General features: G+C 39.6%; 1 protein-coding gene across 3 annotated transcripts; it reads left to right on the top strand.

The window, feature by feature from the left end:
• The first annotated feature begins 20,547 nt into the window (after positions 1-20,547).
• LOC132816440 (four and a half LIM domains protein 2) lies at positions 20,548-65,913 on the top strand. Of its 3 annotated transcripts, none has more exons than XM_060826024.1 (6): positions 20,548-20,624; positions 38,857-39,039; positions 51,421-51,595; positions 55,817-55,986; positions 61,926-62,112; positions 63,552-65,913. In XM_060826024.1, exons 2-6 carry the CDS (start codon positions 38,884-38,886, stop codon positions 63,701-63,703), a joined length of 840 nt encoding a protein of 279 aa, XP_060682007.1. In that variant the 5' UTR covers positions 20,548-20,624; positions 38,857-38,883; the 3' UTR covers positions 63,704-65,913. The 3 variants fall into 3 exon arrangements, with proteins under 3 accessions (XP_060682007.1, XP_060682006.1, XP_060682005.1); XM_060826023.1 differs by lacking the exon at positions 20,548-20,624 and adding an exon at positions 22,437-22,518; XM_060826022.1 differs by lacking the exon at positions 20,548-20,624 and adding an exon at positions 38,576-38,679.
• The last annotated feature ends 6,176 nt before the right edge of the window (positions 65,914-72,089 follow it).

Genomic DNA, 72,089 nt, shown 5'->3' with positions numbered 1-72,089 from the left:
TTAATTTTTAGATTCATTGTAGGCAGTAATTTGAATAACTGTGGTGACATGTAAACTCAAAAATCCTACATTTCTGTTTAGGTTGAGTTTCAAAATCTAGGTGTGAACTGCTGTGAACTAGATCACTGAGTATGGATAATGAAGAGTTTGAATTAAACAATGTCAATGGTCAATCTTCCAAGAAGTTCAAGATTTCACATATATTTATTATCTATGAATTTCATTATATACCATTTCATGATATAAACATATGAATTAGGAACAGGAGTAGGCCAGACAGCCCTCAACACATTCTGTAAGATTTGATAAGATTATGGCTGCACTGATTATGAGCTCAACTTTAATCCAATAGCCAATGATTGACTGGTTAGTCAAGATACTCCCACCCTGTGCCTTAAAGGATATTATATGACTCCACTGTTTTGAGTGAAGAGTTCCACCACAACTTGATATTATAAGAGAAAAATAATCGCCTCCATTTCGAATGCGAGAACCCTTGTTTTTAAACTGTGCATCCATTTCCAGTCTCTCCCATACTTTCAATATCCACCTTGTCAAATTCTATCAGCATGTGATACATTTTAATGGATCAGATCTGTAATGATAAGAATGAGGTTGACCTTGTTGACTACGTGATGGTTGATTGATGTTGTTAACCTGGGCCAATCAGGAAAGCCTTGATTTTCTGATAGTATATTTGATAACTGTGTATCAATCATATTTGATTTCTGTACACGTATACTACCCTTTTTCTTTCTTCATGTTTCAGGATATACACCTTTCTCCATATCTGACCTTTCCAATCTGTCTTTATTTAAAGAACATGCTGCTTTTCTATCCTTGCTGCCAAAATGGACAAGGTTCACATTTTCCCACATTATACTCCATCTACCCAATCTTTGCCCATTTGCTTTAACCTATCTATATCATCAGAAAAATGACATTTCATTATCAACCTCCAGACATTTAAAAAACTGTGTTGCATTTGCATATTAACTACCAATGAAGAACAAAGTTATGGCTAGTGCTAAATATTATAGCTATTCCTTTAAAGATGCGAATCATGTTCTTACAATACCACTCAGCCTCTCTGACCAAGAAAGAGAACAGTTGGAATTATTGATTTTCATTCCCACAAATAGTAACTTATTCTCGGAATTTTGTAAAATGTAATTATGTTCTCTTTTTACCTTTTGATCTCTTTTCCTCACCTCCGCCCCCCCCCCCCCCCATCTCTTATCCTAAACTTTATTTCACTCTTTGTATTTCTCTTTCTGTACATTATTCGACTCAAATGCCCCAAATTCCTTGATCCTCATTTTTTGTCGTCAATCATTGCATCTAACTGTTTAAAGAGGTACATCTGAAACTAAAGTTCTAGATGCATCACTGCTAGGTAAAGACATAAACACTGAGATACCTTATGATCCAACCTATAATAATTTGTTTCATGCAACAAAGTTCTTTTTCATAAAATAACATCACTACTGCTAGATTCAAGGAAAAAACAACATACATATTTGCTACATTATTTGATACAAGCTGAACAAGTAAGTGAAAAATCCATGCATCATGATTTACAGTGTTTGTCATGTATCCTATCGGGTGAAACTTAACACCAATTGGAGGATATGCAGTTACATCCAAAGGGAATTGGTGTTTCAATATTTAGCTATTAGATAGTAAACTACCACAAGTTGAATTACTACTTGTGATAAATAATACTGGCTATGAAACAAATTGATGCTTATTGGTGGAATACGCCTATAAATATCTTATACATTCCTATTGAAATATGTTGTGTGAAAATTAATTCACAGGAATCCCAACTGCATTCCCAAATTTTTGTGGCCAAGAACATTATATGAAAGATGTTGACGCACACAAAGAGTAAATATACTGAGTCAGAACCAAATAATGTGAAGTTCCTATTTTAATAGGTGTGACAATGTTTAAATTTGTGACTCATACAACATGTCAATGGGTACATGGATTAGTGGAGTTATTTAGGTTATGTAGTGTCCTCAATATACTTTTCCTTTGTGAATGTCAGAAATAAAATTCAGATTAACACCATAATAAACAGCAACTCTCTATACAATCGCTTCTGACACACTTTGTCACACAGCTTATACAATCTATACTATATAAGTGCAAGTGTTTCTTGTTTTTAGCAATCACTGGTTGTTGGGTATTCTCAGACATCTTGCTAGGAAGCACTGTTCAAAGTGTTTTAATCACAAAGGGTACTAGCCTGGAGGTATTATTGTCAATTTTCAACTAAAGGGTTGCTAGGAGCATTACAATTTCCTCAGAAATCCTAGACCAAATAAGAAGTAAAATAAACCAAAAGTTAAATTCCTGATCATTATCCAATGACCCATGCTGCAAAGTTTCTGAGGCCATTAACTGAGTCCAGGAATCAGGATAATGTCTAATGCTTGTGATGGTTGACTAACCAGCAAATGATATCTCGTTGGCAAGACTCACACTTTGCTACGTACTGTTGTTTTAGTACGCATATAAATGACAGCGGAATCCAGAAATTATCGTGATATTAAAGAGTTTCAGTGAGACCACATCTGGAGTACTATTTACACTTATAATCTCTGTACTAAAAGAAAAATATATTGTTGATGTTGGAGACTGCATTAACCACTATCCATTCTAATAATGATACACAAACTTGGACAGTAATAAGTCATATCATCTTAGGATCACACAGGGCAAAGGCCTATATCCACAATTCTCCTCAAAACCTCAGTAACAAAATTTATAGAAGAACTTAATTGTTATGTTTGCAAAAAGCTGCACCTTGTTAACACTTTCTTATTAAGATTGACTAATGGCTGCTACTGTACCATAAAAAATATATTTATCGATCTGTTCAGTGTTGCTGTCAGACACTTTTGGAGCAGGTAGAACTTGAACCCAAGCCCCCCAGCCGAGGGGTAGATACACTACCTCTGCACACAGGGTTCTTCCACCGCTGTCTACCAAAAAAGTCGTTAGAGTCAGTCAAGGAAGGAGGAATGGTGACATTATCCTGCTACCCATAAGTACTACCTGGTGATCAGCTGTGGGCATCATTACTTAATGCCACCTGACAATGATGAAAAAAACTCCAGAAGAACAAATTTCCAGATGATTGAGTGAGTTTACAGCTTTAAAGACTTTACGTTGTATTTTGCTTCTCCAATTTAGAACATAGAACATTACAGCACAATAGAGGCCATTCAGCCCTCGATGTTGCACCATCGTGAGGAACCAATACGAAACCTATCTATCCTACACTACTCCATTTACATCCATATGTTTATTCAATGACCATTTAAATGCCCTGAAAGATAGTGAGTCTACTATTGTTGCAGGCAGTGCGTTCCATACCCCTACTACTCTCTGAGTAAAGAAACCACCTCTAACATCTGTCCAATAAATATCACCCTTCAATTTAAAGCTATGTCCCCCTGTTCTAGTCATCACCATCTCAGGAAAAAGGCACTCACTGTCCATACTATTTAACCATCTGTTTATCTTAAAAGTCTTAAATAAGTCACCTCTCAACCTTCTTCTCTCTAATGAAAACAGCCTCACGTCCCTCTGCCTTTCCTCATAAAGACCTTCTGTCTATACCAGGCAATATCCTAGTAAATCTCCTCTACACCCTGTCCAAAGCTTACACATCCTTCCTATAATGTGGTTGCCAGAACTGTACACAATACTGAATTTGCTGCCGGTTTTGCACAGCTGCAGCAGGACCTCGTGGCTCCGAAACTCAATCTCTCTACCAACAAAAGCTAACAAACCGTATGCCTTATTAAAAATTCTATCAACCTGGGTGGCAACTTTCAGGGATCTATGGGTATGGACACTAAGATCTCTCTGTTCATCTGCATTACCAAGAATTTTACCATTAGCCAGTACTCTTTATTCCTGTTACTCCTTCCAAAGTGATTCACCTTGCACTTTTCCATATTATACTCCATTTGCCACCTCTCAGCCCAGCTCTGCAGCTTATCTATGTCTTTTTGTAACCTGCAACATTCTTTAGCACTATGCACAACTCCATCGACCGTAGTGTCATCTGCAAATTTACTAACCCATCCTTTTACGCCCTCATCCAGGTCGTTTATAAAAATGACAAACAGCAGTGGCCCCAAAACAGATCATTGCGGTACACCACTAATAACTGAACTCCAGGATGAACACTTCCCATTAACCACCACCCTCTGTCTTCTTACAGTTAGCCAATTTCTGATCCAAACTGTTAAATCACCCTCAATCCCATGCCTCTGTATTTTGTGCAATAGCCTACCATGGGGCACCTTATCAAATGCCTTACTGAAACACCACAGCAACTGTTTTACCCTCACCCACCTGTTTGGTCACCTTCTCAAAGAATTCAGTAAGTTGTGGGAAACTAGAATATCCTTTCACAAAACCATGTTAACTATCCCTAATCAAATTTTTCCTTGCAAGATGATTATAAATCCATCTCTTACAACATTTTCCAACACTTCACCCACAACCGAAGTAAGGCTCACAGGTCTATAATTACTAGCGTTGTCTCGACTTCCCTTCTTGAACAAGGGAAAAAATTTGCTATCTTCCAGTCTTCTGGCACTATTCCTGTAGTCAATGATGACATAAAGATCAAAGCTAACGGCTATGCAATCTCCTCCCTGGCTTCCCAGGGAGTTAACTATTTCCACACTTTCCAGAATTGCTAACACTTCCTCCTTGTGAACTTCAATCACGTCTCGTCTACTAGGCTGTATCTCAGTATTGTTCTTAACAACATTGTCTTTTTCCAGTGTGTATACTGATGAAAAATATTCATTTAGTGCCACCCCATCTCCTCTGACTCTACACACAACTCCCACTATTATCCTTCATTGGCCCTAATCTTTCTCTAGTCATTTTTGTATTCCTGATATATCAATAGAAAGCTTTATGGTTTTCTTTGATCCTATCTACCAATGACTCCTCATGTCCCCTTCTGGTCTTTCTTAGCTCTCTCTTTAGCTCTCTCTTTCCTGGCTACCTTGTAAATTTCAAGTGCCTAAATGGAGCCTCCATGACTCATCCTAACATAAGCCTTCTTCTTCCTCTTGACAAGAGATCTTTAGTAAACCATGGCTCCCTTGCTTGACCACTTCCTCCCTGTCTGACAGGTACATACGTATCAAGGACACACAGTAGCTGTTCCTTAAATAAGCTCCACATTTCAATTGTGCCTATCCTATGCTTCCTAAATCTTGCCTAATCCAAAGCAATAACTCTTGCCTTGTGTTCTATGCCTATCCCTTTCCATCGCTAAAGTAAATATGGCTGAATTGTGGTCACTATCACCAAAGTGCTCACGTATCTCTAAATTTAACACCTTGCCTGGTTCATTACCCAGTACCAAATCCAATGTGGCCTCGCCCCTTGTTGGCCTGTCTACATACTGTGTCAGGAAACCCTCCTGCACACCTTGGACAAAAACTGACCCATCTAAAGTACTCAAACTATTGCATTTCCAGTCAATATTTGGAAAATTAATGTTTCCCATTACAACTACCATGTTACTTTTGCTCCTATTCAGAATTATCTTTGCTATCCTTTCCTCTGCATCTCTGGAACTATTCAGAGGCCTATAGAAAACTCCCAAGAGGGTGACCTCTCCTTTCCTTTTTCTAACCTCAGCCCATATTAGCTCAGTAATATTGTCCTTGATGAACAATGTCACACCTCCCCCTCTTTTGTCACCTTCTCTGTTCTTACTGAAACATTTAAATCCTGGAACCTGCAACAACCATTCCTGTCTCTGCACTACCCATGTTTCCAAAATGGCCACACCTTCGAAGTCCCAGGTACCAACCGCTGCTGCAAGTTCACCCACCTTATTCCGAATGCTTCTGGTGTTGAAGTAGACACACTTCAAACCAGCTTCCTGCTTGCTGGTGAACTCTTGCAACCTTGAAATCTCATTTCTGACTTCACTATCCTCAACCTCCTGGACACTGAAACAACAATTTAGGTTCCTACCCCTTCTGAAGAGCATTAGCAAATTTCCCCCGCAAGATATTGGTACTCATCTGATTCAGGTTTAGACCATCCTGTTTGTAGAGGTTCGCCTACCCCAGAATGAGCCCAATTATCCACGTATCCGAAACCCTCCCTCCCTCCCTGCATCATCCATGTAGCCACATGTTCAACTCCTTTCTCTCTCTATTCCTTGCTTTGCTCGCACTTGGCACGGGCAATGAACCAGAGTTAACAACTCTGTTAAATCTGCTCCCATTGTCCAGTATCGGCTGAGTTTGCTGGAATGGATTTGAACCCGTGACTATTTAACACAGATATTTTACGAAGCAACCTGTTCAGAGATGTTATCATACATCTCTGGAGCAGGTAGGACTTGAACCCAGGTCTCCTGGCTCAGAGTTAGACCACTAGACCTCAGTTTAAGGACTTTACAAACTGGCCACACAAATAGTCAGCAGCTCAAACTAACAAGCAGTTAGTAGGAAAGGATTTGTGAAATGATTGTCAAGGTAAAAAATGTCACTCCAGGTTAAAGCATTTATTTCAGACCTGGAAAGGAAGCAGATAAGAAACAACATGGACTAGAAGCAGCTTCAAGTCTTATCCTACCCAACTGTTACAGATTTTCTCAAGAAGCAAGATCTGCAAGAGGATGAAATGTTTGTTGGACCATTACGAAAGTTAGAAACTACAATCTTCTTCCTGCAGAATATGGGAAACCTTAAATTTTGACCACAAGGATATGTAAAAGCCCCAATAAGCAGAACAATTAGACAGCTTTCCTATTTAATAGAAGTGGGTAAAAACAATGACTGCAGATGCTGGAAACCAGAGTCGAGATGAAAGCGGTGCTGGAAGAGCACAGCAGTTCAGGCAGCACTGAAAATCGACGTTTCGGGCAAAAGCCCTTCATCAGGAATGTAGGTAGAGAGCTTGAAGGGTGGAGAGATAAGTGAGAGGAGGGTGGGGGTAGGGAGAAAGTAGCATAGAGTACAATAGGTGAGTGGGGGAGGGGATGAAGGTGATAGGTCAGGGAGGACGGTGGAGTGGATAGATGGAAAAGAAGATAGGCAGGTAGGACAAGTCATGGGGACAGTGCTGAGCTGAAAGTTTGGAGCTAGGGTGAGGTGGGGGAAGGGGAAATGAGGAAACTGTTGATGTCCACATTGATGCCCTGGGGTTGAAGTGTTCCAAGGTGGAAGGTAAGGCGTTCTTCCTCCAGGCGTCTGGTGGTGAGGGAACAGCGGTGAAGGAGGCCCAGGATCTCCATGTCCTCGGCTGAGTGGGAGGGGGAGTTGAAATGTTGGGCCACAGGGCGGTGTGATTGATTGGTGGGGGTGTCCCAGAAATGTTCCCTAAAGCGCTCTGCTAGGAGGCGTCAGTCTCCCCAATGTAGAGGAGACCACATCGGCAACAATGGATACAATAAATGATATTGGTGGATGTGCCGGTAAAACTTTGATGGATGTCGAAGGCTCCTTTAGGGCCTTGGATGGAGGTGAAGGAGGAGGTGTGGGTTCAGGTTTTGTAATTCCTGCGGTGGCAGGGGAAGGTGCCAGGACGGGAGGGTGGGTTGTAGAGGGGTGTGAACCTGACCAGGTAGTCATGGAGGGAACGGTCTTTGCGGAAGGCAGAAAGGGGTGGGGAGGGAAATATATCCCTGGTGGTGGGGTCTTTTTGAAGGTGGTGGGAATGTCGTCGGATGATTTGGTTTATGCGAAAGTTGGTAGGGTGGAAGGTGAGCACCAGGGGCATTCTGTCCTTGTTACGGTTGGAGGGGTGGGGTCTGAGGGCGGAGGTGCGGGATGTGGACGAGATGCGTTGGAGGGCATCTTTAACTACGTGGGAAGGGAAATTGTGGTCTCTAAAGAAGGAGGCCATCTGATGTGTTTTATGGTGGAACTGGCCCTCCTGGGAGCAGATACGGTAGAGGCAGAGGAATTGGGAATACAGGATGGCATTTTTGCAGGAGGTAGGGTGGGAAGAGGTGTAATCCAGGTAGCTGTTGGAGTTGGTGGGTTTGTAAAAAAATGTTGGTATCAAGTCGGTTGTCATTAATGGAGATGGAGAGGTCCAGGAAGGGGACGGAGGTGTCAGAGATGGTCCAGGTAAATTTAAGGGCTTATGCCCGAAACGTCGAATCTCTTGGATGCTGCCTGACCTGCTGCGCTTTTCCAGCAACACATTTTCAGCTCAGATAAATTTAAGGTCCGGGTGGAATGTGTTGACGTTGATGAACTGCTCAACCTCCTCGCGGGAGCACGAGGTGGCGCCAATGCTGTCATCAATGTAGCGGAGGAAGAGGTAGGGAGTGGTGCCGGTGTAATTACAAAAGATGGACTGTTCTGCATAGCCAACAAAGAGACAGGCATAGCTGGGGCCCATATGGGTGCCCATGGCTACCCCTTTGGTCTGGAGGAAGTGGGAGGATTCGAAGGAGAAATCGTTAAGGGTGAGGACCAGTTCGGCCAAACGAATGAGAGTGTCAGTGGAAGGGTACTGTTGGGGATGTCGGGAGAGGAAGAAACGGAGGTCTTGGAGGCCCTGGCCATGGCAGATGGAGGTGTAGAGGGATTGGATATCCATAGTGAAGATGAGGCATTAGGGGCCAGGGAATTGAAAGTCTTGGAGGAGGTGGAGGGCGGGGGTGGTGTCTCGAACGTATGTGGGGAGTTCCTGGACTAGGGGGGATAGAACAGCGTCGAGATAGGTAGAAATGAGTTCAGTGGGGCAGGAGCATGCTGAGACAATGGTTCAGCCAGAGTGGTCAGGCTTGTGGATCTTGGGAAGGAGGTAGGACCGGGCAGTGCAGGGTTCCCGGTCTATGAGGTTGGAAGCTGTGGGTGGGAGATCTCCTGAGGTGATGAGGTTCTGTATGGTCTGGGAGATGATGGTTTGGTGATGGGGGTTGGGGGTCATGGTCGAGGGGGCGGTAGGAAGAGGTGTCCTCATGTTGGCGTTTGGCTTCAGCAGTGTAGAGGTCAGTGCACCAGACTACCACTGCATCCCCTTTATCTGCTGGCTTGATGGTGAGGTCAGGATTGGAGCAGAGGGATTGGAGGGCTGCGCGTTGTGAGGGTGAAAGGTTGGAGTGGGGAAGGGGGGTAGACAGGTTGAGGCGGTTAATGTTCCAGCGGCAGTTGGAAATGAAGAGGTCGAGGGTGGGTAATAGGCCAGCACGGGGTGTCCAGGCGGATGCAGTGTGTTGGAGGTGGGTGAAGGGGTACTCGGAAGGTGGGCGGGAGTCCTGATTGTGAAAGTAAGCTTGGAGGCGGAGGCAGCAGAAGTGTTCGATGTCATGGCATGTATTAAATTCATTGATGCGTGGGTGGAGGGGGATGAAGGTGAGTCCTTTGCTGAGGACTGATCGTTCGTCCTCAGTGAGAGGGAAGTCTGGAGGGATGGTGAAAACTCGGCAGGGCTGGGAGCTGGGATCTGGTGTGGGTGTGGAGCTGGGAGTGGGGGCAGGGCTGGTAACTGGAGTGGTTGTGATGGTGGGGGGAATGGGGGTGGAGTCATGAGCAGGGGTAGTGTTCCCCTCAGGGTTCTGGGGGGCGGGGATAGTGACGGTGGGATCTGTAGGGGGCATGGCAGCAGAATGCAGGTGAGTGGCATTGGTGGGGGTTGAAGTGGTGGCAAATACAGCAGTGGGGGGGTGCGGAAGTCACTGAGCGTGTGACATCAGCGATGATGTGAGGGGCGGAAGTGATGTCACGCGTGGTGCATGATGAATTGTGAGGGGTGGAAGTGGCTGTGGGAGCGGCCATGATGAGGGCGAAAGTGACATAATCAATCAGCATGGGGATGGTGGTTGCATGAGTTGCATGGCTATTGGCGTCCGAGTAGTTCCAGAGTCCAGGGGAATCTACTGGAATGTTTGAGGAGCGCTCGTTATGGAGGTGGAGGTGAACTTTTATGGATAAAAGTTTGTTGTACTTACAGTTTTTGATGTTTGAGACGGAATTGAAATACTGTTTGTCGAGAGTATGAATTCTCCTGAGGATATAGTACAGAAGGGGTCCTTTGCGATTCTGAGAGAATATGGCCCTCAGCTGAGGCAGGGCTGACTGTAGAGAGGTTAGGTGCTGGCGCATTGCTGCGAGTGTGGAGCAGAGGATCCTGAAGGAGAACCGTTGCTGGTGTTTTTGAATCTGTAGTCTATACTGTTTGTCCTGTTCGGATACAAACTCTGCTGGTTTAAAAGTGGTCTGGAATCCGTGTGGGATGAGTTGGTTATGGAGGAAGGCACTGAGGAAGCAAATGTGGCTGTAGTAGCGAGTTTGTTTCAGGACATGGTTGAAGAGCTTCAGGGCAGAGGAAATGACCTGGGAGTTGCAGTGAGAGAAGGACTCCTGAGATTCTTGTAGAGAGAGGAGGAAAACTTCTTCAAGGCAGGCATCCTTGCAAGAGGATTCGCAGTATGGTTACAATCAACGAGGTAAAAACAATGACTGCAGATGCTGGAAACCAGAGTCTAGATTAGAGTAGTGTTGGAAAAGCACAGCAGTTCAGGTAGCATCCGAGGAGCAGTAAAATCGACGTTTTGGGCAAAAGCCCTTCATCCTTAAAAGAAGGAGAACACAGTGTTGCTATGATGCTCAGCTTAAAAGCTTTAGGACAAAGAAAATAGAGAGCACTGGTTTTTACAGAAGCAAAAGTCTTCAAGGAAAATAAATTACCAATAGTATTGACCGTTCACATAAACTTTGAGTGCATTTAAGTCGTCATCGGACAAATATATAGACATACATGGAATAGTGTAGGTTAGATGGGCTTCACATTGGTATGAGTAAAAAGTGAGGTCTGCAGATGCTGGAGATCAGAGCTGAAAATGTGTTGCTGGTTAAAGTACAACAGGTCAGGCAGCATCCAAGGAACAGGAAATTCGACGTTTCGGGCCAGAGCCTTTCATCAGGAAGGGCTTCCTGATGAAGGGCTCTGGCCCAAAACGTCGAATTTCCTGTTCCTTGGATGCTGCCTGACCTGTTGTGCTTTAACCAGCAACACATTTTCAGCTCTTCACATTGGTATGACTGGTTGGCGCAACATCGAGAGCCAAAGGGCCTGTACTATGCTGTAATGTTCTATGTTCTATAAATGTTTACGTAAGCAGAATAGGAATCCTGTTAGGAAGACATGGCAGCAGAAATTATTATACTTGCAAGATTTAATAACTGAGGTAGGCACAATCAATTGCAGGATTGGACAGCTAGGAGAAAACATTTAAGATACAGAATGTATTCAAATGTATAGATTCAATTACAAGTTTAACAATTAAATATATTAACCAGGACAAATCTGAGGCAAATCTTGAGAAGAAAATCAGAACGTCATCAGAGAAAAACAACACGATCTATCCAGATTATAAGCATCTAAAGGCACATATAAAAATGCAAAACAATGCACAGGCCAAACAGCCAGTGCAAAGAGCTTTTATCAACACTAGGAAACAGAAGAACAAAACCATAAAGTTAAGCAATGACCAGGTATTACCAAAGATCGCACATCTATAAAACAATGGGTCACTTCCAGAGGAAGTATGAAAGTAGAATGCAGTTTCAAAGCAATAAAATGTCAAGAAGCTGCTCATAAAAAGAAGTTAATGTGCTAAACTCACCAGCATTAGCAAAGATACCTATTGCTTTCCAAGGGAAAATTGCTGATTCAACTCTGCATTAATGGACATCTCATTATGTTTAAGCTTGATCCAGGTCAAGTATTGCTGTTATATCAGATCAAATACCATGGCTAAAGAAACCAAAGTTACAGCCTAAGTAGCACAACTCTCAAAATAAATTGTATGCTAAAAATAATTCTCCAACACAAAGGATATCAGATAGCACAGAATACATTCATAATTCATAACCAGGAAATCCCACTTTGATAGGAATACATGTTTTCCACTCATCCTTCTTCAAATGATTGACAAATTTGAATACTGGAAGAGCATAGATTCCTATGAGCAGGCGTAAACTAAACTGTTCATAGGATTAGGGAAAATCAATATCAAATTGTGATAGAAAAATCTATATAGTCAGCAAGATTCCACATTCCTCAATGAAACAAGTACAGAAGCAATTTGCGAATATGACCAAAATTGGTGGCATCTCCCTTGTGACAAAAGCAGGAAGGGCATGTTTACCTAGACACATTGGGTTCATTAGAATATGTGTTAATCCAAAACAGCTCAACAAGGTGATAAGGAGAGAAATTCAGCCTCTGTCTACAATTAATAAGTTTAGCCAAATTGACCAAATGCAGTTTTCTCCAAACTCGATACCCATTGTAGATTCGGTCAGGTACTAGTAGATGATCAATCAAAACTGCTTATTACCTATATCACTCCATTTGGGAGTGTTTGCGTGAATAGACTACCATCTGAGATATCCTCAATTCTAAAGATTGTTCTGACAGCAAATAAAATGAATAATGTCTGATCTTTTGCAAGTTTAGAAGGCGTCATATGGTATGCAGATAATCTGTTTATTTAAGGTGAAACATATCCATGCAGTTTAAAACTCTTACAGGAAAAGAACCCACCCTCAACAATAAGTGTGAATTTTCCAAGGAATCTATTTGTTTGTTGAACCATATTGCCAACTAGGATGAAATGATGCCAGACTCACAGAAAACCGAGTTAGGTAAGACATTTCCCAGACTGAAATTAGGTCATGACCTGCAAAAATTGAGGCTTCACAAATCAGCTGCTGTAAGTTTTTGCCTCACTCGGGCAATTAGGACTGAACCCTTGCAGAACCTCCTCAAGTAAAGAGAAGCTTAGTCCTGGAACCTGCTTTCCAGAACACCAAATGGTGCCCATTTTTATCCTAGCCCACGATATTGCATTGTTTAGGATTATCGTAGCTATTGATGCTTCAACTACAGGCTTAGAAGCAGGAGCTTTCAGTAGCTACCTGCTGTGTGTTGGAAACAGATGTATTATGCCTCCAGAGCATTGTCAGACATGGAACACATTTGTTGCAAAAGAGTCTCCCTCAGTCACGTGAGGGTAACAGTGATTTTCAGATCATGTTCTTAACCTGCAATGCTTATAGAGACAGATGGATCATGAACAATTAGTCTCCCTATTAGATGAGGAAGTGTTGGCAAGGATGTCACCCTGGTTACAAAGATTCTGATTCCATCTGATGATTTATGTCTGCAAGATAAGATAAATACAAATGACAGAGCCTGCATCTTTAGAGTTGACAGTATTACTGCAAATGATTAGGAATTTGTTTCTGAGATTGAATTGCATACTCAATCAAATATGACAACAATCAAAGAAAGACTAAGAGTGTGTTGCCATTCATTGGTTCTTGCTATTGTTGATCTTGCTTTGTGCACCTCTGTTGCAGAATAACCTTGTATACCTCGCTCTGTCTGAGTGCCCTATGATCTGCCTGTACTGCTTGCAAAACAAAGCTTTTCACTGCTCTTAGGTACATATGACTCCAAATCAGTTTGGTTGGACTATAGGTCCAGTGAGTTGGTAATGAAGACTTATTTTGATCGTTGACAGCATTTCATAATTACAGATGATGGTATTTGATGAAAGGCTGTTTGTTCCAGCTTCACTGTAGCAAGAGCCAGGGTTCAGCCATTAATGAATCAGATGGTTTTTTTCTGACAATCAGAAATGGTTTCATGGCCATCAGTGACTCTTAATTGCAGATATTTCTTGAATTCACAAGCACCATCTGCTGTGGCAGGATTCAAAATCCGGGTCCCCGGAACATTACCTGGGTCTCTGGATTCACAGTCTAGTGATAATACCACTGGACCATTGCCTCCCTTGGACTAAACCATGGGAATAAGTGGAAAGTAGAATTATTTATGTTTGATGGTCACTCTTAGCTTGTTGCTGTTGACAATTTATTTCAGTAGATAGCGGTACGGAAGTTAAATACTACCAACACAGGTGTAGTTGGCAGTGTCCTGCGTGAAATATTCATTTACATTGGATCCCTGATGTGGTTATGTCATATAGTGGACTGCAGTTTTCTAACAAGTCTTTCAGCCAGTTTTCAGTCAATTCTGATTGTGACCATGTAATAAGCTCACCGAGATACCCAAAATTGTATGAATAAGCCATGCCTGGGGTACAGACAGTTAAACATTTTGTAATTATTCACTCAAGCAATGTGGACTTCACTGGCTGGGCCAGCATTTATTATCCAGCCTACTTGCACTCGAGAAGCTGATGGTGAGCTTTATTCTTGAATCACTCATTTCAAAGAATGACACTAAATTCTCTACAGCCTTTTCAAATTACAGGTCCACCCCACTCCAATGTGACTTGCTGAGAGGAGGGAGCCTGAAGGTTCAGTTCCTTATCCCAGAAGAGAGTTGAGTCCGTGGGACAATAACAATGTCAATCAGAAAGAACAGTCTTACTGGAGCAGTGGACTACTCACTACAATAGGTGTCACTGTGCCTGATGTGCCGAGGGCAACAGGTAAAGGACCTCAACAGACGTGGCATGGTTATTCCAAATTCAGCAGACCAATATCAATTGTATATTGTTCATAAAGCTGAGGCAGCTTGTTATAAATGACAGCCAGCTTGTCTCATTGAGGAATAATTGTCCATCAATGGTATATTGTAATGAACCCACCAAGGAGCCTGAGGACCATGCAAGTTCAAAAACAGAATCAGAGTTTACAGTCCTCCAGCCAAAAACCTATCATTCTTCTAAGTGAAAGAAAACATTCTGGAAGAATTGACTACCTATAAAAGTGAATTCAAAGACTTGGAGGGGTAGGGTAGTCAATGTAAGACCATGTATGAATGCATAAATGAGAACTGTAGAAGGTGGTGCTGTATAAAACAAAGGTTTTGAAATGGTCAGTGTTGGAGGCTATGTAATGTCTTATTGGCCTGGGCGAGGAAAAGACAGAGCATTTTAGGATCTCATAGACGAAAGACTCACATCAATAAGTTTCCTCAGAGTCAGTAATAATATTTAGCTTACTAATGTAACTTACATCTAATTGCTATCATGTAATAAATTACATCTTATTATGTTGAGCTCCTTCTCATTAAGACTCACTCGTGGTTGTTCCTCTCCCACTATAAACCAATTAAATCTTTAGACCTATTCAAAGGAACAAGGAATAATGGGAAGCTCTTTCCATCCATAAATATAACATGATATACTTATGTGAAAGGTGGTATAGCAAAGGTCCACTAATATTGGAAATGAGAGGTTTGCCCAAGGAGGAGAAATTGAGTAGAATGAGTTTATATTCTTAGGATTTTAGAAGACCATTAGGTGTTTCCATTAAAATACTATATATAAAATACTGAGAAGTCTCAAAGAATAACTTTTGAGACACAGTTTCCACTGGTTTGAGAATTGGAGTGCATGACTTAAATATAGGGCGTCATCTCTTTTGTGCCTCATAGATGGTAAACAGTATTTGAGGAGTGGGATCTGTTAGTACTTGGAAAGGAATTCCCAATGTTTGACCTGTTCTTGTAGATACAGCATTAAGTGTTTGTCCAGTTAAGTTTCTGGTCAATGGTAACCCCCAGGACATCAGCGGTGAAGGTTATAGCTATGGCATTGCTATTGTACACCAAGGGATGGTGATTAAGTTCTCTTTCATTGGAAGTGGTTATCATCTGGTATATGTATGATGAGAATGTCACATGGAACTTATTATTGCAAACCTGAATGTTGGACAGATCTCACTGCAAGCAGGCATGGACTGTTCCAATATTGAGGAGTTATGTGTTACACTGACTTAAAGATATTTTAAAAATGGAGAAACTCCTATCATGATGCCCTGAGACTGAAATGATAGCCACTATCATCTTAGTTTGTGCTAAGCATGACAACAGCAACTGGAGAGATTTCCTCTTGATTCCCATTGACTTCAATTTTGCTCTTCTTTTAGCCTTGAAATCAAGTCATTGTCATCTCACCTTTTGAAGTGACCACTGGATCAGATGTAAGTTCTGCAGTCCTGCCATATCTAGTGGTGAACAGTGGTGGACAATTAAACAACTCAGTGAAGGAGGAGGGTCCACAAATATTCACATCTTCAATGATGGAAGAGCCCAACACGTCACAGCAAAAGAAAAGGCTGAAGCATTCATAGCAATCTTCAGCCGGAGGTGTCAAGTGGATGATCAAATATGGCCTCTTGCAGCGATCCCGGCATTACAGATGCTAGTCTTCACCCAATTTGAATAACTCCACATAACCTCAAGAAACAGTTGGAGGCAATGAATACAGCAAAGGCTGGGTAAAAAAAATGACTGCAGATCCTGGAAACCAGATTCTAGATTAGAGTGGTGCTGGAAAAGCACAGCAGTTCAGGCAGCATCCGAGGAGCAGGAAAATCAACGTTTTGGGCAAAAACCCTTCAGCAGGAATAGAGGATACAGTTACAACATTGGCATTCAATCAGACAATGTGAAAAATTGCCCAGGTATGTGATGTACACAAAAAGCAAGACAAATCCAACCTGGTCAATTACCACCCCATCAGTTTACTCTCAATCATCGGGAGAGTAAAGGAAGGTGTCATAAAAAGCAGATGCTATCAAGCAGCATCTGCTCGCCAGTAACTTGCTCAGTGATGCCCAGTCGTCCAACCAGGATCACTCACTTCCTGACATCATTACAGCTTTAGTTCAAATACAGACAGAAGAGTTGAATTCCAGAGGCAAAGTGAAAGTGACAGCCCTTGACATCAAGGCTGCTTTCAACCAAGTGTGGCATCAGGGAGCCTTAGCAAAACTGGAATCAATTGATATCGGGGGGCAAATTCTCCAGTGGTTGGAGTCATACCTGACACATATAAAGATGGTTGTGGTTCTTGGAGGTCAGTCATCTCAGTTCCAGGAGTTCCTCAAGATAGTGTCCTAGGCCCACACATTTTCAGCTGCTTCACTAATGATCTTCCTTCCATCATAAGGTCAGGAGTGGAGATATTCATTGAAATATGCAGAATGTTCAGCACCATTCACAACTCCTCAGATACTGAAGCATTCATTTTCAAATGCAATAAAATCTGGTCAATGTCTAGGTTTAGGCTGACAAGTGGCAAGTAACATTTGCACAACACAAGTGCCAGGCAGTGACCGTCTCCTATAAGACATAATCTATCCATTATTTCCTGATATTCAATGGTGTCACCATCATTGAATCCACTGCTGTCAATATCCTGGAGGTTACCATTGAGCAGAAACTCATTTGGGCTCAATACATAAACCCAGTGGCTACACGAGTAGGCCAGAGGCTAGGAATACTGTGGTGAGTAACTCACCTCCTGACTCCCCAAAACATGTCCACCGTCTACAAGGCACAAGTCAGGAGTGCAATGGAATACTCTTCTCTTGCCTGAATGGGTGCAGCTCCAACAACACTCAAGAAGCTTAACATCATCCGGGACAAAGTAGCCTGCTTGATTGGCATTGCGTCCACAAGCATCCATTCCCTCCACCACTGATGCTCAGTACCAGTAGTGTGTACCATCTACAAGGTGCACTGCAAAAATTTACCAAAGAACCTGGAAAGCACTTTCCAAACCCACGCCCACTTCCATTTGGAGGGACAGCCAATACATGGGAATACCACCCACGCAAGTACCCCTCCAAGCCACTCACCATCCTGACTTGGAAATATATCACTGTTTCTTCACTGTCACTGAGTCAAAATCCTGAAATTCCCTCCCTAAGAGCATTGTTAGCCAAGCAACAATACATGGATGGCAGCAGTTCAAGAAGGCAGCTCACCTCCTGACTCCCCAAAACATGTCCACCGTCCACAAGGCACAAGTCAGGAGTGCGATGGAATACTCTTCTCTTGCCTGAATGGGTGCAGCTCCAACAACACTCAAGAAGCTTAACATCATCCAGGACAAAGTAGCCTTCTCAAAGGCAACTAGGGACAAGTAATAAATACAGACCAGCCTGTAATATGCATGTCCCATGAATGAATGAAAAAGAAAGTACTGTCAGGACATTTTTGCTTGTGGGGCAATCCAGAACTGCAGGGTGTGGTTTAAAAATGAGGATTTTTCCATTTAAGGCAGAGATGAGGATTAAGTCCTTCTCTCAGAGGCATGTTAACCTTTGGAATTCTTTTTTGCAAGGAACAGTTTTTGAATCATGAGGTAAAGCTGGTGTGCAAATAGAAGTTGTTGTGACAAGTAAACTGGTAAGGGTGAAGTCAGAGAGATTTTATCTTTTTCTTAGCTCTCCCACATCTGCTGCTAGGCCAGTCTGGCAGGCTTAGCCAATAGTGAAGCTACCAAGCCACTCTTAGTCATAGATCTGGGCAATATCCAGGCTTGGGCTGACAAGTGGCAAGTAACATTCATGCCACAGAAATGCTAGGCATTACCTTTCTAATAAGAGACAATTTAACCACTAACAGCCAGAGTTGAGTTGATGCTGACTGTTCTGTCTGGGTTGTCTTTATTGTTGTTAACTCCAGCTTGTCAGCCAATTCTAAAAGATTTGCCTTGTTCACTTTCTTCTGCCCCAGGAAACTCTTAGTGACTGAAAGAGCATTTACTACAGAAGATACATCCTATTTAAACCAACTGAATGCAACACTTGAAAACAGAACATCAACACTAACTGCTTTTGAGCCCAATAATCCTGAACCCAACCTGGAATTAGAGATTTTGATCCTGACAAGGCCCTCCAATTTGTTATAAACTAGGCCCGAACCCCTTGAAATATTTCAAGAAGATAGCCTTGACCCTAACTTGTTCTTACTTTAAAGGTAAGTGTAAGGCGTTTTATTCCAGATGCAATTCAATTGGTCAAACTACTCGACTTTAAACAAAACACACTTTATTTTTATACTACAGTTAAAATACAAGCAAAATAAAAATAAAAGAAATGAATTTGTTAACTGTAATGCTATTGAAACGCTTAACAAAATAATATATATTAACTACTACTAATTAACTGTTCCAAAATAGTCACATACCGTAAATACACCCTTGGTGAAAGCAAATTCAATAAAATAGATTGTCTCACAATGCAATTCTGGCAGCAGGAAGAGAACCCCAGATTTTAGTTGTGACAGAGAGGGGAATATGGACTTTCACACCCTGCTTCAAGATTCCAGCAACTACTGAAAGATAAAACTAAAATCCTGGTTCTATGGGAGCTTGACCCCACCCATTCAGGCTGCTTCTATTGTTGCAACTTTTAAAAAATCCCTCAGGCTTCACAAACTGATTACTTTATTGCTTTTAGCAGCCCACTTGGTACTTCTGTTTCAGCCTTTCTTCATAATGAAAACCAGGACCAAAATACATCTCTTAAAGCCAAAGTATCAATACATGATGATGTAAACATTATCAATTGTTGTAAAAATACATCTTGGTTCACTAACATTCTTTAGGGTACAAAATCTGCCATCCCTACCTGGTCTTGTCATATGCGACTAGGAGAAAGTAAGGACTGCAGATGCTGGAGATCAGAGCTGAAAAAATGTGTTGCCGGAAAAGTGCAGCAGGTCAGGCAGCACCCAAGGAGCAGGAGAATCGATGTTTCGGGCATAAGCCCTTCTTCAGGAAAGAAGGGCTTATGCCCGAAATGTCGATTCTCCTGCTCCTTGGATGCTGCCTGACCTGCTGGTCATATGTGACTCCAGGCCCACAGCAATGTGGTTGACTGTTAACTGCCTTCTGAAACGGCCCTAACAAGTCAATCAGTTCAAGGCAATGAATGATAACCCAGCCAGGAATGCCCACATCCCATGAATGAAAAAAAATCATGATTTAGTACTTAATTTCAACATGGCAATTTATTGTGCGAGGATTTGAAGCAACACTTGTGGAGTATTAACATGGATATCTTAAATACTAGTCTAGTATATCATAAGCTACATAATAATGAATAGATAATATGCAGCTAGAAATGTTTGGTAAGTTTAGACCTATTAAAATGAATAGCCAAAGTTCCTTCTTTTCTGGTCTCTGTGATGGTTTCTTAATATCAGCTCTGCTGAATCTTAATAATATTTTGTTGCTGTGATCATACTGTCAGACAATTGTTAAATCTGATCATAGTCATGACTGTGCTGCTTTACTGATTAGAGATTAAGACAATCAGCCTGAAGGTCACCTGTAGGGCTTCTTAAGAGTGCTTCACAATCTGGAATCATTTTGTATGACTGAATCTAAATCTCAGGCATTGGGTTTCTTTTGTAAAATATTCAGTTGCTTATTTAACAATAAAGTTACAGAAATAAGAAAAGTTTTAATTGAGTTTGACGTTGATTTGTTCCCATTTTAGTTTGTCCTTGACATGACCGGATAAGTAGTTACATTTTCTACTTGTGCAGATTTTCCATTGCAGGCCACATGTTGTTAAATTTCTGATACCTTAAAAGGTAGGATGTTGTGCATAGCAATGGTAGTTCTTATCTCTACTGGACAGCAGTTGCTTGAAATATACTGTATTTATAGACTGGCAAAAGACTTGCTATCTGTTTAATTGCTGGTGTCATCTAGCAAATACGAAGCTTTGACAGGCAAAAAAAAAGCAATAGGTCTTTCCATTTGTCTTATTCAACCATTCATTTGCTTGGAAGTGAACGTAGCTGCAGTCAACTTTGAGGTAAGGACTGGTGTCTTTCCAATTTTTCTACTTTCCTTTTCTATTATAATTATTTTATCCAGTCATTGCTTTTTCTTCAATCGCCATTTTAAATGGAACAAATCGCTACTTCTGCTCCCTGACGTGATTCAATTAACAATATAATTAAGCAAAAGCATTAAATACTTGCAGGGTAGTTTGAAATTTGGTAATGTAAATAGATCTCTAACTGATTTCTCCTCATAATTAGTAATTGGAGTAATTATGAAATTTAATCCAGAAAAGTTTTCCTATAACTTTTCACCCTGTATAAGACTCTTCATTGTAGCTGAGGTGATGGTCCATAGTAAGTAACAACAAAAGTGTTTTATATATAACACTCAGTTTTCAGTGACTATTGTGCAACATGTCAAGCCTGCATATTTACATCAATTTACTACAAATAAATTAAAGCAATTCATGAAATATTTTCAATGTTTCAATAACTTAATCCCAATTATCATTGATCTTGAAGTTATGGTGGTGCATTCTTATCATTAGATACCTCATCTCTAGTATTTCTGTAATATTTTCTGTAACTTAGTTCCCCTTCAGTTTTTTATCCTAAATCTCTGGTGCTGAGATTTGTTTCCATAGCTAAAAGCAGCATTTAGATGACTTGCAAAAGTAACCATTCATAAGATGCTAGTCTAGACATTGCCAGCAGTGAGCTCAACCACAAGATGTCATATCCCAGGTCAATAAGAGCAAGAACATAGACATCTATAACTGCCTTCACAACTGAAACCAGTTTACTCATCCCAGTCCAATAGCTGAATCTGCATTACCCATTATCATGATGAATTATATAGTCACATATTGCCTCTTCATGGGAACCACTTTCACTTGTTTTGCAAAAGTATTACTGTGACACAATAATCAGATTAATTTATTGTTCATCTCATTGTTGTTTGTGTGATGTTTTTATTAAGACTGTTGACAACATAATAATAGAAATTAAAAATGCCTGAAATATTCAGCAAGTCTGGCAGCATCCATGAAGGAAAACTAAGTTACCATTTCATTTTCTTTTAAGATGTGGAGATGCCGGTGTTAGACTAGGACGGACAAGGTCAGAAGTCACATGGCATCAGGTTATAGTCCAACAGGTTTATTTGAAATCAAAAGCTTTCAGAACGCTGTTCCTTCATCAGGTGGAGTCGCTCTGAAAGCTTGTGGTTTGAAATAAACCTGTTGGACCATAACTTGGTGTCGAGTGATTCTGACTTTCTTTTAATACAGCACATAACATTCATTCACCATTACAGGTCATATACACAGTGCTAATTTACATTTCACGTCAAATAATCTCTGGGGTTTTACAAGGTCTCCCGTTCCTTGATGTGCTGTAACATGAAGGATTAGACAATGGGCTTTTCCATTGAACCTTTGAGCCAGCTGCCCCAAGCTTGGTTTGTCCACCCGGATATACTCCTGCACCTTAGAATTAGCATGATAAACATATTAGTGTAAGTACATCATATTTTTTAATCAATAGAATGATTAGTGCTATTCCTTTATTATTACTTATTGTTTCCATATCACAATGTATGAATTGTAAGCTTCCCAAATTAATAAGACACATATTTTTCTATAGCTCTAACAATTTAATATTTAATTCAGTTACTTCTTTCTACAATTTAAAAACACCTCTTAATCTTTAGTTTAAAACCTAGACATCTCTGCTTAGATCCATTCTTTAAAGGTCAAACATTTTAAATGACCATTTATATCTTTTCACTTTGTGCTTTTTTTCCAACTAATTTATTTCTGAATTTATTTGTTGAAGCAGGATGCATTGCTGAAGAGGTATTACTAAAATAACTGACTTAACCTTTAACTGCAAGCAGATGTTCTTGAGCTTCTCCTTGGTCATGTAAGTTTTGTAAATCTCAAGTATCATGATATGAAAGCAAACACTAATAGTACATGTCATACAGTTAATTCAATTTAATTTGAATAAAATAATGATGAAATTCTTATACTTATCTACATAGTGCCTTACTATGTTGTTCAATTGTCTCAATGCATTTTACATAAATACCTTACAGTGTTATAAGAGTTGAAAGGTAAATAACAGAACAGGTATTTTGATTCATCATGTAAATTAAACATCAGTAAAGTCATTAAACATCACTGATCATTAAACATTATCAGTGAATTTGCAATTTTGGTGGTGTTGATTGAGGATTGATAGATTTCCTGATCCTCTTTGAGTAGTGTTGAAGGATCTTTAACAATCTACCTGAACAAACAGGTGATGATTGAGTTAAAACCTCTCCAACACTTCAGGACTCTGCTTAGCACAGCCCTTTTCAATCTATATGCTTTCTTCCTAGTGTGTGACTCTAACACACAGACTTTTGACTCCAGATTGCTTTCGGCAAAGAGATAACGTTGAACCTAAAATGCAAAATGGATGATTTAGAATGTAATTGAAAAGGAGATATCAAATTTTGACTTTGTGCCTTTAGCTTATTATTTTCAATTCTTACTTTCTCAAACTATCTGTTCAGTTTTTCCAAATTTCCATTTTGAAGTTAGGGACAAAAAAATGTATATTTTGCAAGTCTTAAATAATTTCATGAAATTTGAGATGAGCACAGACATGCAAAAAAATCATACATGCTGACTAGAAATAATAACAGTTGGAAAATAAAACTTAAAGTTAGAGAAGGACATAAAATAAACAATTATGATAAAAAAACTTTTCTGTATTTAAGGCATTTAACCATTATACAAATATATAGGATTAACTGAGATAAGATCCCCTTGGTTACTTCTATAATAGTATCAATTATCATTTTGTCATGCCATGTATGTTTAGACCACCAGGAGGCAGTGGGCACTCTCAGTACGCAGTATTGGCACCTGTTGTTATTGGCATGCTGTCCTTTTAGTTGTGAAACAGAAATCCTTTGGGGATATGGAAAGTTCAAAGCAGAATTAGATTGTACCCTGTATTAGTACATAGCAGTACATTTCACAGCATTCATCTCATTGCAAAGAAGCCATTGATATCAGCATGGAATGCTGTAGCTCCCAGGGAATTACCTCATTTCACTAAGGGATGCATGGGGTGCAATTCGCCCTTTTCTTTTAATGAAAGCTTTAATGAAGTCATTATCAAATGACTTTCTGTTTTTCCAGGATATTTTCCTTTGTAACAAAGAGAATTAACTATGAAAAACACTAATTAGATCATGAATTGGAAAGGTGAGAACCTTGGCACAGCTTAAAAACTTCTCTATATTAAATTGTTATTCTCTGATGCCACAATTAATTTGGAACTACAGAGTTCCAGCAGCAGACAGCACTTCTAATGCCAACTAGCAACACAAAAATTAAGAGCAAGGCTCTACCATTCTGCCCCTCAAACCTGCTCAAGCAATAAATAACACAGAACTGTCAGAAACACTAAATCAGTATTTTGCCTCAGTTTTCACGGTGGAGGACACTAATCCAGCCCAAAAGTACCAGGTAATACAGAGGTCTTAGAATGGGAAAAAGGAATTGAGCAAACTATTGGAATTGAAGGCAGACAAATCTCCACAGCTTGATGGCCTACATCCTAGGTTCTTAAAAGAATGACAGCAGAGATAGTGGGTCCGCTGGTTATAATATTCAAAAATTCTGAGGATGCAGAAAGGCTCCATCAGATTGGCAGAGTGCTATATAATACCCTTATGTGAAAAGGGAGGGAGGCAGAAATTAGGAGACTATGACCATTATAACATCTGTTGAGAAATCATTGGAATCTACTATCAAAGATGTAAGATCAGGATACTTGGAAAGTCAAAACACAATCCATTAGAGTCAGCATGATCTTATGCACGATAAATTATGTTTAATTAATTTACTAGAGTTCTTCAAAGATGTAATAATGGAAGTGGATAAATCAGGTTCCTGTAGATGTGCTATATCTGGACTTGAAGAAAGCATTTAATAAGGTGGGTACAAAAGGTTAGTAAATAAGATAAGATCACACATATGGATTAGTTATTTATTAGCTTAGATCAAGGATTGGCCAACCAACAGAAAGCAGAGATTTGAAATAAATGGATCTTTTTCTGGCTGGCAAATGTCGGGTACCACAGGATTGGTCTTTGGGCTCTAACTATTTGCAATCTATATTAGTGGCTCGCAAGCAGGGATAGAAGGTACTATTGCCAAATTACTGCTGGAGGTTGCAGAAATGGCAGGTAACAATCCTTTGGTTGCAGATGCCGATGGGTTGGTAAATGAGGGCCAGGGAATCCTATTGGTCTTGTGCGAGGGAAGAGAAGGGGTGAGGGCAGAAGCGCAAGAGGTGTGTCACACGTGGCTAAAGACTTGTCAAACATGGTGGTGGAGAATTGTGAGTTGTGGAAGAAGGTGGACCGGCTGCCATTGTTAATCCAATTTACCCAGTTTATATGAAGATTAAAGTCACCCATGGTTATTGCTATCTCATTATCACAAACATTCAATATTTCTTGTTGTATGCTTCAACCTACATTGTGCATAAAGTTCAGCTATGCTGCTATTCTCATTGCTAGAATGCTTTGTCTCATAACTATATTTCTGGTGCTGGATACCAGCTTTGTTTGGAAGGCACAAGGACTACACATACAATCATTAAGCACAGAGACAACAACCAAGCAGTCCATGCTGACCATGATCCCAAACTAAACTAGTCTCACCGTTCCTGTCAGTATTTTCTCCCATGCCAATTTTTGCTGGAACATTTCTTACATGAGATCTAACAAAATGCCAAATCCACTGAATTAGAGGTTGTTTACATTTAAATAAGGAAATACTTCGATCAATTTTTATTCTTACTTGTTGCATAACTTTGAGTCATAGAGTCATAGAGATGTACAAACGCTTAGGTCCAACTCGTCCATGCTGGCCAACTATCCCAAACCAATCTAGTCCCACCTGCCAGTATCCGGCCCATATCTCTCCAAACCCTTCCTATTCATATACCCATCCAATTGCCTTTTAAATGTTACAATTGTACCAGCCACCAACCACTTCCTCTGTCAGCCCCTTCCATACACACACCACCCTCTATGTGAAAAAGTTGCTCCTTAGGTTTCTTTTATATCTTTCCCCTCTCACCCTAAACCTATGCCCTCTAATTCTGGACTCCTCCACCTCAGGGGAAAAAAAAGCCTTGTTTATTTACCCTATCCATGCCCCTCATGATTTTATATACTTCTACAAGGTCACCCCTCAGCCTCCAACGGTCCAGGGAAAATAGCCCTTACCTATTCAGCCTTTCCCTATATCTCAAATCCTCCAACCCTGGCAACATCCTTGTAACTCTTTTCTGAACCCTTTCAAATTTCACAACATCCTTCTGATAGGATGGAGAACAGAATTACACACAATATTCCAAAATCGGCCTAACCAATGTCCTGTCCAGCCACAATATGTTAGTTTTGTTTGTACTCTGTTTAAGCCTCGTTATTGAGACTGTCAGGTTTGAGAAGTATGTAAAAGCACAATTCTTATAATAATTGCACCTGACCTACTGTGCTTTTGATAATTTGCTGATATTTCTGGAATTCCACCTAAGAACCTATGGTTCCGTGATTCTGGTTTTTATAAAGTTAATCATGTCATATCTCAGGATCTCAAAGTTATGTGTTAAACAGTGAAATCCCATTTATTTTACTGAGTGCTTTAACTCAAAATGATTTTATAACAGCATGATGTATCAAGAACTGCAATGTATTGGGTGTCAGTGCTTACACTTGCTGATGGTGTTGCCAAGTTTGAGCTGGTTCTCTAGTTCTCCAGAGAGAAACAGGTTGGGCTTGATTACATTAGAACCATTAAATGACAACAGAGCTATAATTTAAAAGAGACTTAAAAGACATTTTTCCTAACTTGGAGAAGAATTATTGAGTTTCTTTTTCTATTAATCAGCTTGACTCACTTATTAAGTTTTCATGAAATGTGAGTGTCTCTGTCAAATGCTGTAAAGCTGTCATTTGATCCAGTGGTTATGGAATTGCTTAACATTATCTATCACATGTTGCTTCTGCTGTTTGGGATGCAATTGGTCCTGTGTCATAACTTTGCAATATTGGCACCTCATTTTTAGGAGTGTCTGGTACTGCTTCTAGCACGCTCACCTTCACTCCTCAGTGAATCTGGCTTTTTGACCTAGATTGCTTGTAATGGCAAAGTGAGGCAAGTACTGGGCATGAAGTCACAGTTTATGGCTCACTGTATCTCATGGATACCCATTTTGACATGCGAGATCTGAGCCAGAGGTGGGGTGACAGCTAGTTGTTAGGTACAGCTGAGTTGGTTATTAGGTTGGCAGTGGGCTGAGGGAAGATCATGCTTTCCAATGGCAAGCAGGACAAACCTGTGTTTAATACATCATCATGTCATGAATAGTCATTAAAACTCAACTTCACCAGATTAAACTTTTGGAGCTTGCAAAAATGAGAAATTTGTGCTTAAGAATCATAACTGGTTAAAGGTGGCTTGCGCCTGGGTCATGGTACAAGTGTCTACAGATATATTTTCAACAACAACAAGAGTACTCTGGAGTAAACCTTGAGGATTGAGTTGACCATGATTGAGCAGTTGGCAATCAGTGTGTAAAGAATGCAAAGCATAGAGCTCTCCTTTGGTTGAAAGCTCTCAGGTCAGGAGGGAGGGTCTTAAAGATGGTGCTAATGCCTGCCTTTTGTTTGCAGTTAACCTCAAGCAGCCAGGTTATGTCAATGCTTTTGTTAGTTTGAGGCAGTTGGAGAAGCACCACATAGAGTGGTCCAGGCCCAGGAACAACTATGACCAGAACACCAACAAGGAATGCCAGGCAGCAGATGATACTGACAACCAAGCGTCAATGAAACTTTGAGCATTGGTGCATGATAAAATACACTGCAGGCAATATAACTACCTGCATATGTCAGTGAGGCAATGTCAGAGAAGGCTGAAACCTCAGGGATATTCACGTGTATTAGCACCATCACAAATGCATCTAATGCATTGGGAAGCAAACCAATGGCAGGAACTTTAAGTGTCCAGCAGCATTGAATTTCTGTGCTAGTGGTCATTCCAGGGCTTTATGGAGCCATGAATGCCACTTACAATCAGACATGCACAAATACATAAAAAAGACCACAGTCCTGATGAGAAGAACCAATAATTTTGTGTCATGTAGATTTGGTGGTGGGTCCTTAAGACAGTAAGACCATAAGATGTAGGAGCAGAAATTAGGCCATCCAGTCCATTGAGTCTGCTCTGTCTTTCAATCATTGCTGATAGGGTGTTCAACCTCATTTTCCCGCTGTCTTCCCGTAACCTTTGATCATAGCAACATAGAAACATAGGAGATAGGAGCAGGTGGAGGCCATTCAGCTCTTTATGCCTACTCTGCCATTCATCACGATCATGCCTGATCATCCAGCTGAATAGCTTCATCCTGCTTTCTCCCCATAACCTTTGGTCCCATTTGCCCCAAATGCTATATCTAGCCGCCCTTTGAATACATTCAATGTTTTGTCATCAACTTCTTTGGGTGGCATTGAACTCCTCACGCCTACCACTCTTTGGGTAAAGTAAGATTTCCTCATCTCTGTTACAAATGGTCCACCCAAATTCTTAGACCGTGACCCCTGGTTCTGGACACACCGACCATCGGGAAGTCTCTATGAGATCTCCTTTCAGGTAGTAATTTGCCTTCCTGTTTTTGCTTCCAAAGTGAATAACCTCATATTTATCCAAATTATACTCCATCTGCCATTGATCTGGCCACTCACCCAACCTATCCAGATCATGCTGAAGCATCTCTGCATCCTCGTCACAGTTCACCCTCCCACCTAGCTTGGTATCATCTGCAAACTTTGAGATGTCGCATTTTGTTTCCTCATTCAAATCATCAGTATAAATTGTGATTGGCTGATGTCCGAGCACTGATCCCTGTGGCACCCCCTAGTTACTGCCTGCCAAGTTGAAAAGGACCCATTATTTCCTATTCTTTGTTTTCTCTCTGCCAACCAGTTTTCTACTTATCTCAATACACTTCCTCCAATCCCATGCACAATAATCTCTTCTGAGGTACTTTTTGAAATGCTTTCTGAAAGTCCAAATATATCACATCGACCGGCTCCCCCTTGTCAACTCTACCAGTTACATCCTCATAGAACTCCAACAAATTTGTTAAGCTTGACTTACCCTTCATAATTCCTTGCTAATTCTGCCTGATTCTGCCACTATTTTCTAAATGCTCCACTATAAGAAAGATCCCCTTGACAATCAAGAATTTATCTATCACTGTTTTAAATATATTCAATGACCTGGCCTCCACAACCTTCTGTGACAATGAATTCCACAGATTCACCACTCTCTGGCTAAAGAAGTTTCTCCTTATCTCCATTCTAAAAGGTCTTCCTTTTACTCTAAGGCTGTGCCCTCATCTCTCCTGTCAATGGAAACTTCTCAATGTCCACTCTATCCAGGCCATTCAGTTTTCTGAAAGTTTCAATTAGATCCCCCCTTATCCTTCTAAACACCATTGAGTATAGTCCCAGAGTTCTCAAATGTTCCTCATATGTTAAACCTTTCATTCCTGGGATTATTCTCGTGAATATCCTCCAGGGTAAACACATCTTTCTTAAGGTATAGGGCCTAAAATTATTCACAATACTCTAAACGTTGCCTGACCAGAGTCTTATAAAGTTTCAGAAGTACATCCCTGCTTATATGCTAGTCATTTCAAAATGAATGACAATGCCTTCCTAACTGTCGACTCAACGTGGAAGTTTACCTTAAGAGAAACCTAGACTAGGACTCCCAACTTCCTTTGCACAGATTTCTGAATTTTCTCCCCATTTAGAAAATAGTCCATGCCTCTATTTTTCCCACCAAAGTGCATGACCTTTCCCACATTGTATTTCACCTGCCACTTCTTTGCCCACTCTCCTAACCTGTATAAATCTTTCTTTAGCCTCCACACCTCTTCAATACTACCTGCCCCTCCACCTATCTTTGTATCATCTGCAAACTTAGCCAAGAATGCCCTCAGTTACTTCATCCAGATGATGGTCCTTGCTGTCATGTCATACTATCACTCCTGTATATCTAATTGACCAGCTGCCACATGATTTGTGCATGACCAGTGGTCCACCTCCAAGTACCACGCAATTTCCGTGCCACCATAGTCAATCTCCCAAAAACAGATTACTTCAACCTTTGTCTTCACAAAGTCAAATTACTTTGGTTGATAGTGACATGGGCAGACACACCTACAACACATAAATCAGCGAGGGTGAAATCAAGTAATTTCTCTCTCTTGTCAGTTGCTTTACCATATACCCCAGAGCACTCTGCAGGCAAGTCTTGGCCTCTCTTGGTGCTGGACATTGATATTTCCAACTCAGAGTACATTCTGTACTCATGTCATACTCAGTGCTTCTAAAAAATTGCTTTTAATATGGATAAGTACTAACCTATTAACTGAGCAATGCTATAGGTGGTAAGTATCGGGAGCTTGCTTTGTCTATGTTTGACCTGATGTGATTTAATAGGGACCAGAGTCAGTGTTGTAGATTCCCAAGATCACTCTGTTCCAATGGAATATTATTATTCCATTACCTCTGTTAGGTTGTCCTTCTATTAGGACAGGACATATCCAAAGATGGATATGCTGATCTCTAGGACAGTTGCCGTAAGATATGATTCAGTGGCATGTTGTTTGATTAGTCTGTGTGTGAGCCACAAGCCCTCCTGTTAGTAAAGGAGAATTTTGCATGGTCAAGATATGCCATTGCTGTTTCCAATACCTAGGTCAATGACAGGTAAATGGTTTTACCTGGCAAAATGTGGTATTATTCTTTTTCAAATTTTCTGAGTGATTTGGTACATATGGGGTTTCAGAGGACAGTTAAGTGCCACTCACATTCCTGTTGTTTTGAAGTCATATGCAGTGTAGACTGGGTAAGGATGGCAGACTTCCTTCTGTAATGGCACCAAATGGATTTTTTTCAAGAACGCAGCTCACCATCACCTTCTCAAGGACAACTAGGAATGGGTAATAACAGCTGGCCCAGCAGCAATGCTTGCATCCCGCAAATGAATTTTTAAAAAATGCCACACCTAACGCAATGAGGGAAGAGATGGGGGATATATTAATTAAGCATGAATTAATTGTCAATTGCTTTATATATATTAGAAGCTAGTATTAGTCAGGGGAATGGGTTTAACTGAAGGTCTCACTAAAAGTGTGAACTTAGACTTTATTGAAATACAGATTTAACAGTGTTTAACATTCACCTCAGGAATTCTTAGTCTCAGCAGTTTGACAATTTTGCAAATTATTGAAAATAGAAATTTAGCCTTAATTTATGAGTTTATACCTATGTGGCTCTTCACTTAAAGCTCCCATGGTTTATGTAGCTAGACCAGATTTATTGATCAGGAAGTTAGTCAAGGCAGTATATTTTGTCTTATGTGCTTAAAGCATTAATCAATCCCTATAAACTAGATGATGCGTGAGCACCCATGTAACAATTATATAGGATAATCAAACAGAGTCAGCATAAATTTGTGAAAGATACATCATGTCTGACTAATTTAGTTAAAATTTTGGAGGAGGTCACTAAATGGGTTGATTAAGGGTTAAAGCTTTAGCCATGTAATCAATAATAGTCAAAGCTAGTACAGAAAAAAATTAATGACAAATGAGACATTCTAACTGTCAAAACAAGTAGTGCAGAACCTACACTATCAGGCACTTTGAATGAAGAACAGAAAATGCTTATGGAAGACTGTGGGAAAACAAAGGTAATGTGAGGTACATATAAACTGAAATGTAAGCACTGTAATGTGTATGTTGTAATCTGTATAAAGCTTGAAAGTGTTTTGTAATTTAAGAGAATAAGTTTTACATTTAAAGGTTTTCTCTCCGTATCTATGTATGAAATAAACAATTGTTGTCCTGGTTTCCTGAGGTCCTCTTATCAATTTTTCAAGTCGACCCCAGAATAATCTGGCATAAATGCAGGATTTCATAGAGTCACAGAAGTCTACAGCACAGAGAAAGAGAGACCCTTCGGGTCATCAAGTTTGTGCTGGTCAAAAACAACCAGCTAACTATTCTAATTCCATTTCCAGCACTTGGCCTATAGCCTTGAATGCCTTGGCATCACAAGTATATATCTAAATACAGAACAACCTTGATTATTCAATGAGATGGGCAGGAATATTTTGTTCAGATAACTGTTTGTTCGGAAAACTGATTTTTCAAATAACGGATAACGTTTTTACGGGACTTTGAAATCTTGTTCAAATAATCCAAAATTCAGATAATTGACATTCAGATAACCAAGGTTGTTTGTACTTCTAAAGTGTTATGAGAATTTCTGCCCCTGCCAACCTTACAGGCAGCGAATTCTAGATTTCCACCATCTTCTGGGTGACAAATATTTTCTTAACATCCCGTCTAAAAGTTCTACACCTTATCTTACACATATACTCCATGGTCATTGTTGTACCAATGAGAAAAGTTCAATCCTATATACCCTGTATATGCTCTGCATAATTTTATATATTTCAATAATGAACCCATCAGTCTCCATTGTTCCAAGAAAAACAATCTCAATCTGTCCAATCCCTCTTCATGACTAAAACTCTCAAGCCCAGGTAATGTCCTGATAAATTTCCTCTGCACTCTCTCCAGTGCAATCACACCCCTCCTATAATGTGGATTCCAGAACTACACAAAATACTTTAGCTGTGGCCTAGCCAATGTTTTATACAGTTCCAGCATAAGCTCTATGCTTTAACTACTAAGGGCATGTAAACCATGTACTCATCAAGGCCTCTCTGATCCTTGGTACTTCCAAGGGTCCCACTGTTCACTGTCTATTCCCTTGCCTTGTTTGTCCTACTTCACATTTATTTGGACTGAATTACATTTGCCATCCATCAGACCATTTGACCAACCCATCGATATCCTCCTATAATGTAAGACTATCCTCCTCACTATTTACCATCCTACCAATTTTTGTATCATCCATGGAATTACTTACCAACCCTCCTACTTTCACACCTAAATCATTCATATCGGCATAAAAAACAAGAGCTTCCAGTCACAAAATCCAGACATCCTCTGCTACCTGCCACACACCAATTCTGGTTCCAATTTGCCCAATGTCCTTGGATCCCATGAGCTCTTACCTTTGTTATCAGCCTCTCATGTGGGACCTTATCAAAAGCCTTGCTGACTTCCAAGTAGATTATGTCAAATGCCCTCATCTACACACTTCCTTACGTCTTCGAAAAATTCAGTCAAGTTGGTCAGACATGACCTGCCTTAACAAAACCATACTGTTGCTTCTTGATTAATCATTACCTGTCCAAGTACAGCTTAATTCTGTCCTTCAGAATTGCTTCCAATAGTTTCTCCACTAGGTTAAACTGACTAGCCTCAGTTTCCTGGTTTATCTCTTCCTCCCTTCTCGAATAACAACACCGCATTAGCTGTCCTCTGGTACCTCTTCTGTGGTCAGAGAGGAATTGAAAATTATCACCAGTGCTCTTCTACTTCCTCCCTTGCCTCACTCAATAGCTTAGGATATATTTAATGCAACTATAGAGATTTATCTGCTTTTAAGCCTGCCAAAAGTCAAAACATCCTCTTTGTCCATGCTAATTCCTTTAAGTATATCACAGTCCCTATCCCAATTTCTATATCTAAATCATCCCTCTCAGCAGTGAACACCGAACCAAAGTATTCATTTAGAACCCTACCTGCATCCTGTGATTCCATGCACGATGAGTCCAACTCTTTCCCACTTGAACAATTTAATTAACAATTTATTAATAATACAGTACCTTTAGTAGAGTGAAGTTAAACTACATGGTAATCTATGATTTAAACTCAATTTTCTTTGATTTTAGCCCCCACTCTCACAAAGACAGACTGACAAACAGTTAAGGGATAAATCAAAAGAAAACTTAGAGGAGTGTAACTGGCCAGTTCACTTAAGCAGACTTTATGAATCATAATATAAGTGTTTGTATCTTGCTGGTTATTGAAGACATCAGTTTCCAAGTAGTTTTGAGCAGGCTGTGAGGAATATTCACTTAATTCTCATAACTGAGATTCTATTCTCCAAACTTTTGATAAGTTGTTAATGGGAGAATAACCAGAGCAACCAAGCCTATGTTCTATAGCTATGACAGCCACAATCTTTCTAACCAAAACAAACAGCTCAAAACCTGTGAAAACATTGTTTTACCTTTCTTTTTTCCCCAACATTCTCTCAGCATACGCCTTCCTTTGATACCTGTTAACATTCAAACAAATGCCATCTGTTTGAGTATGATGCACCTCCATAACTGAAACATCGATCGAATACTTTGAGGGTGTCAATGAAAGTGAGATGGCACTGAAGGATGTTAACTTTCATTCCAGTCGTGGCTGCATAGTGAAGGGTCTTGGCCCATGGCCCATAGTGAAGCATTTAACAAAAAGGACTGTAAAGTGAGATTTTTTTTTAATTTCTTTATTTTTCTGCCTTTAAGTTCTATGTTTTGGTTTATTTTTCTGTGTCTTAAAATGGTGCAGGAGAATGATAACACAATACAACACTTTTGACTGTATTTTGTAAGAAAATACATGTGACAATAAATAAATCAAATCAAATTAATTTCTGCTCCTTGCCTCATAAACAAATATCAATTTGTTTGAAAAAAACGCAAGCTGCTGCTGACAATCCAAAGGTCACGTTCACTCTCAGATCACAGTTCACAGTTCTAAACAAAAATAATAAAAATAAAAACAAAATAATGGTAGTCTCAGCAGTGTCTTTTTGGAATTCTCCTCCTATTCTCCCATCCCATCAGCATTATTTTAGCATGGTTTTGCCTCCTTACCCAACACTTCCTGTCCTAATTCCTCCTCCATACTATTTTAATTCTGTTCATATCTGTAGGGTACAGCTGTCTGCCATAACTGCAGGCAGTAAATTAAACATCCTCACCTAAATGCAGTGCAGTCTCAAGGATGTAACATGATAGCTTTGGGCATATTTAAGCGATTGAATTCAAGGTGGGAGATAGATAGAATGGACAAGAGGGACTGTTTTCCTTGAAGAGGAGAAATCTAACAGGAGGCTTGACAGAGGTTTTCAAAACCATAAGGGCGCTGATTAAATTAGGGAGGGAGAAATTGATTGGGCGTGTAAGAGATTGAGAACTAGAAGGCATAGATTTAATAAATGTGAAATGAGACAAATCTTTTTCACGGAGCTACTTATTAGGGTCTGGGATGCATCTGCTGGGAAGCAGATTCAATTGAGGTATTCAAGAGGACATTAAATGGTTGTTTCTGTTTAGATAATGTCTAATATTGCAGGGAAAGGCAGGAAATTGACATTAAGCCAAAATGCTCAGTGAGGTAATGCAGATAAATGGGCTGAATGGCCTACTTCTGCAATGTAATTACTTGGTGATTCTATGGTTTCCTCCTCTCTTTATGGGAGCACTTTATGCAATTCCTAATAGTGTTTCATTTGACTAATGACAACTATGATTTCAGATGTCCCTGCACTGGATAATCAGTGGAAAATTTTCCTGTAGTCTTTACTTCTGCAATGTGCATAATGTCAACTTTACGATTATTAGAAAGTGGAATTTACGATATTCTTTATCAGTTGTGCATGTCTGTTTGCTATGTCATTACATATTTAAATATTCTACCAGAAAGTCAGTCAACTGTCAATGTTTCAAATCTGCAACAGCTCCAGTAAACACTTATTTCTCCTTTATTCTTTCACAGGATGTGTATATTAACAAAATTTATTGTTGCTCCCTAAGTGACCTTGAACTGGGTGGCTAAAGGCATGAGTGAACAAGATGGGTTTTATAACACTGAATGGTAGTTCATGGTCACCATTACTGAGGGCTTTCCATCCCTGAGTTATAAATTAAATTTCCTCAGCTGCTTTGGTGGATTTGAATCCATGTCTCTAGAATATTCACTAGGTCTCTGGATTACTAGCACTGTGACTTTATCATTTTGCCACTGCTTATTAATTGTCTGGAATGCAGCAGTTGTCATTTTATCAGTTACAATTATTATTCTAGGCTTGGAAAATGCAAATAACTGAATTCATCTTAAAGTTTTAAGTGCATAGCCATCATTTGCTGCTCTGATATCAGCGCATTGATGCTATGCAACATTGTTCCTGCTGCTATGAGTATTGACAAAAGACTTACGAAATATTGCAGAAGCAACCAGCATCTAATTTTATGATCCTTTGGTTGTAAAGAACAGATATTGAAGAAAGTAAGAACTACCTCAGTCGGAATCTAAAAGTATAAAGCCTCAGCAATAAAAGATAAAACAAAGAAAGTACACTAAAAATGAATCATGAAAGCCCAGAACACAAATATGTAAACAATTTTCAAAATAAGAAACAGACCCGCTCATGACATTCAAACATTTCACAATGTGACGCATGAGTTCTAGACTGACAGTCCAGGAGTTTTGGGTTGCTGGTTTACTTCCTAATGTCGTGAAGACACAACAGGTAGTCCTTCCTTTGAAACCCAATGAACTTTTCATCCGGGAAGAGCTAGGATTTTCTCAGAAGGGGTCAAGGCATCATTTTAGGCCCAACATCAGGGATGTTTGCAGGTTTTAAGGCATCCATGAGTGGATGAAGTGACAGTCTTTTAGGAGAGAGTTGCCATCCATTTAAAATAGTAAGCAGGTTTTCTGTGCTTTTGACCTAATCAGGGGATCACTGAAACAATTGGCAACTGGTAAGGCAGCAAAGCTAACAAGCAGCTGCTTTCATCTTAAGGCATCCTTGGAAGGGAGGAAGACACATCGGTTTTCTGCCAGTGCCAAGTAGGGATGTGGTCCTAGCATTCAGAGGGAGCCTCTTCAGTGAAGGTATCAGGACTGCAATGCAGCCATTGATGTCACAAGTCCCTCTTCTTTTGATCTTGGAATTGACCCTTCAAGAGTCTGTAAGATGGTCTCCTCCATGCAGTTGGCATTGTCCAAATGCAACAGGGGTCCACACTGCTGCTGGCAAAATGTCAGTGACCCAGAGAGATGGCTCTTAAATTAGCTTTTGATTGGTCATCGTGCGTCTCTGTATTTTATCACAGCTGCCCAAGCCACTGCTGTTGTCACCACTGGGAAATTTCCCTTGTGGTGAGACTGCATTGGAAAGCAGTGTTATCCTTAGCATATTATCTCAGACTAGCCCCCTCCCAGTGAGTGGGAAACTCCCCCTTGGGTATCTGTAGTCTACTAGACTAGAGGAGACTTAATGGTATTAATTGGGTCTCAATACTGTTATATAATAAAAATGAATTCATTTTTTATTAGTTCCTGGGCAGCGATGTAACAAACAGGAATGCTTGATCGTGCTGATGTCTGAATGCAGAGATCCTCACAACATGAATTAATATTCTCTGAGGCAAGCTTGATACAGCAGCTGAAGAAACAATAACAGTAATTTTTTATAGGGTCCTAACATATTAATAATATTATTCTTATTCGCTGGAAGGAGAACCCTAGATTGTCATTCAGAGGCTTACCAGGAACACAATTGTAGCACAAAGACTACTAAAGTTTGGGTTATTACATAGCGTACTAAAAATTTAGGAGTTAATGGCTTAGTTCATTTAACTCACAGTCACGTCTATCACCTCCTTTAGTGGTTCTATTTAATGTTATACTGAACTGGACTCAAACCTTTATGGACTAATAAACAAATATTTACATGGGCACACTAATACAGTGTCAATTTCTGAAAGACACTCAACCTCTTACAGTTTCCATTTTGTGCTAGAATCAAGTCTAACAGTAGAAATGCAGATTGATTCCAATGTAAAGATCAATCTACTTAGGCAACTGGTTAAGTATCAGGGTATCTTGTGTAACATTGAAAATGCTTTAAGGGACAACAATAATTGGACACAAGATTTCATTCTGGAGACGTAATAATAATCGCTGTTCATATAAATGCATGCTAATCTTGTTTGGCCATTCTCACAGAAGTGAAAAAGAAAATTGTCACAGAAGTAAAAAAATTCTCGAGTTCTGCAATTTGTAACACCCTTCAATTTACACTATTTTATAACAATGCTCTAACATTGAGTTGAATGACTACATTCAGAACAAGGTGGTTTATTTGCACACACTAAATGTGAAGCTAATATTGGGGTGGCACGATGGATCAGTGGTTGGCACTATTGTGCCTGGGTTTGATTCTACCCCAGGAGAAAGTGAGGACTGCAGATGGAGATCAGAGCTGAAAATGTGTTGCTGGAAAAGCGCAGCAGGTCAGGCAGCATCCAAGGAGCAGGAGAATCGACGTTTCGGGCATGAGCCCTTCTTCATTCCTGAAGAAGGGCTCATGCCCGAAACATCGATTCTCCTGCTCCTTGGATGCTGCCTGACCTGCTGCACTTTTCCAGCAACACATTTTCAGCTTTGATTCTACCCAGGTGATTACCTAAGTGGAGTTTGCACATCCTCCCTTTGTCTGTGAGGGTTTCCTCGCACAGTTCAAAGATGTGTAGGTTGGAGTGGCTTAACCATGGAAAATGTAGGATTACAGGAATTGGGTAGGGGCTGAATGGTCTGCATCCACACTTTAGGGATTAGAAGTTAAATCGTAATAATCTATTGATACCATTATGTACTTTTATGTATGATCTTGGGAAGTGTTTACCAGCCCTTTGTGAAGGTCTGCTGTGTTTCTCTGTTAAAATGAGTCTGGTGATTTACTAATAAAGAAAAATTAAATAAAGCAATCTGGATAACAGTAAACCTATGAAGAAGGAGGGTCAGCTTTGCCAGCTGTAGTGAAGCTCAGAGAGAGAATGATTTTCTAGCTTTATATCCATATATGGTAAAACGACACAGGATTTTATTAGGCAGCCAGCCACTCAATTGCTTCAACACAACACTCATCAGTTATTAGACGTGCAGCAGTTCAAACTGTATGAATTCTAGGGACTGGTGATCTAACACCTTAGCTTCTGTCTGACTACCGGAACTGTGAGTGACTGACAATCTGTCACAATTTACATTTCTGATTTCATTCTGAGAGCTGTTGATCTGAAAATGTTTTTTTAATTGTCTTACCATGGCTGAATTGAGTCAAATGTAGATGTGTTGCAATGCATAGAGATAAACAGGATTGCTTCAATTTCCTGCTCTTGTTTTGCATTCTAGGTGCTTAGAGCTTTCCAAAAAAGCACGATGACAGAACGCTTTGACTGCCACTATTGCAAGGAGTCCCTCTTTGGGAAGAAATACATCCTTAGAGAAGAGAATGCTTATTGTGTGAAGTGCTACGAAAGCCTTTATTCTAATACCTGTGAGGAATGCAAGAAACCAATTGCGTGTGACAATAAGGTATATGATCTATCATCTTCATTCACTGAGGTGGAAGTGCCATGCAGTGCAATGTCTGGTGTTTTATCTGTTTCATTTCTGTGTTTTGAGTTTGCTTAATAAATAGTATCATACAGAAATGTTGTGTGAGTTAGCTATTTCATTGAGTTGTGTGCTCAATGGAAGTCCTTTTTAAAAGTAACTAAGAACAACAGGAATTACTGTTCATTTTATGAAAGTCCCCTCTGGCAAGAATCAATAAGACATATTACAGACAAGACTAGTACTTTTTACTTGCAGAAATTAAATACATAACTTGTGAAATTATTGAATATCTTAACTTGTTGATTGCTGTTAATCTAAAGTTGTGTAATTCAAGCTATAAGATGACTCATATCCTTTGCATTCTAAATTTTTATTTTATTATGTTATTCAAGCTGCTTAATTAAAATTGTTGTACAACTCAGATTTTTATTCTAAAAATCAACTCCAAATTATTACTAACCAACTGTACGTAACTTGTTGATTTTGTATTTGCATTTTATTCAAACTTTATTTTGTAACATTATCCTTTCTTTGTAAATTAATCTCTGTCTTCAGACCAATTTCGCTTTTGTGGTGCTGTTGCTATTAGTGCAGATGTATTAGCTGCTGTAAAGAATAACAATAATAGCTTTAGGTTCCAAAGCCCCCTATTACCACAGTTTTGGCTACCAGGATAATTGAAGGCAATCGAAATGGACCGAGATCTTTTTCTCAAAATTGCCGTGTTCCTATTTCGTGAGGCTTCATGTCATCACATCATTCCCAATTTCTCTTCATGCTACAGGAAGTTGCTGTAGTTTCCATTGAATACTCTTCTAATTCAGCAGAGCTTCTATTTGGAAAGTTAATTGAATGAGGATTGTACAAATAATCAAGTTCGTGACATTGTGCATTAGTATTCCAGCGCTCAAAGCTATGGAATATATCTGTTCATATTTGCAGTGGCTCTGCATGGTTCAGATCACAATTTCAGCTGTATTTAATTTGAGTACCTGTTGTTGGGTAACAGTTGATTTTCTTATCTTATCAAATTTATCTGTCAATGTTCTCTCATATCCCATGAAAATATTGAAAGTATTTGGGTACAACTCCGTGAGAGGCAATTTTGTTGGACAGTTGCCGAGATAAAGGGCCAATGGTTCTGGGTTCAAGTCCAAGCTGTATCAGAGGTATATTATAACATGTCTGACAAGGTTAATTTAAAGCTGAAAATGTGTTGCTGGAAAAGCGCAGCAGGTCAGGCAGCATCCAAGGAGCAACAGAATCGACGTTTTAGGCATGAGCCCTTCTTCAGGAAGAAGGGCTCATTACACATTTTCAGCTCTGATCTCCAGCATCTGCAGTCCTCACTTTCTCCTACAAGGTTAATATAAAGATAATTTACAACTCAATCAGTGGGAAACCCACATTAACACTCACATATGTGAGTAATAATAATGGGTATGGCAGTCCTTTTTAAACACATCATAGCCAAATTCAACTGAATCACTATTCAACACTCAAATGTACACATCCAGCAAGGCTTGCTAAATGTCACAAGCAGAAAATGCAATGGCTGAAATTTTCATCATGAACCAATCAGCATTTGGCCAATTCATTCTTCAGGAAACATTATAGTTGAAATGAAGTAACTCAACACATACTTGTAATGAAACCTGAAATGCTCATATCTGTGTCTTTCAGCTATTCACTTTGCAAAGTCTCTCTTTTCCTGTTCCAAGTACGCTTACATTTTCTCAAATGTCTCTTGTGAAATCACCTACGTTTTTCTAATTTTCTGTTGGACTCTGTACCAATAAAAGTTTGATCGGGCAAGATACAAAATAATCCTTGGGCCTAGTTGTCAAGGGTGTTTGAAAATTCGTGTGTGTGTGTGTGTGTGTGTGTGTGTGTGTGTTCCAGGCGGAGCAGGTTCTGTGGCAGAAGCTAGCTGATCTTCTTGTTTTAACCAACAAAACAAAGATTGGGCAGGTTCCAAAAATAGCAAACAGTGTGCTCCATCAGGTTACCAAGGTGGCAGAGAAAAATATAGCCACAAAAGTAATCTGAAATGACTCATTCACTGACATTCTCTTCCTGTGAACAAACATTAAGTTCACTGATCAACTTCCTATGCAAGTCAGATGAAGCTAACAAATTTAATGTTGCAGATATAAGCTTGCAATTATTATAAATTTATGACTGGCATGGTGACTCGATAACACTTAATGAACCATATGCTAAGTGTTAGATCACCTGATGTTGTTTGCTTTCTTGCACATTTCTCACATTTTATGATTTTTCTGACATGTGGTTCTTTTTTTTTTACAATGGTCTCCTGCAAGTCTCACAAACTCTGCCCTACCCAAAACTATGGTCAATAAGAACTTAGGCTCTTGACTCTTGTACTCGAAATACCACTTACTTATTTTCTCTGTGCTGCTAATCGTCAATGGCTGGCCATGTCCTAAATCATTGATTTCAAAATCTTTGTTCTATTCTGTAAGGATTCTTCATGTGTTCAATCTGCAATCTGATAATTGCTTCTGTTCTTATAATTCTGGGTGATACATTTAAGTTAAAGCAATCCAGGGGTGCATAGTTCCTTGAAAGCAGAGTTACAGGTAGACGGGGTGACGAAAAAGGCATTTGGTATGCTTGCCTTCATTAGTCAGAGCATTGAGTCTAGGAGTTGGGATTTCATGTTGCAGTTACACAGGACATTGTTGAGTCCACTTTTAAAATATTGCATACAATTCTGGTCTCTCTCCTTTAGGAAGGATGTTGTTAAACTTGAGACGATAGAGAAAAGATTTACACGGATGTTGCTAGGACTGGAGGGTTTGAGTTATAGGGAGAAGCTGAATAGGCTGGGGCTTTTTTCCCTGGAGCATTGGAGGCTGAGGGGTGACCTTATAGAGGTTTATAAAATCATCAGGGGCATGGATAGGGTGAATAGCTAAGGTGTTTTTCTTAGGGTGAGGAAAATTCAAACCTAGAGGGCATAGGTTTATGGTGAGAGAGGAAAGATTTAAAAAGGACCTGAACGTTAACTTACACACTGAGGGTGGTTCTCATACATGGAATAAACTGCCAGAGAAGATGGTGGAGCCTGGTACAATTTCAACCTTTAAAAGGCACCTGGATGGATATATGAATAGGAAGGGTTGAAAAAGGATATGGGTCAAATGCTGGCAAAGGAGACATGGTCAGATTGGGATGTCTGGTCAAGTTAGGCTGAAGGGTCTATTTCCATGCTATATGACTCTGCAACTCAAAGATATTTTGGTTCCACACTTGGTGACAAAGATATCAGGAGCATCGATGGAGTTGGATTGGAAAGGGGAAGCGGATCTTGCTTGGTCCAGTAACATCCCACTATTGGCAATGTGATATTGAGTCTGTTTATATGCAAGCAAAGGAGAGTTATTCCCATTGTTACCATTGGCTTAACTGTGATAACTATGGTAAACTCGCTCATAGGTACTATATTGGCTTAGAAACATTTACTAAAGTGTAAAATGGTCTTTCTGAACCAATTTCCACAATCAAGTCCCTGAATTTTCTTGCATTGATAAATAGACATTTTTTCTTGTTTCTCTCTTCACAAAACTAAAATTTCCTTGTTCTTGGCTCATGGTGTAGGTTGGTCTGTATATATACTATAAAGACCTATCCATGTTTGCAACGACATTAGCACATTATAAATCGCCTAATAACCTAGATGTGTCACATGATAACGTATACACATTTTGTTTTATTGTTTCTACATTGTACAGATCACTGGCAAGGCAAATATTTGTTGCATCCCTAGTTGTCCTTGACAAATTGGTAACTTCCCACTTTTTTGGAACTGCTGCAGTCCTTGGGAAGTAGGTACACACATAGTGGTGTTAGGAAGGGACTTTCAGAATTTTGAAGTAGTGACAGTGAAGGAAAACTAATATATTTCCAAGTCAGGATGGTATGTGGCTTGGAGGGAATCATGCAGGTAGTTGTGTTCCAAGATGTCTTCTATCTTTTTCTCTTTAAGTGGTGGAGGTCATGGATTTGATATGTACCATCAAAGGAGTCTGGATGAGTACACAGATGCCACTTTGATTAGCAGTGGAGGGGACATACAATAATGTGATGGATAGTATGAAATCAAACAGATTGCTTTGGCCTTGACGGTGTCAAACTTTTTAAATGTTGTTGGTACTGAACTCATTCAGGCAAGTAGAAGTATTCCATCACTCGCCTCTTTCAGGAGTGAGTTACTTAGCTCATATTTAAAACTCAGATGCTATTATAAAACCAAAATCACTTTCTCTAATTTTTAGCTTCTTTTACTGAAGAGAATCATTTGTTATATTCAAAAAGGCATTCCTGATTGATTTGGAGTTCAAATGTGCAGCAAATATTTGAGTCCAAAGCAGTTCATGTTTGCTGCATGCAAAGTATCTTTCATAGATTTCATAATATAATCCTTTTATTGTGCACCATTTTACTAGTTATCTTGCATGTTGAAATGTAGATCATTTTAATGCATTGTATTAATTATAACCACATTGAAGCAGGTCATTTTTTGTGAGATTAGGTGCAAATCATGGCCTTTACACTCATGATTATTAAATAACAGTACCTTGCAACATTTGTTGTTAAGATTATTTTGGTATCAGTCCATCAACCATCATAAACCTTTCAGTAAATACAATTCTTTGACATATTGTCATAAACAATCCATCCTGACTGCTGAGGGAAACCACAGCAGGCATGTGACATACTTCAGAGAAGCTTCAAAGTTTATCAGAATGACTGCAGCAAGACTCATTTATCAACAGTTTCTATTGAGTATGTTTCCATGAATGCAAACCAATTGACTCCTTAAAAATTCAGAAAGATGTAATGTTGAACAGCACCATCTACTTTGAATTAAAACTGCAATGAGGAAACATGGAGTGTGTAGCATGACCAAATCTTGACTTGACGATGTCTGCCCAAGTAAAGTTGAGTGGAGATATGGAGATATTTCTCGTATTATGGCAACACATATAAAAACATATCAAAACTGATGAAGAATCAGTCGATTCAAAATGTTAGCTCTGTTTATTTTTCTCCACAATTGCTGCCAGACCTGTTGAATTTTTCCAGCACTTATTATTTTTGTGTTAGAAGAATTTCTGAAAACTTTTATTCCCACATTTCATTCCTATTCTTCTGAAAGTGCTTTCTAGTTGCATGTAATTCTGTACCACATCACAACTCTCCATCGTCTTGCCTCAGCACATATTCTTTCTACCTAATCTTGGAAAGCCAGTGTCACCAAGCCTGATAATGGCCATAATACATGCACAGACACAACTTTCAACTCATGCTCCCTAAATAACAATGACAAACAGAAATATCCTGCTTCCTTCCCTTTAACTATTTAAGGACATTTCCAGTCCTTCATTGTGTCAGCTGAGTGCTAGACGATAATGGTTAAGTTCTGTTATGCTGGAGGATAGCATAAATCACCAATGATGGTTGCTAAAATCGAAACAGATGGAGACTAGACCAGAGCAGCAGGGTTCTCAGAAAGGTCTTACCTACATACCTCATAAATATTGAATATTTATAATGAAGACTCTTTGTGGCAAAGATCCATTCTAGAGCCAGCTCTAAACATGGTAGTAGCAGGTAGCACTGAATCCTTGGTTGACCTCATTGGTGTTGCTAACATTCAAAGTAGCACAGCAGGAACCCTTGGGCAAGGCCTGAAGCAAAAGTGGTAAGACATTCTCAAAGTTCATCAATGCCATGACCAGAGACAAAGCTCCAAGACTGATCAGCAAAACCGTTTGTGAGAGGCACTGGAAGAATAGTTGGAATATACCTAGAAGCTCTCAGCCCAGGCTACAAAAAGTGACAAACAAAAAGTCACCTGGAAAGCTACAAAAATCCACAAGCACATCAAAACATCATTTACCTGTTTGACTGCTACCATTGCGACCAGACTCTTGATGTGATTCCCCAATTTAATACTGTTAGAAGCAGAATACCCCCACCGCCACACCCTGGCTGAGAAGGGTTATACTGAGTCCAGTTCTACTGAGTTCCCCTTAGTTGCCTAATTTATAAAGGATTTACTTATCCCACATCCAATGAACATATGTTTTAAATGGAACCAATTTAACTAGGTTTTCTTGAGTAAACAAAAGCCTGAGTTTATCAGTTACTAAACAAGAGAGGAAATAATTATGCAATACACCATACCCGCAGCAGATTAGCAATGAGAAGTGATGAGTTAAAAAAATGAGTTGGGAGATATACAGAGCAGTGTCAATGGGTTGTTTCTGTAGTTGAACAGTCAAACCAGGCTGGTACACATGGGTACTTCAGCTTATTAGCATATAATAGCACAAACACTACAGGGTTGAAATGGCTTTTAACCCCTGTTCTTGTGCAGTCTTGGAAGGGAAGGCGTGTTTCTCACCGAGATTGTTGCCTTTTCTCCTATCATGTTCATAGTTTGAAATAACTTCCTAAAGATTACGGTTCAGTTTGTAACGGATTTCTCATCTTATAAGTCCATCACTTTGAAGCTTCCTGGACACCTCCTCAGCTGTGGCCTTTCTCTCCAGACTGACACTGAACTTACAATCATACTGGATTTAAAAATTTGATGTGTTTGTCAGATGATCATTTTATGATTTGTGATGATGAAGCTACTCCAAGGTAGTGACCAGTGACACTCAATTTCCTAGGTGGACAATTATAGTTATTAGCAAGAGAATGCTGATAATGGTGACCCAAAGGTGGTAATGGAGATGAGGACAAAAGCACACACTGAAAGTCCACTGATGGAAAGAATGAGCATGCTATTGCTGCCATTGCTTCAGCTCCACATGCCAATGACCAGAAAGAACCCCATCAGCAGGAGGTTTGTCCAGCCATTAATACAGAGATATTTCAACAACGCAAGACAGCTCATTTCACAACACCAGCTCACCATTACAACCCTCAACTGAACAGTGCGACTTGTTCGCTGAGCAAGGACTAATGGGTGGTGAGGACCAAAATGTATCCTTCTGTGGGGAGGTTGGAGAGCTGCAAGGTGACCTCGACAACTTAGAATTCATCTGGTATGTCTGTGAAATCTACTTCATTAACATCGCGGCTAATGGAGACGTCATTGATTTTATTTGGAACTCACAACTGCAGTATCTAATTTTAGTTTCTACATCATGCTTCAGACCTGAGCTCCTTCAACTACATAACAATTAGTTTCAAGGTCTTGGATCTGTTCCAAATCATGTGCTAGGGCAGATGACTGGGATAGAAATCACCAACACTTTGTAAGTCGCTCATTGCTTTTCTTTGTTAAGTGAAGACTATCTGGCTCTGAACCACCTGTGGTCAGAAGTAGCAGAGGATGCTACAGTTCCTTCAATATGTTGTGAGCCAGTTTTTGCTGATGATATTCCATTCCTTTGATCACAAATGATAACTCTTTTCATTTACTCATTCACTCTTCAGGAAACATTACAGGCATGATAGTGGCCAATGCAAGACAATTTCTTAGACATACATTTGTGGGGAAAGGGCAAATGGGAATGAATGCAGGCCAGTGTCATGAAAGCAGAGTTCGCTTACCTTCCTATTGCCCTTGAGGACAGTGTAAATGCAGAGGTGTATTTCTCATTGCAGTTCCACTGAAGCTACCAGTCCCATTTATTTATCAAAGCAGTACCACAACTGGATGTACCTTCTATCACCAGGAAGGCGTATATGGAAAGTATGATTTCACAATCAAGGCATGAGGAGCTCCTTTTGGAAAATTCAATATTTTTGGCTGCAGATAGAAGTTTGAGGAGATACAATAGAATATGATCTGCAAAAGGAATCCTAAGGAATTGAAAAGGAATGCTTTTGAGGGAAGTCACGTATTTTCACCAGCTATTTGATAAGTCAATGAAAAAAAAACAAAGACCTTCAAGTCCCACGCTGCAGTAAAAGTGAGCTACTGATGGAATTTCAGTGGCACAATGAGGTAACAGAAAGCAAATAAAGACAACTGCTTCAAGAACAGGAAGAAGCAAGGCTGTGATTAGTAAAAAAAACAGGAACTCACTGCTGAAAAGGAAAATATTACAGAAAGATTCTGCATGCCATATCCAGGGATAGCCAATGCTCTGGAGAAATTGACTGAAGCCAGTGTTGCTGTAAACATAGAAAATGACTCTTTTTAACTGAAATATTGAAATCTCAAAGTTCAATGTGAATCATTAGCAGTGGACAACATTCTATGTCAAACAGCAACTGATGAACTTAAATCTACAAAGGAAATGTTTGAGAAAGGGAGGGGAGATAACAAAAGGAACAGGAGTTGGCCATTCAGCCCCTTGAATCTGCTATATTCTACAATCAGTACACTGCTGATCTGATATTTCTCACGTCCATTTTCCTGGCCTTTCTGCATAACCCTTGATTCTCCCTCTGATCAAAAATCTCCCTATCTCAGTCTTAAATATACACAAAGACTCTGCCCCTACAATGCACACAAAGATTCACAACAATCTGTGAGAAGAAATTCCTCGTCATCTCAGACCAAAATTTGGCACCTTTTAATTCTGAGACTCTGCCCTCTGGTCTTTGACTCTCCAGTGATCCTAGTTTAAGCTCGCAGAAGGCTCTCCTGGAAAGGCAAGCCTTCAATAATAAAAGAGAATGATAATAATCAAGCCAGTTCCAATTCTCTGATGAAGTTAAGATTAGCAAGGATGTGACCAACATTAAATCCCCTGTTATTATCCAATCTCCATGCAAGTCAACAAATCAGTCTGTAACAGCATCTCCCTGTGCTGAGTAGATGTCCCATTGCCCCGATAAATTGATCAAGTTCGTTGAATAACCTACTAAAGCCCTTTATTCCAATTGTACTGGAGATCTTTGGCTTCAAACTAGCCTGCACTGGAGATGCCACAGATGTGCTACACACCGATGTCCTGTGTTCTCACTGCTTCCACCTCAATCTGCAATCAGGGTATTGCACATGTCTTGTTTAGTGTTTTCTCCCTTCTTTAGATCTTGTTGATAGCTCCCAATGAATCACGTTATTGCAATGTTTCACATAATGATCATGGTGATTTTGTATCCTGGCATTCAGGTGTTATATGGTCCTTTAAGTTCAGCTCAGGTTAAAGTGTGCATTGAATCGTCCCCACACCATCTACCAACTGAATGATCATTCCTAAGGCTCCAGTATTGTCTGTGTCTATTCCAGTTGATCAAGACTAATGGCATTGCCATTGCCTTGGCAAGGAGAAATGCCTATTTTGGTTCCACAGTGAACATCCTCTAGAACAGTCTCAAGCTCCTGGGGATTAAAAAAAAACTCCATTATGTACAGTAACTGATGTGTCCATACCCTCCGAGAATTATAGGCTGGCTCACCAGCAAGTCTTTCCTTCTCTGGCTATCCTTTGTCTTTATCCCTCGAGGCGTAAGTTCAGTTATTTCTTCATGATTATTCCTATGGAGGAGAGTGTAGGAGCTGGAGGTGCTCCTTTTCACAAAGTCAGGCCTGAAGTTTTACTTCAAGAGAGAGAAAAAGAAGTAGGTTTGATCTAAAGCCATCTCCTCACCCATTTCCTGTCTTTGATTTTTCCAGTTGCTGGTGGTTTGTCTCCTGAGTCCAGCCTTCATTGACTTCTCTTTACTGCTGATTTATGTAGTTGTGACTGACACAGCCCAGATACCAGTTGTTGTATCAGATTACATTCTCAAGATAATTCCAAGGATGTGCAGAAATTCAATTACCAAAATCCTATCCTCCTAAAGGCGGACTGAGACAGAAACTTTGAAGGTGGAAGGTGGAAAGGTTGCATTGTTAATGGTTAAATATTAAGAGAAATGCTAACAGATAATTGATAATGATTCAAATGGATTGAACAAAAGACTTTGGGGGAAATGTATGTTAATGTTTATCTTCTATTATTCTAATGGATAGCATATGTTATTGATAATGCCTGCTGAGGTGAGAGCAGATGGAGCTAGGTCCTGAGCAGCAGAGTTGTCAGAATGTTGTCTCCTACTTACCTTTACGAATATTGTATAAAGTTCAATAAAAGTTCTTGATTACAACGATCCACTGCAGAATCATCTTTGAACATCCTCATAAGTGCAATTAACTCAATTCATATCAAATATTGATCCTGGGCTTCCTTGCTTTGTAGGCCTCAGTATAGGGTATGTAATGCACTAAGTTATTAATATAGCTTTATGAATATTTTTGTCCTGAGAAATTCACTTAGGTACTTTGCTTTGGTACATTATATTGTCAGAATATGGTTGTTTTATATATTTTCAATTGTTAAACAAGTCTACACAATAAAGCAAATGTTCACCTGATAGTTTAAATATTCTTTGCATTTTATCAAAATGCAGAGAGTTATGCAACATTTTTAGTTCATTCACCATTTCCTCTAATAAAGTAAGCTACTAAATAACAAAGAAAGATACACAAGGAGGTTTTGGTCAAAATTTATGCAGTAGCCGATTTCTTCTGTACAACTTTTATTTCTCTTCCTATTTTTACCTCAAATTATATTTCTCTTACTTCATTTTTAAGATCACAACTCATTTTTCATCATATAACATTTGCCCTCTGTTTTGTCAGCCAAGTAGTTATCCATCTTATTTGAAGTTGAACACCGAGTCAGGGAAAGTTATATTACCAGAGATTACATCACAGTGAAAGTCAGCCTGGTACTCAACTGATGATCACTCATTCTCACGGTTAGCAGATAGATGATTCGACAGTGAACAAAATTCTTGCTAATTTTATCATCACTGGTCTAGGAAGGTAATTGTACCACTCACACTGCCATTCAGGTAAAGATCAATTAAATAACAAGAAATTAGAGAGAATTCAGTACCACAACTTTTGATAGTGCTCAGACACGAGGGGTATTTCTTCTCATTACACCTTTTCATCTGCTGAGTTTTCACAAAACAACATCACACCATTTTCAAAATATGAGCTATTTCTGAAGTATTTCCTGAATAATTTTGCTAGCATATTAACTTGAATATCATAAACTGCCACTGAATTTTCAATTCGAGGGAAATAGTGTAAAATAGCTTTGAACTGACTATAAAACCTGTGGGAAAGCCAAAAAAACTACATTTTAAAGATTGATTTATATATTTCCAGAAAACACACCAAAATATGAGCTACTTCTGAAGTATTTCCTGAAGAATTTTGCATAAGAGAAAATCATATTTCACAATAGAGATATGATGCCATTGTTAATTTCCATTGACTAACTCTGAGTTTTACCATTTGCCTTTAAGCCATCAGAATAACAATTCAAGTCTTCCTTTTTATGCCAAAATGTTTGACACAAAAAAGTCATATTTGGCTCTGTTTGTGCAATATAGTCATTAATGATAGAGCTAGTTTCAATACCAGCAGGTTCTATTCACACTGAGTCATCAATTTCTGGATTAAGTTACCAAAGCATGATGTGAGTGTGATTTCCAGCAAGAATTCAAAATGGAACTGGACAGGTTCCTATACGTGGAGACTTAATTATAAAAATAGGTGAAATAAGAGTGCTTACTCACTAGTGATTGATTTTGGGGTTCAGAGAATAATATCACCTAGATTTTGTGTGGATGTTTTATTTATTTGCTTTTCTGCTTCTTCTAGGTGGCAGTGGAGGGGAGAGGTGATGTGTGGGTGAAATAGGGCTAATGGTGTGTATAGGCTGGACCATGGAGAATAGGAGAGGTTTGTTCGAGGAGTTGTCTTTTTTCATATGCCCGTACACTTATTACCAGACAGTATCCACTCAATGAGGTGGCAGCAAGTAAATTCACAAAAAAAAACTCTTGAGGGCCATCTATAAACCATTTTCTAATACTCACTATCCATCATTCCATCTCTACAATATGTAAACTGAACCACATGTAGTACGTAATGCACATATAACTTTATGCTATAAGTGTAAAAGGTTTCAATGTAAGGGACTAGTTTGAGAGAACAAAAACTTGCCAATTTCACTTTTCATTATAGTAAAGCATGCTTTCTAAAATAATTTGCTAGCTTCTGCTGACATTTTCCATAAAGATAAATCTCCATGGGAGTTACTGTACTTCTACATTTTTAAGTTATTAGCGCAGCCACTTCCTGTGCATATGTGCAAGATCATTTTTGTACAGCTCATGCTTTTAATTGTCAAGGAAAAATGTAAACCAAAAACATCTGTGTTATCTACAGGACACATCAAGACATCTCCCTACCCTCACAGAGGCAAAGAACATTAGCTCTAATGTAAACTGTGTGACATTTAATCTACAACTTGAGATGCTGCAGCTTTGCATTTTTATTTTATAAATTGATTCCAACAGGACTTGTCCTATAAGGATCGCCACTGGCATGAAGCCTGCTTTCATTGCTTTCAGTGCAAACGGCCACTGGCAGATAAGCCTTTCGCTGCCAAGGATGACCAATTGCTCTGTACAGACTGTTATTCAAATGAGTATTCCTCCAAGTGTCAGAGCTGCAAGAAGACAATAATTCCAGGTCAGAGCAAAGTTTTTCTATTTCAACTCAATGTCTATCTGAATTGATGTAACTTATTTTCTATTTGTAGATTGACTCCTCAATCAATACCATCAGGATGGTCAAAATGTTCTTTTATTTTCTGTTTCGTTAATGCATTGAAGAACCCCAATCTTGAGTTGAGAGGTTTGGGCTGTAGATTAATATTTAGATCACCATCAGTGTTGCTTCCATTTTCTGCATGCAGAAGAAAACAGATCCAAATAGTTTTTTTCACTCCTCTCCTTCTGACAGACTCTCTTGCTGCAGGGTTCACATCCAGTGGGTAAGGGTAAAATCTGAAAACAATTCTCTGTTGGAGCAAGGCTGCAATTTGCTGAAGTTCCAATATTAACTTACAGTTATAATGGAAAACAGGCAATAGGAGATTGAGAGCAACAGTAGGTAGGTTATTTAATAAACAGCCAATGCAATACCACAAGTGTTACATTATTGTCAAAAGTGGAAATCAGCCTTTGGAAGTTTGAAACACTTCCAATATTTAGATAATCAATCAGAATCTGTTGACAGAGTTGATCAGTTTTCACAAAGGATCCACAATTGAAATGCTAATTGATTTGTTCTCTCCAGGAATGTTTTATGTATTGCTGGGTGTTTGCAATTATTTTTTGATTTTGTCTATGTTTGACAGCTGATCGTTTTGGAGTCTAGCATTATAATCCACATTTACCAGTATAATTCCCATTCTGGGCTAATGATGGCAACCACAAAATATGCCAACTGATAGTACTTGTTGAGAATGATAAATATAACAACTGCTTTCAAGAGAGATGGAACAGTCTTAGATTTTGAGATGTCCTTCACATTTAGAGCCATATCCCAAGTTCCATGCCAACTTATTTAAAATTCATTCACAGGATGAGGGTGACGCTGAATAGGCAGTGTTTATTGTCCATCCCAAACAGTAGTTAAGAGTCAACCACATTGTTGTGGATCTGGAGTCACATGGAGTCCAGACCAGGTAAGGATAGTAGTTTCCTTCACTAAAGGACATTAATGAAACAGATGGGCTTTTCCAACAATGGCTTTCATGGTCATCATCAGACTCTTAATTCCAGATTTTGACTGAATTCAAATTCCACCATGGCAGGATTTGAACTTGGGTTCCCAAAGCATTATCTGGGTCTTTAGATTAATGGTCCAGTGACAACACTGCTAGGTCATCACTTACCCTTATTAATACCACAATAAGGTATTCTTCTATTACTAGCACAACATGCCAGAATACGGGGAGATGATAGTGTTGTGGCAATCTAGAGACCCAAACTAATGTCCTGGGGGCATGGTTTCAAGTCTCCACGCAACAGCAGGTGAATTTAAATTTAATTAAAGAAGAACTTTTTAAAATTCTGGAATTAAAAGCATAGTAATGATGACCAAGAAAGCATAATCAATTATTACAAAATCCCATTTTTAGCTAATAAGTGACTGCAGATCCATAGCAATGTACTTTACCCTAACCACCCTTCTGAAATGACCACTCATTATTAAAGGCAATTACTAACATCCATTTCCCATGAAACTATTATTTCTTTTAAATATAAGCTTTTATTGTCCCTAAAGAGATTTAAATCAAACTCACAAACCAGAAAAATGGATACCCTTAGTTTGAAGACAATGGAGCTGAAAGTAAAATATTCAAATCCCCATAATTATCTTTTTTTAACTGAAGCACTGAGTAAATGACAGCAAATCAAACTTTTTAAAAAACTATCTGTAGATTTATATATATATTGGCCCCAAATACCTGCAAAGCTTCTTAATATGGCTTTTTACAGCCATTAGAGAGCTTTACTTAGAAATACTTAGAATCTCTACAGTGTGGGAACAAGTCCACACCGACCCTCCAAAGAGTAACCCAGATCCCCTACTACTCAACTTTTACCCCTAACTAATGCACCTAACCTACACATCCCTGAACACTATAGCAATTTAGCATGGCCAACTCACCTAACCTGCACATCTTTGGACTGTGGAGAGGAAACCAGAACACCTGGGAGGTTGTCCTGAGGATTTATGATCACCTGCATTTTCTGGCTCCTTCATGCCGGAGACTGGCATGCTGAGTGAGATAAAGTGAAGATTGGTGTGAGCCATTCTGATAGCGATGCATTTTTCAGCCACCCAGAACAGATGGCTATTGATGGTATTTCCATAATGGCACTTGCACCAACATGCATTATTTAATTTAGGTGGCCACACACTGATCCAAAATTCTCTGGTAAGGTCAGATGCCAGCAAACAGTTTGAGCTCAATTTATGAGGCCTATGAATTTAAGAATTAGAAACAATGTTGCTAAGTGAAATGAGCTGTGTCAGAATTAAACTGACAGGTCTGCATCCAGTGGCAGTTTTGTCACAAAACAGACCTCAAAGCTTCCAATATTAAAGAGTGGCAACTGAAATCAGCTAGGTTTTTTCTTCTCTGTGAACGGTTGAATTAAATATTTGGTTGAAGAACTTTCATGAGAAAATAGTCTTTAACTTTATTTGCACTGTTGCCAGCAGGATAGCAGAAGTAACAAAAAATACCTGCAGCAATACTGTAAGAATTCAATTATTAATAAGCTGTATATTATGCTTTCATAGGGACTGCATGGCTTATTGGTTTACTGCTGTAGTCACAAACTGCAGTCAATATTTGTGTACCATCAAGACAATTCTGTTTACAGTACCCCCTTCACTCAGTGCCAGCATCTGTTGTCTCTGAATTAGAAGATTATCGGCTCAAGAGCCCCCATTTCAGAGACCAAAACATAATTTAAGATTTGCACTGTCAATAGTACTACCACATTTAGATGCTAAACTTATAACCTCTCTCCTGAACGTAAAAAAATGATAATTCAAAGTGAAGGAGGACTGTTTTCCTCTTGTCCTGATCGATGCTAAACTTTGAACTATGATGAGAAATACATCATCACATTGGTGTCTGTGAGACACGTACACATTCTCATACATTACAATATTGCCTACATGTCAAAAAGTCATCTCTGGATTATGATTTCAGGAAAGCTCCATGTAAATATAACTTATTTATTTCTTCAAGAAAATATTTTCATTTATTCTCCAGCTTATCAATTTTTTATGATTATCTGACATCAATTACTCAATAGTGTTGACTAATTCAGCCATTGTTATGATGAGTACATGGCAATTTTGTTCTGTTACTGCTAAACCAAATATTGCTAAGCTGAATCACAGAACTATCATCAAATCCAAAATTTGCCGATCTTCCTTAAGTTGGCATTAACTGGGCTGCTACAGCAAAGTGTCATTTACATAGCAGATCTTAATTAAACTATTCATTTGATATGACTGTTATATGCGACTGCAACCGCTCCAGATAGATGATGACCAGATGGTGCATCCACTACATCCTGCAAGTTATATCCAATTAACATACAAAGTTGATGATTATTCTGCCTGGCTCTTAACTGTCAGAAATGAATGTTATGCTGTGATGAATGATCAGAGAAAGGATTACAGTCATGTGAAATTTTAGACCTATTGCTGAAATGAAATTTTCTTGGGACTGAGGTTTCTCTTTTAAAAAAGAACAGTTCTATGCTTAAGAGGAATTATCAATGCCATAAACACAGAGATGTCATTCCTTAAATAACTAAAGAACCAACCACTACATCTCTCACAAACATACACATACAATGCTCATACAGACACAGTCAAGAAAAGCTGTGCTCCAAATTTCATACTTTCAGAAGAAGTTGTCTACACAGAGAGTAATTTCAGAAATACATTGATGGACAGTGTTTTGCTTCAGTGTTCTTTCTTTGTGATTGTCAGTAAAGTAGTAATAACAAGCTGAGGTGGCAGAATAACTTCATTAAATTTGTACCAATAGAGTCAATCTTTGCAAAGTAAACATTGCTAACTTCTAAACAGATGGGAGGAGGAAAATTATTTTCATGGCTTAGTGTCTTTAGCTGACACTTTAATTCTGAGAAAATGTAATTTAGTAAACATTTAATGTTATTGTCTTACAGGTCATTAGCTCGTTTCAGCTTCAGCTGACAAGATCTAATAATAATGCCTTGTACAGCATGCTCCACAGGCTGTTACAGGAAAACTATTGCATATTCTTTACTTTCTGAAAATTACATGGTGGGAGTAGAAGAAGTCGCATCTGGATTTTAACTATCCTTTGCATCTCTTGCTAAAATACAGGCACTCGCAAGATGGAGTACAAGGGTAACAGCTGGCATGAGACTTGTTTCATTTGTCATCGTTGCCAACAACCAATAGGCACAAAAAGTTTCATCCCAAAGGACAATGAGAACTACTGTGTGCCTTGTTATGAAAAGCAGTTTGCCATGCATTGTGTGCAGTGCAAGAAGGTGAGACACTTACTACAAGGTCAGTGGGTGGTAACACTTTCAATGAATATAAGCCAATTGTATGATATGGCACTGGGCCAGTCAAATCAAGAAAGTTCAGGTTTCCTCCTGCTAAGCTAATTCAATCCAGTGGAAAGCACTAGGGAGACCAGAACTAACATCAGTAACACTGAACCAGTGGCAAAGAAAAAAAATCTTCTGGAAGTTCCATTCCTAACTGTTGGTTATAGGAATTCCTACTTGCATGTAAACAATGAGAAAGTAAACTGAGTGTCGAGTTCATTAAACAGATTATGAAGGATCCTAAATGTATTCAATATTTGATTTCACTAGTGAATAATTGTTGCTTAGATAAGATAGCAGATGCTTGTTTGCATGCAATGCTAGGAGATTAAAACAAATTTTTGGAAATTAAAACAAAAGCAATGCAATAGATACCAAACATGTATTTATACTACTTACTTGTGTCTTTCTGCTTCTCACCTCCAAAAAGTTTGAGAAGCCCATGCACCTCCCTGTCACCAAACCTGGGATCATATCTATTGAGTTACCTTTAACATTTGTTTCTTCTCTCTTTGCCAAGGACTAATATTCCCTGAAGGTTCCCTCCTAATCAGACATGAACTACATTTTTCTTAGTTTAGTTCTCGTCTTCACCCTGCTGGCTCTAGGGGTTCACATTTTCTATAGATGAGCTGATGGGAGATGATGATCTAGTGGCATTAACACTACCGCATTAATGCAGACACCCTGATAATGTTGCAGGAACCCAAGTTCAAATCCTGCCATGACAGATTGTGACATTTCAATTCAAAACATATCTGGACTGAGGAGTAATTGATGACCATAAAACCATTGCTGTTGGCCAGAAAAACCCATCTGGTTCATTAATGTCCTTTAGGGAAGGAAATTGCCATCCTTACTTGGTCTGGCCTACATGTGACTTCAGACCTACAGCAATGTGGTTGACACTTAACGAATCTCTGGACAGTTAGGGATGGGTTAAAATGCTGGTTTGGCTGATGACACCCACATCCCATGAATGGAAAAAAGGAAATATGGCCCACTTTGTGTTTCCTTGACCCTATTGCCACTAAACTGTTGGCTACTCCTTAGTTTCTTGGTCATTATGATAGCTATAAATTAAACACGGTTTCTCTTTCTCCATAGGATCTCCCTCCTTCAAAACCTCTGTCACATTTCTTCTCCAATCTCTCTTTGCTAAGCAAATTGTTATCTTCCAAAGTGCCCTTCACTCTTTAGAAATTCTTCCATCAAATTTCCATTCCTGCCAAATTTGGTCACAAATATATAATCTTTCTTGCTCTTAAACATTACGCCTTCTTGTCCACTTTGCCTTCTTTGCAGCCTTTTGTATAATCAACCTCACTTCTCCAATGCCTCTCCTCCATTGTCAAGCTCAGTAGGATTGTCCTTGCCTTACTCTGACCATAGAAAGATGAATTACAAAGCTAACTTCTCTTTCCATTCCTGCACTATTACCTCTGGAATCTAACTTCCACCCCAACTCCCCATATCTTCCTGATTTACATGTTATATTTTTGTGACATCATCTGCATTTAAGATGTTGACACCCAACTTTACTGTCTCAATCAATTTTCTTGTGTTGTTATGGCTGAATGATAGAATGAGCAAATGATCACAGCTAAAAGGAGGCAAGTTAGCCCATCATGTTCTGCATTGGCTCTACAAAGAAGCAATTCACTAATTCCATTCCTATGCCTTCTTCTATAGTATTGTGTAGAGTTCCTTTTCTGGTTAAATCCAAATCCCTCATGAACGTCTTGATTGAAGTTCCACTGTATTATCAAGGAATACATTCCAGATCCCAATCATTTGCCGTGTGAAGATGCGTTTCTTCAAGTGGGCATTGGTTCTTTTGTTAATTTTCTTAAAGTCTATGCCAGTCCTCTCCCCCAACCAGATTTTCAATTTTTGACCACTGTCCAGAGCCATCATGAATTTGCTTACGTCAGTCAAGTTCCCTCTCCACCTTCTCTTCATCAAGGAAAATAGGTACTGAAGAAGGGCTCATGCCCGAAACGTCGAATTTCCTGTTCCTTGGATGCTGCCTGACCTGCTGTGCTTTTCCAGCAACACATTTTCAGCTCTGATCTCCAGCATCTGCAGTCCTCACTTTCTCCTCAAATTGTATAGTTAACTGGAGTTCCTTATTCCATATCGTAAATCATTTTTACATCATCTATAATGCCATCCTAAATGTGATGCCTAGAGCAATACATAATACTAAAAAGTGTTTTATTTAAGTTTAACTTTTGTAATCAATGCCCTTATTAATACAGTCCAATTTGGCATATGCTTTACTAAACATATTTCCAACCAGTTCTGTCGCCTTCAGTGGTCTATTCACATATAAAACTCTGCTCCTGCAACCCCTCTGGAATTGTATTATTTATTTTATCTTTTCTTTGTGTCCTTTCTACCAAAATGAATCAATCCACTTACATGGTTAAATTCCATTTGCCACTTGAGCACGTGAAGCCATTCATGGAGAGGAGATATATCGTGGCGTACTATCCCTCCCCCCATGGCTATAAATAGATGAAGCTCCTTTGTATTACAGATAAATGCAAGGTGCTGCATTTTGGGAAAGCAAATCTTAGCAGGACTTATACACTCAATGGTAAGGCCCTATGGAGTGTTGCTGAACAAAGAGACCTTGGAGTGCAGATTCATAGCTCCTTGAAAGTGGAGTCACAGGTAGACAGGATAGTGAAGAAGGCTTTTGGTATGCTTTCCTTCATTGGTCAGAGTATTGAGTACAGGAGTTGGGAGGTCATGTTGTGGTTGTACAGGACATTGGTTAGGCCACTTTTGGAATATTGCATACAATTCTGATCTCCTTCCTATCGGAAAGATGTTGTGAAACTTGAAAGGGTTCAGAAAAGATTTACAAGGATGTTGCCAGGGTTGGAGGATTTGAGCTACAGGGAGAGGCTGAACAGGCTGGGGCTGTTTTCTTTGGAGCGTCAGAGGCTGAGGGGTGACCTTCTAGAGGTTTACAAACTTATAAGGGGCATGTATAGGGGTCGGGGAGTCCAGAACTAGAGGACATAGGTTTAGGCTGAGAGGGGGGGAAGATATAAAGGAGACCTAAGGGGCAACTTTTTCACACAGAGGTTGGTATGTGTATGGAATGAGCTGCCAGAGGAAATGGTGGAGGCTGGTACAATTGCAACATTTATGAGGCATTTGGATGGGTTTATGAATAGGAAGGGTTTGAAGGGATATGGGCCAGCTGCTGGCAGGTGGGACTAGATTGGGATATCTGGTTGGCATGGACAGGTTGGATTGAATGGTCTGTTTCCATGCTGTACATCCCTATGACTCTATAACTCTATGACATCTTGTCGCATTCAAATGAAATCAGAAGTGTCACTCTCACCCATTCAAGGGTCACCCCAATCCGGGCTTCCGGTTCCCTGAAGTGCCCATGGTCCCAGCACAAGCCCACAATATGCAAAACTTGATAACATTATGCACAGGAGATGCAGCCTAAAGTTTAGGTAACCTTGTGCTATGGCTGTCAAGCTTTAGCTGGAAAGTGATGACGTAGCTTCATGAATTAAGGAGAACATTTAATATGATTGGTGGTCCAACAATGTTCAATTGGAGAGGAAGCAGAAAATTGCAATCATGGATTAGATGAATGAGTGAGAAAGTGATCAATTTAATAGAATGCAGGAATGCATTGATAAAAATAGGTGAAATAAAAAGACTGAAAGGGGAAGTTGAGGGTTATACTTCTGGGATATCAGATATACTGGTAAACAAATCACTTAAAGTTAACACGTTGGTGTAAAATCAATTAAGAGAAAGTAAGGTCTGCAGATGCTGGAGATCAGAGTTGAGAATGTGTTGCTGGAAAAGCACAGCAGGTCAGGCAGCATCCGAGGAGCAGGAGAATCGACATTTTTCTAGCAACATACTCTCGACATTGGTGTAAACTTCTATTATCAGCCGATATGCAAGAGTCCATCAAAGGAAGTGCTAAGAAACTTCATACTCAGGTATGAGTATTCTCCACTTTTAAGAAGGAAATTTTTTTGTTAAAGATTTACAGAATATAAATTATAAGATGAAGCCATAACAATAACAATATGGGCGGCACGGTGGCACAGTGGTTAGCACTGCTGCCTCACGGTGCCAGAGACCTGGGTTCAATTCCCACCTCAGGCAACTGACTGTGTGGAGTTTGCACATTCTCCCTGTGTCTGTGTGGGTTTCCACTGGGTGCTCCGGTTTCCTCCCACAATCCAAAAAAAGAATGTGCAGGTTAGGTGAATTGGCCATGCTAAATTGCCCGTAGTGTAAGGTGAAGGAGTAAATGTAGGGGAATGGGTCTGGGTGGGTTGCGCTTCGGCGGGTTGGTGTGGACTTGTTGGGCTGAAGGGCCTGTTTCCATACTGTAAGTAAGTAATCTAATCAATGACAAGCTGAGGGTTATATTCTGAAATGATCAGTAGATTTAAGGAATAGATTTAAATGTTTACTGGAGCTGATTTGTTTTTTGTTTACTCTTGGTAGGGTGAAGAATTTGTTAATTCAGTCTGATTACCAGTTACAAACCAGTTACAGCCTGGATTTTCTTTCCACAGACAATCTATAGATGGGTGGGCACTGCCTGCATCAAAGTTGAAACATAAAAATGGAAAAAAATTGAAAATTACCCTCACTATCCCATGCCACTAAACCTACATTCACTTGTCTTTATACGTGTTGAGATTCATACAGTTCCACAAAATGTAATGTTGGCCTATTGGCAACTTTCTAAATAAGGCCTGAGTCACTTGTTTACTGACCTAGCTGATGCTGTAATAGGGTGCATTAAAGCCATCCTGTTGGATAGTGGTTACTGAGATCAGATTAGTTCTTGTCTCATATTGTGTAAACTCACCAAAGGTCCTAAGGCGTTCACTCCTGGTCCCAAAAAGTACTCAGTCCACCTCAGATTTACCCTGGAATGTACCTCAAATGTTTGAGCAACAGATGAAGCTAACTGTTTCATGCTGTTTTTGTGCAGTAGCAAGGCAAGTGGTGTTTGCCACTAACAGGATGCTGTCGTCAAGTTAATAAGTAATGTAGTATATGAATTTCAGTAGTAGTTTGATACCAGATTTGTACACTGTGCAACCCAAAGACTGGTGGATCTTATCAAACAGCATATTCTTTTAGCTGTTCCCAACAAGCAGATACTGACCAGACCAAACCAAACCCATATGCACTTACACAACTCATAACATAGTGTTGAACTTTAGACATAAATCCACAACTGGACAACAGTTGCTGGACAATCCTGAGTGTGAAGAATTACACTAACAGCCGATTTGGGATTGCTAGTCAGGGTCACAAGTGTGGCACACGTGGGCGTACTGAAACCTACAAACATTTATGCATTGAGCCCTGTTCTTTCCAGACAGAATGAAAGTAAGACCATAAGCCATTCAGCCCATTAAGTCTGCTGTGCTGTTCAGTATGTACATGCACTGCCGTTGTTTCAACTTCCATTCCTTGGTTCACTTCTCTGGGCAATGCCCTGATGAATGAAAATCAACCTGCCTTGTGTAAAATTTAAACAAAGCCTGGCAGATAAATATCATTGGCATTAGTGGGTGATTTTTTCATGGCAATGTCTCTACCAATCAGAGTCCACTTGGCATCTGTGCTGTATAAATGTTGATTTTCCATTGAATTTATGTTCTTAAATTGTCCCCATGAGTGCAAGATGATAAATATTGACAAAATATGTTTTTATCAGCAAAACAAATATCATATCATTTATCTTCTCTCCATTGAGCACTCAATATTTTCACTAAAGATGTGCTATAGTGTTATGAATCAATACCTGGTAAAGTTGAAGTAACTTATACTTGCTTATATTTCACCTTGCAAACCAGGCCATTACTACTGGAGGTGTCACTTACCGTGATCAACCCTGGCACAAAGAATGCTTTCTCTGCACAGGATGCAAGATTCCATTGACTGGTCAACGTTTCACCTCAAGAGATGAATTTGCCTACTGCCTGGATTGTTTCAGTAATCTCTATGCCAAAAAATGTGCTGCTTGTGCCAATCCAATAACTGGTAAGTTTTTCATTGTGGTGTGATTGTGGAAGGAAGAAATTATAACAACACTTCAAATGAATCTTTGTACTGCTTATCTACTGAGATATGTTAATGTGGCACCTGGTACAGAAAAATGTTTAGACTTAATCTGATTCTTCTACTATCTGGGGAGTAATTTTCACCTTCACTACCGAGAGAGAAATTCAGTGGAATTGAGTGGCTACTTAATTTTAGAAACTGGCAAATTTCTGTTCAATTAAAAGCAATAACAACAACGTATATTTAAAGTGACTTTTAATATAACAAATTATCCCAAGGAGCATTTTAGTGAAAAGAAATCATGAACATTGAGCTGCATGAAGTAATTTTAGCTCAGATTATGAAATGGTGATGAGCAAGTAAATTTTCAGGAGACCTTTAAAGGAGGAAAGTTATGTCGAGACCTGAAGAGTGATAAAAGTCAGGTTGGCTCAACAGTGCATTGACACACTTACAACCAAGTCACTGCAGAGGAGAGGAAAGTGTAAATTAATCTAATTGTTTAGCCAGAAGCTGCATTTTCCCTTATTTTGTTTAATGTGCTTTTTTAAAAAGTTTTTTCATTTCTTGTCAGGGATATAAAGGCTTTTTCCATTCCCCCATTGCTCATACCATCTCCATCAAAATCAGATATGGACAGGTCTTAAACAAAAACAGAAGTTGCTGGAGAAACTCAGAAGGACTGGCAGCATGTGTGAAAAAATGAGTTCATGTTTTGAGACTGGAGTCCCCTTCTTCAGAACACTGTTCCATTCTCTTTCCACAGATGCTTTCACACTTGCTGCATTTCTGTAGCAATCTCTGTTTTAGTTTCAGATTCTAAGCAATTACAGTTCTTCGTTTGATTTTTTTGTGGGTAGATTTGAGGTATTCAGGTTTGCTTTTGAGATTTGATTCAGAGCGCATGAAAAATATTGAGCCTGGAGATGACGAAGGTACAGATGGGAGTTTAAGTGATAATTGAGGTGAGGAAAATTGCCTGGCGTAGTTGGAAATAGATAGTCTTGGCAATAGATTGGATTCGGATTGAAATTCAGTTCAGATTTGAGCAGTATATGGAGGCTGTGCATTGCTTTGTTCAGTTTGAATAAGTCATGAAACATGGGGCTAAATTTATGAAAGCAAAGCGAACCACTCTAAAGTATATTTTTGTTAAATATCAATGCAGTTTCAAATTACTGTATCTCCAATGCTTTCTTCGTGATCTGTTCTACACCACTCCAACACAGAAAAAGCTGGAGAAACTCAACAGTTCTGGCAGTATTGTGGAAAGAGTAACAGAGTTAATGGTTTGACTCTGATATGACTCTTCTTCAGCATCCACCGAATTTTGTCTTTGTTTCACATAATATATCTGCATATTATAGTTTTAACTTGATCACCCGATTTACCTTCATTTGGAATTAATTTACTTCCAGGTCTTGGGGGAACAAAGTACATCTCCTTTGAGGAGCGCCAATGGCATAATGATTGTTTCAACTGCAAAAAATGCTCCATCTCACTTGTGGGGCGTGGTTTCCTCACAGAACGAGATGACATCCTTTGCCCTGAGTGTGGCAAGAATCTGTGAGAACAAATCAATCAACAGAAGATTTTATAATAACTCTGACAGCAGCTATATTCAAACAACCCACCTGGCTAGCACCTACTGTTGTATGAATAATCCACGATTGTATGTTCAGTTATTTTGCTTGACAATTTCAAAAAAAAAGTTTACAAAATGTTAATTAATTTCAAAGGTAGTTTCATGAATGTTTTAGGATGTCTTCAAATTAAAATTTAGTGTTTTAATCTAGTACATGAGTACCACAAATAAACAAACAAATGTATATATCCCTGTAATATGATAACAGTAACTGTCTAAAAAAAGTGTTTACATCAGTAAAGAATTATCTGTTGATGGAAAACTTTTGAGTTTTTGTATAACTATAGAAGTAATGTGGTACAAATGTAAAAGTCACTTTGTCAGTTAAGTTGCCTGCATTGCATCTGAGTTAAAAGTAACAAAGATCCATGTGTACACTTTATTATTAAGCTAACTTTAGACTGCTTTATGCATTCATATCTGGGAAAAAATAGCTTTCCAAATAATGTTTTGCTAAATTGCATGAATAAATATATGAAGTGAATATTGTTTGAAGGCATCACCATGAGTTTCAATATTTTTCTCAACCATTAAGTATTTCAAAACAGTATGTGTGTAAAGAAGAAATATGCTTTGTAGTTCTGTACTAATTACCCACTACATTTTTGAAGGAAATATTAATGACTGCAGTATCTGAACTCAGATTCTTGACTGGAGTTTCTTCTTGCCATCTGATCCATTGTACAAGATTTTAAAATATAACCAACACTTACCCTGTGGCAATGACATAGTTGCCACAGGTGTACCCTCTCATTAGAGAGAGATGATTGGTAATGAATTAACCTTAGGGTCACTATGCTTCAGGCAAGGGGAAAGGTTGAGAGGAGAATCCTTTCCAGAAACCTCAGCCAGTGCAAGAATTCTACACACATTGTTGGCATTACTCTATATCACAAACTAGCAGGCCAGCCAACTGAGCTAACTGACTCCTAACAAATTAACAGACACTGGATGGAGAATGATTCTTTTGTAAAAGGTTATTATTGACTTTCCCTTTAATAAATGCCCCAAATTTCTTTTGAAATGGCTTTAAAATTATCTTTTGTGCAATGGATTGCTTGATTTAGTTCTTTGTAGTAGTAGATATAGTCGATTTTCAGCTCCACTAAAACTATTTTTAGAAAAATAAAGTTCCAACCAATTGTTTTAGTACAGCAACAACTTTAGGAAATTATTACCTTTATCTGAATTCATCTTTCATTCATAGCTCCAAGCAGATTCCATGAGACTTTCCTCCATTTGATTACATAATCTTGAAAAAATGCCCTTTGAAGTTTAAGTATTGATGCCACAGGCAAAGGGAGATTTATTTTTGAAATGTAATTGAACATGTGGAATATCCAACAGGACATATACGTATGCCATAAGAGGAATTTCACAGTTTGAAGACTATGTACACAATTTATATGCAGATACTGATACAAGTAGAACTAACTCTAGTTCATATACTGGTCTGCGTATTTTAATTTTCAATGTATATTTAGTAACTTTCATAAATTGTCACAACATATGTGCATGAAACTTTTTCTGTGGTAAAAGATATGGTTGATCCGTTCAAGTCTACCATTAATGTGCTGACTGGCTTGCAATAAGCATGTGATCTCTACTTCAGCCATAAACACCTTTGTGTGCAATATGTGAAAAATGTTATAGACATGCCTCTCACAGTGAGGATTCAAGAGAAAGAAATGTGAGTTGAAAAGTTGGGGAGTGAGAGCTCAGCGAAACAGAACGTCAGGGAAAAGGATGAGTTGTGAGGGGAAGGTTTGGCAAAAGAGATCAATGGGGATCAGGAGGATCAGGGATGGGAGATGAGGCAAGAGGGAGAGTCAGGAGCAGGTGAGAGAATGAGCGATTAGGAAGAGTCTTTTATCTTTTACACTTCTCAAGTTATTTTAAATGCCATTCAACTGACCGTTTAAATAAAACCTTAAGTTATCTCAAGAATGTGACTTAAAAATAGTACTAATGAACTGAAACCTGTAACCCATTCTAAAAGATTGAGCACTCAGCTATCATTTCAGCTGTATGACACTGTAATCTTTTGCTGTAAATTCTGTGTCTTATGATCCTGCTCCACAGCTACCTGATGAAGGAGCAGCACTCTAAAAGCTGGTGCTTCCAAATAAACCTGTTGGCCTATAACCTGGTGTTGTGTGATTTTAAACCTTGTATAAGGGAAAACAGAGGCTAAATCCTTGATAGTCAAGAGCTGAAGTCCCATGTGAGAGAGACAGTTTACAGTTTAATTGCTATTGGTAATCACTGACAAGTGCATTGAGCAAAAACATTTTGACCTACACTGAACTGATGCTATTCCTTGGCTGCACTGAGGTCCAGGGATTCCCTGAGCCACAGCTCCTCAGTGACATAGAGCCAACTGTTTTCCTTGTCTCTTACTGACTTGTTGCTTGGCACAGTTTCTAGATCACACTGTTGTTATAACACAGTTATATAATTTCATGTGATATTCCACTTTAAAGGTACCCACCTCATCTTCAGTCACATCTGTCTCAATAAGACTCTTTGTGATATACATTACAGACACTGACATAGAGAAAACCACACAGTGTCTCACGATAGCATCAAGTGGGTACTGAAAGCTAGTGGTGACTAGCAGGGAAACCAAAAAGGAAACTTTTTTTTGTGCAATGTATAAACCCAGTTTCATTTTCTGTCAGTCACATACATGATTAGCATTTTAAGTACATTCCATACATCAGTATTTTTAAACCACTGTAAGTCGTCAGTGTAATCACAAAAGAAGGTTTAGAGATATAGAAGTCCACTTTTTGCACTTGGAAAATGTGCAGGAATGTACATGGGAATGGCTATGTTTGGAGGCAACAAGGGCAAGAACAATTTTTAATGTGACGAATGGTAATTCACTCTCCCCCAACAACCTCCTTGGATCTTCTGCTTCTTTTGAAACTGTGAATCACTTTAAACACCGTGAATTTATTTACAGTACATCTTCAGAGCACTGTTTTCTGGCTCTGTCCTTATGTACACATTACATTGTCTCAAAATACCTATGCCCCAACTTCTGTCACTTTCCAAAGTATTACAGCATTCCATCTTTGATCCTCTCCTGTTCATCAAAAAATGACCCATTTTGCATTCTTCAGAAAAACGGGGCCAGTTTTTCACTGCAAGACCACACCAGACGGATAGAAATTAAATCGTTTTGAATTGAAAATTAAATAAATGTCCACAAAAGCCAATTTGACTTTTGCGTGCAATTCACATGACATCTAGTGGTATAATCTGAGCATTACAGCAGGCTTTTTGATTAATTATAAGCCCGACCTATCAGTTACATTTTAATTCTATAATATCATCACAGTCAAATTTTCTTTTTGACAAACGAGACCCTGGTATTTTAGGCTGGTAGCATAATGACCAGCCTGTATATGTGCAATGTACAAACCCAGTTTCATTTTCTGTCAGTCACATACGTGATAAGCATTTTGAGTACACTCCATACATCATTAAACCACTTACTGTAAGAAGTCAGTGTAATCGCAAAAGAAGGTTTAGAAATATAGAAGCCATTTGTTCCTTCATGTTTAATCTTCCATTTAAAAAACTGTTACAGTATCTAATGGCCTCTTGAATCAATTGTATGTACATAGTTTGATAAAGATTCTGCAGATTATCTGGGCAATTCTAGAAACGAATGCCTCTTGATCATTACCCCCTCAAATACCTGTTCAATTCCATTATATCTTTCCATAGCGTCTATTTCCACTGATGCACATGTTCATCCACATCCTCTGTATAAAAGGAAATATATTTTACATTTTACACAGCTAAAGTTGAGTCTCTATGTCATAGTTGTACCATTTATGGCAATCTAAAATATCCAATCAGGATTCAGTTTGCCTATCCTTTAAGAATCTTGATTACTGAAATAATGTCACTTTTATCAGCTCACCCCCTTGACTATACATAACCAACGTCTAAGTATTCTTCCTTATTGCGCCCAGAAATGTGTTATTAACATTAGTAGCATACAACTAACTCTTGAATACCTTTTCCTGTGCTGTAGTCTACAATTTTGAACAATTTCACTTCTCTACATTTGTCCTCATTGAAAAGTTTTTTTCTCCCTTCACTTACTAAACAATCTTCCAAATCTATTCTGCTTGGTTTACCTCTTGCTTAAGTTCCTCATTTGTTTTTTTCACATTCAGCTTAGTTTCTTTCTTCAATTCAAATCATTATAATACACTGAAAACAGCAATCATCTTGTACTGATTTCTGTTGCATCATAAATTTGAGTTTTTATCTTAAGGTCTGCAGTCAAAAGATCATTTTGGGTTTACTCACTTTATATCAATTAAGTGTTACTTGGCATAAGTTCTGAATTTGTTGCATATTAATAACTATCCTACGGTTGTGGTTTGTCCATTAACAATGCTGCAGATTTCCCTCCATTATTCTCCAACTTATTTTATATTGCTTGATCAGGTCTTCCCTCATTCACCTTTCAAGCTCAAAAAATTAATAGGAATTACAGCATTGAATGTCATTCAACTGACCGTTTCTAAGCAAATGTTAGGTCTTCAACTGAATCTATCTATTCATAACTTCATCCCCTTATTCATTATCCATGTCCTTCATTGCTAAATATTTCATACAATTCCTGTTTGTGGCATAGTTCATGCCTCAATAGCCATTTGTTTGGTCATGCCTAAATGTATTTCATTCCAGTGAAATAAACCAATATATCTGCATTGCCTTTCACAAAAAAACCCTTCTGGTGACCCTTCACTGAATCCATTTAATTATTGTATTATTATTTCTACATGCAAAGAACTCCATGCAGTATGACAAGGAATAACAGTAGGCCACTTGGCCTTTTGGGTCTGCTCCACCATTCAATAAGATTATGGCTGATCTGATTTTAACCTCAACTCTACATTCCTGCATAACCTGGATAATCGTTCATTCCACTGGTAATCAAGAATCTATGTCTGCTTTAGAAATATAATTAAAGATACCGTGTCTACTGCTTTTTAAGGCAGGGAACTCCAGAGACTCTTAACCCTCAGAGAAAATGTTTCTTCATCACTGTTTTAAATGGCAGCCCCCTTATTTTCAAAACATGACCCCTAGTTCTAGATTCTCCCACAAAAGGAAATCCTTTGAACATTCATGTGGTCAAGTCTCCTCAAGACCTTATATTTTCAACTAAGTCACCTCTGACTCTTTAAACTCCAAAGGATAAGGGCCTAGCCTTTCCTTTTAAGGCGATCCACTCACTCCAAGTCTTGGTCTAGCAAACTTTCTCTGAACTGCTTCCAACACATTTACAGCATTTTGCAATTACAGCAACCAGTACTTTTCATAGGTGCCCAGATGCAGTCTTATCAATGCCTGGTATAACTGAAGCATAATCTCCCTACCCTTCAGAACAAACCATAACATTCCATTAGCTTCTCTGATTACTTACAATACCTGCATACTAAAATTCTGTGGATCATGCACAAGGATAGCCACATCTATCAATATTTCTGAGCTCTGCAAACTGTTGGGACAGATCCTCTGTCCCCGTGTTCGTTTGGGATCCCAACAAACCTCTCACAACTTAGATGGCATGTTTTGATCCTTTCTGCTAAAATGGACGTTTTCACATTTATCAAATGTTTACCAACACACTTAATCCATCCATACCCTCTTTTTGGGTTCGTTATGCCCTCTTCAAAACTCACTTTCCAACTGTTGGAATCCTATTTTTAAAACAAAAATCAATTTTCAGCTGGAAATGACTGCTGGACCTTTGGACAGTTTGTGATAAATTAAAAGAACAGACCTGTTCACCGCCCTGTGGCCCAACATTTCAACTCTCCCTCCCACTCTGCCTAGGACATGAAGGTCCTTGGCCTCCTTCACCGCTGCTCCCTCACCACCGGACGCCTGGAGGAAGAACGCCTCATCTTCCGCTTCGGAACACTTCAACCCCAGGGCATCAATGTGGACTTCAACAGTTTCCTCATTTCCCCTTTCCCCACCTCACCCTAGTTCCAAACTTCCAGCTCATCACTGTCCCCATGACTTGTCCAGACTTGTCCTACCTGCCTATCTTCTTTTCCATCTATCCACTCCACCCTCTCCTCCCCGACCTATCACCTTCACCCCCTCTCCCACTCCCCTATTGTACTCTATGCTACTTTCTCCCCACCCCACCCTCCTCTCACTTATCTCTCCACCCTTCAGGCTCTCTGCTTGTATTCCTGATGAAGGGCTTTTGCCCGAAACATCGATTTTACTGCTCCTTGGATGCTGCCTGAACTGCTGTGCTCTTCCAGCACCACTAATCCAGAATCTGGTTTCCAGCATCTGCAGTCAGTGTTTTTACCTCGTTAATTGTAACCATACTGCGAATCCTCTTGCAAACACGCTACTACAGCCACATTTGCTTCTTCAGTGCCTGCCTTCGTAACCAACTCATCCCACACAGACTCCGGACCACCTTTAAACCAGCAGAGTTTGGACCCAAACAGGACAAAAGTACAGACTGCAGATTCAAAAACACCAGCAACAGTTGTCCTTCAAGATCCTCCGCTCCACGCTCGCAGCAATGCGCCGGCACCTAACCTCTCTACAGTCAGCCCTGCCTCAGCTGAGGGCCACACTCTCTCAGAATTGCAAAGGACCCACTCTGTACTACATCCTCAGGAGAATTCATACTCTCAACAAACAGTATTTTAACTCCATCTCAAACATCAAAAACTGTAAGTACAACAAACTTTTATCCACTCACCTCCATAACAAGCGCTCCTCAAACATTCCCGTAGATTCCCCTGGCCTCTGGAACTACCCAGATGCCATTAGCCATGCGGCTGCTACTATCCCCATGCTGATTGATGATGTCACTTCCGCCCCCATCATGGCCACTCCCACAGCCACTTCCACCCTTCACAATTCCTCATGCACCACACTTGGCATCACTTCCACCCCTCACATCATTGCTGATGTCACACACTCAGTGACTTCTGCCCCCGCCACTGCAGTGGTCACCACCACTTCTGCCCCCACCGCCATTCACCTGCATTCTGCTAACACGCCCCCATAGATCCCACTGTCACCATCCCTGCCCCCCCCAGAACCCTGAGGGGAACACTACCCCAGCTCATGACTCCACCCCCATTCCCCCCACCACCACACCCACTCCAACTACAGACTCCACCCCCATTCCCAGCTCCACACCCACACCAGATTCCAGCTCCCAGCCCTGCCGTGTTTTCACCATCCCTCCAGACCTTCCCCTCACTGAGGACAAACAATCAGTCTTCAGCAAAGGACTCACTTTCACCCCCCACCCCCGTCCATGCATCAATGAATTGAATACATGCCGTGACGTCGAACAATTCTTCCGCCATCTCTGCCTCTGATCTTACTTTCACAATCAGGACTCCCGCCCACCTCCAACACACTGCATCCACCTGGACACCCCGCACTGGCCGACTCCCTGCCCTTGACCTCTTCATTTCCAACTGCCGCCGGGACATTAACCGCCTCAACCTGTCTACCTCCCTCCCCCACTCCAATCTCTCACCCTCACAACGCGCAACCCTCCAATCCTGACCTCACCATCAAGCTAGCAGATAAAGGGGGTGCAGTGGTAGTCTGGTGCACTGACCTCTACACTGCTGAAACGAAACGCCAACTTGAGGACACCTCTTCCTACCGCCCCCTTGACCATGACCCCACCCCCCATCACCAAACCATCATCTCCCAGACCATACAGAACCTCATCACCTCAGGAGATCTCCCACCCACAGCTTCCAACCTCATAGTCTGGGAACCCCACAATGCCCTGTTCTACCTCCTTCCCAAGATCCACAAGCCTGACCACCCTGGCCGACCCATTGTCTGAGCATGCTCCTGCCCCACTGAACTCATTTCTACCTACCTTGACACTGTCCTATCCCCTCTAGTCCAGGACTCCCCATATACATTCGAGACACCGCTCACGCCCTCCACCTCCTCCAAGACTTCCGTTTCCCCAGCCCCCAATGCTTCATCTTCACGATGGATATTCAATCCCTCTACACTTCCATCCACCATGACCAGGGGCTCCAAGCCCTCCGTTTCTTCCTCTCCCGACGTCCACAACAGTACCCTTCCACCGACACTCTCATTCATTTGGCCGAACTGGTCCTCACCCTTAATAAATTCTCCTTCGAATCCTCCCACTTCCTCCAGAACAAAGGGGTAGTCATGGGCACACGTATGGGCCCTAGCTATGCCTGTCTCTTTGTTGGCTATGTAGAACAGTTGATCTTCCGTAATTACACTGGCA

The sequence above is a fragment of the Hemiscyllium ocellatum genome, chromosome 6 (assembly GCF_020745735.1).
Source record: "Hemiscyllium ocellatum isolate sHemOce1 chromosome 6, sHemOce1.pat.X.cur, whole genome shotgun sequence".
NCBI classification, from domain to species: Eukaryota; Metazoa; Chordata; class Chondrichthyes; order Orectolobiformes; family Hemiscylliidae; genus Hemiscyllium; species Hemiscyllium ocellatum.
Note: the sequence above shows the minus strand (reverse complement) of the source record. Positions and strands in the feature narration are given on the sequence as shown.

Excerpts from the sequence above, each read along its gene's own strand:
- LOC132816440 (XM_060826024.1), top strand. The coding sequence starts at position 38,884 with ATGACAGAACGCTTTGACTGCCACTATTGCAAGGAGTCCCTCTTTGGG. Across the intron at positions 51,596-55,816 it reads CAAGAAGACAATAATTCCAG|GCACTCGCAAGATGGAGTAC; the intron begins GTCAGAGCAAAG and ends GCTAAAATACAG. Across the intron at positions 62,113-63,551 it reads TTGTGCCAATCCAATAACTG|GTCTTGGGGGAACAAAGTAC; the intron begins GTAAGTTTTTCA and ends ATTTACTTCCAG.